The sequence below is a fragment of the Salmo salar genome, chromosome 12 (genome assembly GCF_965601325.2).
Source record: "Salmo salar chromosome 12, fSalSal1, whole genome shotgun sequence".
Lineage (NCBI taxonomy): Eukaryota > Metazoa > Chordata > Actinopteri > Salmoniformes > Salmonidae > Salmo > Salmo salar.
This window is the reverse complement of record NC_138302.1, coordinates 83,698,435-83,770,523: the sequence shown is the minus strand read 5'-3', so window position 1 is coordinate 83,770,523 and position 72,089 is coordinate 83,698,435. Positions and strand designations below refer to the sequence as shown.

The 72,089-nt window shown below is 42.8% G+C and overlaps 3 protein-coding genes across 5 annotated transcripts; 1 reads left to right on the top strand and 2 right to left on the bottom strand.

Moving 5' to 3' along the window:
- Positions 1–29,471: 29,471 nt before the first annotated feature.
- On the bottom strand, positions 29,472–36,844 carry sack1d (scaffolding CK1 anchoring protein D). The gene is made up of 4 exons (XM_014133288.3): positions 34,884–36,844; positions 32,124–32,291; positions 31,869–31,993; positions 29,472–31,659 (listed from the first exon to the last, which is right to left on the bottom strand). The coding sequence occupies exons 1-4, from the start codon at positions 35,364–35,366 to the stop codon at positions 30,642–30,644; spliced, it is 1,794 nt and encodes a 597-aa protein (XP_013988763.2). The 5' UTR covers positions 35,367–36,844; the 3' UTR covers positions 29,472–30,641.
- Positions 36,845–36,876: 32 nt separating this feature from the next.
- On the top strand, positions 36,877–52,233 carry LOC106565778 (zinc fingers and homeoboxes protein 3). Its single transcript, XM_014133283.3, has 3 exons — positions 36,877–37,254; positions 47,247–50,211; positions 50,826–52,233. The coding sequence occupies exons 2-3, from the start codon at positions 47,459–47,461 to the stop codon at positions 50,857–50,859; spliced, it is 2,787 nt and encodes a 928-aa protein (XP_013988758.3). The 5' UTR covers positions 36,877–37,254; positions 47,247–47,458; the 3' UTR covers positions 50,860–52,233.
- Positions 52,234–53,737: 1,504 nt separating this feature from the next.
- On the bottom strand, positions 53,738–65,830 carry LOC106565779 (DNA topoisomerase 1). 3 transcript variants are annotated; one of them, XM_082959357.1, is made up of 22 exons: positions 65,680–65,815; positions 65,211–65,235; positions 64,699–64,802; positions 62,060–62,156; positions 61,666–61,783; positions 61,461–61,498; positions 60,580–60,663; positions 60,207–60,285; positions 60,022–60,116; positions 59,715–59,830; positions 59,475–59,596; positions 59,217–59,339; positions 58,837–59,024; positions 57,906–58,054; positions 57,079–57,218; positions 56,810–56,995; positions 56,582–56,650; positions 56,275–56,389; positions 55,906–56,033; positions 55,555–55,649; positions 55,311–55,460; positions 53,738–55,103 (listed from the first exon to the last, which is right to left on the bottom strand). In XM_082959357.1, the coding sequence occupies exons 3-22, from the start codon at positions 64,766–64,768 to the stop codon at positions 55,001–55,003; spliced, it is 2,265 nt and encodes a 754-aa protein (XP_082815483.1). In that variant the 5' UTR covers positions 64,769–64,802; positions 65,211–65,235; positions 65,680–65,815; the 3' UTR covers positions 53,738–55,000. The 3 variants fall into 3 exon arrangements, with proteins under 3 accessions (XP_082815483.1, XP_082815484.1, XP_082815485.1); XM_082959358.1 differs by lacking the exon at positions 64,699–64,802 and having other exon boundaries at positions 65,680–65,830; XM_082959359.1 differs by lacking the exons at positions 64,699–64,802; positions 65,211–65,235; positions 65,680–65,815 and adding an exon at positions 62,620–64,664.
- Positions 65,831–72,089: the final 6,259 nt, after the last annotated feature.

The following is a 72,089-nucleotide window of genomic DNA, read 5'->3' as shown; positions in this document are numbered from 1 at the left end:
GATCGTCCCTCTGTTGCTCCTTCCTCCGCTGCTTGGTCCTTATTTGGTGGGAGATTCTGTAACGGCTGTCGTCGGGGATAGAGGACCAAAACGCAGCAGGAATGTGGATGCTCATCTTGTATTTATTTGAATAAAAGAGAACACCAAAATAAGAAACGAGAAGAACGCACGAACAACAAAACAGTCTTGTCAGGCTCACACAGGCAAAACAAGAAACAATCTCCCACAAACACTTAACCAAACACATACCCATATATAGGACTCTCAATCAGAGGCAACTAGAAAACACCTGCCTCCAATTGAGAGTCCAACCCCAATAAACTAGACATAGAAAGACAAAAGACTAGAGACCACATAGAAAATACAAACCTAGAACATAACCCAAAAAACCCGGAAATAATAAATCAAACACCCTACTACATAAAACACCACCCCGAACCACATAAACAAAATACCCTCTGCCACGTCCTGACCAAACTACAATAACAAATAACCTTTATACTGGTCAGGACGTGACAGGTCTGTGATCCCCTCCAAATTGTCAATGCATAAATCATTAATCAAAATTGTGTCAATATTGCAAAAAAATATTGTAATTTCACATAACTATACCACAAGGTAGCTACTCTAACTGCTTCATTCACAATGAGAAAACTAACTGGAACAAGCTAGATAGCCTAGTTAGCTTATATTAACCAGTAATACAAAATATGCCTAAACATTTTAAAATGTTTGTCAAATTATTGAGCATGTGCTGAAAACTCAGAAATGCATCAGAAATCATCCTTATTTTCAGCATATTAGAAAGCCTATCAAGATCCGAAGATGGACCTCAGCCAAGAGAAGGATATCTGGAATCAATATAGCTTCACATCTTGAATGTGCTGAGAAAACACAAATATGCTATGTATACAGTCAGTATTTGTCAACATAAAGAGAGAAAGTAGGATGTCGCTTATCTCAGGATATTGAATGAGGTCATATCCGGCCATAAGAAATGTCCATGTGTGATATTCAGAGTAATCCCAATATCATATATATCTAAAAGACACATCTGGATTCGGAATTTGCCAAGATATGGTGCATATCCACAGGATATGGTGCATATCAACACAAAATATTAATTTGAAATTGTCTGTATTCTTTAAAATATCAACACGTGTCATGTATTGACCCTTTTAACCCAGTGGATGATGTCAGCTTGTATATTGTAGCCGGACTCCTTTTTAGCTGTCCCATGAGTGTTTTCGAGTTATTAGACAGATCAGTGCAGACAGCCGTTGCGGTATCCGATGTGAGACAATGGTAGGAACTATCTTCCTTTATCTGCAATTAAAAAATCTGAAGTGAATCTGAGGTATGGTTCATGAGGAGAAAATTATTACAGATGATTTTGAGCATTAGTGTTACATATGCAAAGAATTAGTTATTAATAGTTTCCTTGTTTTTTGAGGTATCAATACCAAATTTAGTGTGGTTCATGTAAGGGACATGCATGATAGCGATTACAAGTTTCACGTTGATAGGCCACTGTGGAGATGATTTACAGTAATTTAAATGGACACATAAAATCTGTTTTATGATTTGTCAATAACTCAGCCATCATTTGAACAGTACATTAGCTTTTCTCAAACGAAGATAGATGTACCATCGGCCTACATTCCAAATGTGGTGTCATTTGGTCTTTTTGATTAATGAGAAGAAGATTTATGAAGTATTTTTTGCATATTTTAGTATATTAGTGTATGTGCTAATATGCATCTACTGGTATAGAGTGGCCATCTTTGAATGCATCAATGTTATTTTCTCATACTCTTTAGGGACTATTGTGATGAGTTCAAAGACCACATTTTGAGTGAATCTGACTTTTTGTCCGTGAGAAAACATTTTTTGTGATTATTTTAAGCATTAGCATTACATAGTCCAAAAAGTGAATAGTTCAAAGTTTCCTTATTTTTTAGGATATCAATGCCAAACTTAACATGGTTCATCATGGTAATTTATTTGATGACCCTAAAAGGTTTCAAATTGATAGGCCATTGTGGAGTGGATTTACAATGGATTTAAATGGAAATCTGATTTCCTGATTCATTAATAACTCAGCCATCTCTTAAACAATCCCTTAGCTTTTCTCGAACTAAGTTAAGAGATGTACCATGGGCCTACATACTGAGTTGTTGTTATTTGGACTTATTGTTCATGAGAATACATTTTTTCAAATGTTTTCAAAAATTTGAAGATGGAGGAAAATCTATCCTGATAGACCTTTTTGGTGCTTGAGGCAAATGTATTCAGCTTGAAGAAAGACAGGGACATACAAAGTTTCAAGTCTCTAGATCCCACAGGGAAGCAGATATGAGGGTTTAAGTGAGACTGCTTAAAACAGCGGCACTTATTTGCTAATCGGTGCCATTCTTTTTGACCAAGTACTCAAGGCTTCTAGTTTCTGTGTTCCAAATTAGAAAAAAAGTTACCAATCTACGCTTGAGTTATTTGACCATCTCAAGGAAAAAACAATCCTAAGAATAACATTAGGTTTCACAGCTTAGCTGTGAACCCCTAATAATAAACACTTTTCCATACCAATGAACTCATTTGGCTCGTGACAAATGAAAGGATGAGTGTCTTTTTTCTCTGTGCTGACCTTTGACCTTCATGGACGGCTGCTTCCTGAGGGACCCCTGGATGTGAAGGCACTGAAGACTCGCTGGCTGGGGCTGTGTGGTGGAGATAATATGAGTGGAAATCAGGCTTCCCCTCTGCTCTCTTCCTCAGACAAACAGGTCACCTCTGCATTCATTAACAGAGGAAAAGAGAAACACCAAGCACAGCACATTGTTGTGCACTTGTCTCTTTCGGTGAACTCTATAGGGTATTTTTCATTAGAACTGTTCCAATCTTTTTAGTTATTTTCAAGTTTTGGTAAAAGTTTAATATGATGAAAGGAAAGTCCTTGGACAAAAGGTGACAGTTTCTGCCTGGTGAACAGTGCTGAAATGCACAGAACCAACCATATTCACAATACATGCAGTGGAGTTGATCTTAGAATGTATCTTCATAAAATGTCCATGAGATGATGGAGATCATTTAATACTTTCTGTAGATCTAAAAGGTAAATGTATATAACGCAATCACAAACTTCAGTACTGCAAGCTTGTTCAGATTTTATTTTTGATTTTTGATTTAACCTTTATTTAACTAGGCAAGTCAGTTAAGAACAAATACTTATTTTACAATGATGGCCTACCCCGGCCGAACCCTTCCCTAACCCGGACGATGCTGGGCCAATTGTGCGCCGCCCAATGGGAGTCTCGATCACGGCCGGTTGTGATAAAGCCCTGGATCGAACCAGGGTTAGTAGTGACGACTCGATCACTGAGATGCAGTGCCTTAGACCGCCACTCGAGAGCCCGGATTAAGGGACTTCTCAGAGACGTATATGTGGAGAAATGGCTTGGCATATGTTTAATTGAAATTGTGCACCATAGTCCCATTTCATATTAAGTGTTGTTCAAGCATTTATGTTGTAGTTACAAACTGTAGGCAGGTGTAATTTTATATTACTGTATAATTACACAATATATACACATTTGTACAATGTGGTTGATGTGACTGCATATTGATTTTAATAAAATGTTGTACATCTATTACATTTGCAAACAAACTCATTTATTGTATTAAGCTGTCCCTCACGTTTTATCACACTAATTCTATTTAAAATCTCTGAAATTGGGCAAGTTGTAAAGATATTTAACATTTGTAAGTGCTACAGTAGTGTACCAACCATGTAGCCTAAATAGGCTCACACAATTTTTGCAATGCTTTCACAATAAAGTAGGACATAAATGTGCAGTTATTTTTGGTATGATATTTACATTTACCCACTGGCTGTTCAGTAGACACAATAAAATTGCATTAAAAAATACATTGAAAACAGATTGAAGTGTTGCCTCAGTGTGTGTTCTTTTCCCCTTACCTTTTTTTCTCCACAGTTAGATGAGCAGGTAGGGTACTATTGGCTCTAACCTTTAACCTGGCTGACTGTTTCTCCTCCACTCATATATAACCTCACAGTGTTGACCTTACCCTCTGTGCAGTGTGCGAACTGTCTCAGAAACAGAGCACAGGTGCAAAGGCACTTTCCCACTGAAAACAGAAGGTAGATTCCTGGAAGGTCACCCCACTGCTCAGGGTGAGGATCAAGTGGTCTGTAGCGTCTTCATCTTACCATCACCAATGTGACACACAGGAGGAGGAATACGTGAATCAGGGATGGACCCCCCCCCAAGATCTAAATATTGACTGTAATAACCAGTGCAGTTACCTTGCAAAAGCACACTGGAAAATCATTTTTTCAAACACTTTCATCTGCATAAGAATGTGTTTATTTGTGTTTGTGTGTGCACGTGTGCGTGTGCGTGCATGTCTGCCTGCATGGTCACTGTGTTCAGTATGGAGTAGACTGTTGGAAGAGAGGAGACAGCGGTTTGTGGTCCTGTAACACAGCTTGCAGGGTGCCATTGTAAAAGCCATTAGCCAGCTCTTTTTCTTTGCATGTGATACGCTAGTGTGCCTGATGTGGGAGCCCAGCACTTCCCCCTCCTTGCTCACGGCCTCGCTCTCTGCCACCAACACCCCTACCTCAAACCCACCGCCTCAGGCTGATTACTGAGTCAGCAGGAGGAAAAGGTGTCTGCTTCTCTGTGGCGTCAGAGAGAGTTGAAGAGAGTGGAGAGAATGTTGGATAGTGAAAATAGACGAGAGTTGGAGAGGAGATAGAATATATGGATGGGAGAACAAGCAAAACAGAGATATATTGAGATAGTTGAGAGCAAGAGTGGTTGAGAGGGAGGAAAAAATGAAGAAGGAAGGCAATCATCATCAGTCACCTTTACTCCTTTCAATGTCACAAACGGTGAACCTTCATTGATACCAGCAGGTCATCACAGTAGAGTAGACCATTTTAAAGTGTCATCATCATTGATTACAGCTGGTTTAGTTGTATTTCTAATGTAGTACATATCAATAGACTGTTTAACTTAAAACTCTGTTACTCAATACAAATGTGTAAACGCAGGTGACAACATTCATTTAGGGATACTGCTCTCAGTTGTAGGGATGGTGACTGTGAAATGAGGTTTCGGGCAGGCAAATAGAATTCTGCTTGGCGCTTTGTGCTGGTTTGCAGAGGCCTGGCTGCTCCCAGTGGGCACTGGTGACAGAGGAATGTCAGAGATGTGCGCCATTGTGTGGGGAGATGCACAGGAATGCAGGCCGCCAGGCTGCAGTGTCACCAATGAACACAGCCAGGGGCGTCAGTAAAGGAGGGGTGCGGGGCAAAAGGGGCCGTTCCTTCTAAAACATGAAGCCAATCCTCCCTCGCCGTTCTCACAGTCATACCCATTATTTAGCTAAACCCATACATCAGAAATGCAAGACCTTGGTATAACATTATAACTAATCCCTCTCCTGCCAACAGTTCCAGAAAAATTATTATTTCTCATTATTCAACTGCTTGCTGAGGATATTTCTATGATAATACCATCCACTGACCAGACATTTGACCTCTACAGCAGCAGGACGTTACCAGTCAGAGCCAGTTATTTCCAACTTAACCATTGTTATTGTGCAATGGATGAGGCTGGTTCGGATGACCTGTCTATCTGTGACTTCACATGAACAGCAGAGCAAAGAGTGGAATAGAGGATGGAATGGGGGGGGGGGTTCCTCTTTCACTTCCTATATGAGGGTCCAGTCAAGTGACTCTTTGTGAGAGCGGGTTGTTTAGTGCAGGAAAATGCAGCTTGTGGTTTCCGCTCAGGATGTCCAGTCCTATCTGTGCAGAGTTGTGACAGTCTGAATCATTCACAGATTGTGCATGCACATGCACACATGCACTCAAGCACACACAAACATGTACATTAGGATCATTATTGAAAGTACTGCATGATCCTAAATGTATTAGTCAAGTCTCTCAAGTCTTACGTTTCTCTTGTTCCTATAGCTAGTCCCTTGGGCATACCATAAAATACACGTCTTCAAGCCAAGACGGCCACATTTTAAAGGGTTGTATTGTAATTATGTTGGCACTACTGTAAATGACCCAGGTTATCACATGATGGCCTTAGCAGGCTTCAGCAGAGGACACTCATGATCCAGATTAATGTGTAGCTCCAGTGTTGTAATAAAGGTGGCAAGCTATCTGGTTTGATGTAATAGAGCATCAGGAGACAATACTGTTTACTGCGTGTTTGCAGGCGTGAGTCACTGAGGATCTGATAAGGATCCCCCCAGTCACGTCTCACTGAGCACTTCTGAGAGGGATGTGACAAAGTCCTGTCAGATTACTGACCATGGACTTTAGAGACAGAGCAAAGGTGATGTTCTGCATATAATAATTCACAGTTCAAAGGCCCTCAACAACTGTAACAATAATTAAATGGGCTGTATCTATATAATTTGAATATCAGATCGAAATCCAGACATGAGCACAATGTAACGGTTAAATCAATTGTACTGAGACCTAAAATCATCTCGTGTCCAATTCCTACCCTTGCGCTTCTGAAACTCCTGACAGTTATTACAGTAAACAGTGTTTTCTCTTTTTTTCTATTCATAGAGGTGACATGGCAGTTGATTGGCAGAGAGGGGAACATGAAAGTTAATCCATGTAGTGCTTAATGAACAGAGTGCAACAGCAGTAAACTGGAGGTCAAAGATTGAAACTGGTCATGTGAGAGATAACAGAGAGAAGAAAGAGAGAGTGGTTGAAGGAGAGAAAAAAACTAGTAGGAGTTCCTCTGTCCCTCACTCTCGTTCCCTGCTAGGATTTCCTGCTCTGTTTTATGGGGGTCACGCAGCTGGCAGGCGCCCTCCTGTTTCAGTCCGTAACGATGACAGTCCTCCATTAGTGCCCAGTAGAAACATGAGCCATGGAGGTTAACTCAGGCTGTTCCCCCTTGACTGCCTCTTCCCTTTTCACAGCCCTGGCACTGGTTCTGGATCTGGTTCTGGGCGGCAAGGGCAGAGTTGGGGCTCTCAGTGTTGTTAGCAAAGCACTGCTGATAAAGGCTCAGCCCCATTCAGACACCAGTCTGCACCCTGTTGGGTTCAACACAAACTGCAAAGCAAGTCCCGAAACTGTGTGGTCTTATGCACAGCTGTTTAGTGTTTGAAGTAATGAGACTGACATCCTGAAGTCACTGAGGCGTTTGGTTATTGGAAAGTAGGCTGTTGTTGTAAAGCTAAATAGCTGTTTCCTCATGGTTCAATAATAAAGCACAACTCTAATTAAGATTAGGATGATGTGACAGTGAGAATGAATAAGAAGGTAGAGTGTCACAACAAATGTTAGTATGTGTGACTGCCTGGCGTATGTGCATGGCTGTTTGTGTGCTTGGAACAGGGTTAGATCCTTCTCTGCTCCTGGGGTTAGCTATGCTGGACAGTGGCTTAAATGTCTTGTCAGTTGTTTATCCTAAAGGCTGCATTCATATGTACAGTACATTAACACTAAGAACTCTAGTCACAGGCGTCCTTTGATTTGTATGACCAACCCCAGATTTAGGGAGGGACTTCCTTTAAAGAGCAGATTGTGCAATTTAGAAGTAAAGAGGAAACTTGCTCACCATCTGTCATTCTTTGGTAGAAACTAAGGTAAAATATAGATTTACCGGAAAATTAGTCATCTTCTTACAATAAAGAGTGAATACAAAACTTAACTTTGACAGTAAACACGTCTGGAAAAAACAATTAGCCTTATGCCCAATAGGGCATTCATCATTCATCGACCTGGCCAAGGCTTTCGACTCTGTCAATCACCACATTCTTATCGGCAGACTCAACAGCCTTGGTTTCTCAAATGACTGCCTCGCCTGGTTCACCAACTACTTCTCAGACAGAGTTCAGTGTGTCAAATCGGAGGGCCTGTTGTCCGGACCCCTGGCAGTCTCTATGGGGGTGCCACAGGGTTCAATCCTTGGGCCGACTCGTTTCTCCCATCCAGCATCACTACTCTGGATGGTTCTGACTTAGAATATGTGGACAACTACAAATACCTAGGTGTCTGGTTAGACTGTAAACTCTCCTTCCAGACTCACATTAAGCATCTCCAATCCAAAATGAAATCTAGAATCGGCTTCCTATTTCGCAACAAAGCATCCTTCACTCATGCTGCCAAACATACCCTCGTAAAACTGACTATCCTACCGATCCTTGACTTCGGCGATGTCATTTACAAAATAGCCTCCAACACTCTACTCAGCAAATTGGATGCAGTCTATCACAGTGCCATCTGTTTTGTCACCAAAGCCCCATATACTACCCACCACTGCGACTTGTATGCTCTCGTTGGCTGGCCCTCGCTTCATATTCATCGCCAAACCCACTGGCTCCAGGTCATCTATAAGTCTTTGCTAGGTAAAGCCCCGCCTTATCTCAGCTCACTGGTCACCATAGCAGCACCCACCTGTAGCACGCGCTCCAGCAGGTATATCTCACTGGTCACCCCCAAAGCCAATTCCTCCTTTGGCCGCCTTTCCTTCCAGTTCTCTGCTGCCAATGACTGGAACGAATTGCAAAAATCATTAAAGCTGGAGACTCATATCTCCCTCACTAACTTTAAGCACCAGCTGTCAGAGCAGCTCACAGATCACTGCACCTGTACATAGCCCATCTATAAATAGCCCATCCAACTACCTCATCCCCCATACTGTTATTTATTTTGCTCCTTTGCACATCAGTATCTCTACTTGCACACTCATCTTCTGCACATCTATCACTCCAGTGTTTAATTGCTATATTGTAATTATCTTGCTATATTTTAGATAAAGTTATATTGGCAGTTGGGTGCTAAGATGTACTATCTGGGAGTTGGGTGTGTCCATCCAAGACCAATGTGTCATGTCAACTTCTCCAATGTGTCATACCTCTCCTCTCTCTCCATTTTTATCAAAAGTTTGTGTTTCTCAGAAGAGCCAAAAAGGCCTCAAGGCCACTCCTCCCTCTGGTTTCTTCTTGACATCTTTTTCCTTCCTCCTTCTCTTCTTCCCACACAGTCATAACAGCTGAAATGGTTGCGTTTCCCATACACACACCCATTCTTTGATTCCAAACCCAGTTTTCTCACCATCATTAAGGTCTGGCTAAAACAAACAACTAAAGCAACCAGATGCAAACCAAATCTGTGCTGTGGTCTAACTGCATGGAGGAGGGCTTTTCATTGACACAGCATAAAGCCTATAAGAGTTATATTTAAGGCCAAGCCATCCTTTATACAGTATGCTTAAGTATTTGTTTTCTCTTTTTGTGGTTGAGATACAGGAAGTACTTTGTTCTGGGATTTTAACAACAGAAAGAAGAAAAAACCCAAGCAGTATTTTCCCAGAGTAGGAAAACGAATGTGAAGATTGAAAGTTGAATTACCATGTTCTTTCGAAGTGGTAAGCAGATTTTGGGGAAAACTGTTGAAATATTAACTAAATGTTCTTCTCCCCTTCCTTTTTATTTATCTCCACTGTCCACTTTTCTTTTTGTATGCTATCTTACTTGATAGCATGCGCAAACACAAGATACAGAGCCTCATTCCTGTTAATACAAATCTGTTGACATGACAAAGGGCGTGCTATAATAGAGAAGGGAGAGAGGTCTGTTTAAGGGGATACCATGCCCACATGTGGCTGAGCAGTGATCCTGCATCCCTCACAGACAATATGTTGTGTAACTGTGTAACAGGGGTTTACAGACCCCTGACACGTGACCCTACACCATTTGACCTTAACCTATCCCCGTCAGGTGTTCTGGAACGCTCAAGAGGGCTCCATTGTTGTGGGAATTTCCAACTGTCTTTCTCCCGTACACTCACTTAACCAACATAATTGGTGAGATAAATGATGTCCAAGAAGTCAGCCACAGATATACTATTATGATAACCAAATCAGCACGTGTACTTTTACTTAACAAAACATATGGTGGGAAAATAATTTGCTACAGTGGGTATCATAAGTACTCATCCCCCTTGGATATTTTTCACATTTTGTTGCATTACAAAGTGGTATTGAAATAGATTTAATTGTGATTTTTTTTTTGTCATTGATCTACACAAAATACTCCAGAATATCAAAGTGAAAAAAACATTCTACACATTTTTACAAATTAATAACAATTTAATAACTAAAATATAGTCATTGCATAAATATTCGAGCCCTTTGTTTAGGCAAGCCAAAATTAGTCCAGGAGTGAAATTTGGCTTAACAGATCAACAAAATAAGTTACATGGACTTGTGTGAAATAATAGGGGTTGACATGATTTTTGAATGACTTCCCCTTCCTCTGTCCCACAAACATACGACATCTGTAAGGTCCCTCAGCCAAGTATTGCATTTCAGGTACAGATTCAACTACAAAGACCAGGGTGCTTTTCGAAAGCCTCATAAAGAAGGGCAGTCATTGGTAGATGGTTACCAATAACAAATCAGATATTGAATTTCTCTTTACGCATGGTGAGTTAATAATTATTCTGTGGGTGATGTATTAAACCACTCAGACACAATCAAAGATACAGTCATCCTTCTGAACAGAGCTGCAGAACAGGAAGGAAACTGCTCAGGGATGTCACCATGAGGCCATTGGTAATTTTAAAACAGCAGTGGAGTTGAATGGCTATGATGGGAGGATGGATCAAAAACATTGTAGTGACTCCACAATAATTACTTAAATGACAGAGTAAAAAAAATATATAGAGAGAGAATACATGGATCCTGTGTGCAACAAGGTGCTAATGTAATACTGCAAAAAAACACGGCAAAGGAATATATATTTTGGCCTAAATGCAAAGCCTTATGTTTGGGGTAAATCCAACAAAACATTACTGAGTAACCTCCTCCCTAATTTGAAGCATGGTGGTGGCTGAATCATGGTATGGGTATGCTTGACATCGGCAAAGACTGAGGAGGTTTTCCGGATAAAAATAAATGGAATGGAGCTAGGCATAGGCAAAATGCTTTACATCCCGATCACTCTGTGGCACGCAACCAGTTCAAGGCAAGCAGGTACGAACTCCGCAAATCCATTAGGGATGCAAAAAGACAATATAGATTCAAACAACTCAGACTCGCGACGCATGTGGCGCAGGTCCTAATCCAGGCACTTGTCATCTCCCGTCTGGATTACTGCAACTCGCTGTTGGCGGGGCTCCCTGCCTGTGCCATTAAACCCCTACAACTCATCCAGAACGCCGCAGCCCGTCTGGTGTTCAACCTTCCCAAGTTCTCTCACGTCACCCCGCTCCTCCGCACACTCCACTGGCTTCCAGTTGAAGCTCGCATCCAGTTAAAGCTCGCTGATGTCAAGCATACCCATATCTGCTACAAGACCATGGTGCTTGCCTACGGAGCTGTGAGGGGAACGGCACCTCCGTACCTTCAGGCTCTGATCAGTCCCTACACCCAAACAAGGGCACTGCGTTCATCCACCTCTGGCCTGCTGGCCCCCCTACCTCTGCGGAAGCACAGTTCCCGCTCAGCCCAGTCAAAACTATTCGCTGCTCTGGCACCCCAATGGTGGAACAAGCTCCCTCACGACGCCAGGACAGCGGAGTCAATCACCACCTTCCGGAGACACCTGAAACCCCACCTCTTTAAGGAATACCTGGGACAGGATAAAGTAATCCTGCTAAATGACGTAAATGTAAATGTAATGTCAGAGACTACAAAGGCAAATCCAGCTGTGTGGTGCCCACCGAAGTCTCCCTCCCAGATGAGCTTAACACATTCATGCTCGCTTCGAGTCAGACAATACCAAGCCATCCAGGAAGACTCTCGCTGCTCCGACATCTTCAACCTGTCCCTGTCCCAGGCTGTAATCCCCACCTGCTTCAAGGAGACCACCATCATCCCAGTGCCCAAGAAAAACAGTGTGACAGGTCCAAATGACTGTTGCCCCATAGCACTCACCCCGGTCATCATGAAGTGCTTCGAGAGGCTGGTCATGGCGCACATCAAGGCCAGCATGCCAGGCACAGTGGATCCACTCCAGTTTGCCTAACGCTCCAACAGATCCACGGAAGATGCCATGTCCATCGCTATTCACATGGCCGAAACAACAACACCACCACTTGTGTCAAGAGGGTGCAACATAGTCTCTACTTCCTAAGGCGGCTGAAGAAATTTGTCAAATACTACTGCTGCACCATTGAGCGCATCCTGACCGGTTGCTTCACGGCCTGGTATGGGAATTACCCTGTCCAGGACTGCAAGGCCCTTCAGTGTGTTCCCACCCATCCAGGACATCTACTCGAAATGGTGCCTGAGGAAGGCTCGCCACGTCATCAAGGACACGACACACCCAAGCCATGAGATGTTCATTTCCTTACCGTCAGGCAGAGGGTATCGGAGCATGAGATCTGATACCAACAGGCTCAGAGTTTCTATCTACAAACCATCAGACTGCTGAACACTTGAACTGGACTGAAAACCTGCTCTGATTCTCCGCACCTTAGCATAGATGCACTCTCTCACGCACGCACACACCCACACAGACATACACACATCCACACACACACCAGTGGAGGCTGGTGGGAGGAGCTATAGGAGGATGGCTAATGGCTGGAATGGAGTAAATGGAACAGAGTCAAATGGATTTTCCAAATGTTTGATATCATTCCATCAATTCCATTCCAGCCATTACAATGAGCCCGTCATCCTATAGCTACTCCCACCAGACTCCACACACACACACACACACACACACACAAACACACACAAACACACACACACACACACACACACACACACACACACACACACACACACACACACACACACACACACACACACACACACACTGAGTGTACAGTTGCACCACCCATTTTGGACTCTACAAGATGTCGAAAAAGTTCCACAGGGATGCTGGCCCATGTTGACTCCAATGCTTCCCACAGTTGCGTCAAGTTGGCTGGATGTCCTTTTGGTGGTGGACCATTCTTGATACACACGGGAAACTGTCAAGCGTGAAAACCCAAGCAGCGTTGCAGTTCTTGACACACTCAAACCAGTGTGCCTTGCACCTACTACCATACCCATTTCAATGGCACTTATGGTGCATTCGGAAAGTCTTCAGACCCCTTGACTTTTTTCACATTTTGTTACGTTACAGCCTTATTCTGAAATTCATTAAAAAAAATACAATAATTCCCTCATCAAGCTAAACACAATACCCCATAATGACAAAGCAAAAACAGTTGTATTTGGGGAGTTTCTCCCATTCTTCTCTGCAGATCCTCTCAAGCTCTGTCAGATTGGATGGGGAGCGTCGCTGCACAGCTATTTTCAGGCCTCTTTGACCGGGCTCTTGCTGGGCCACTCAAGGACATTCAGAGACTTGTCCCGAAGCCACTCATGCGTTGTCTTGGCTGTGTGCTTAGGGTTGTTTCCTGTTGGAAGGTAAGCCTTTGCCCCAGTCTGAGGTCCTGAGTGCTCTGGAGAAGGTTTTCATTAAGGATCTCTCTGTTCTTTGCTTTGTTCATCTTTCCCTCGATCCTGACTAGTCTCCCAGTCCCTGCCACTGAAAAACATCCCCACAGCATGATGCTGCCACCACCATGCTTCACCGTAGGGATGGTGCCAGGTTTCATCCAGACCTGCTCCAGAGCACTCAGGACCCGATCGAAAACCTCTGGAGAGACCTGAAAATAGCTGTGCAGCGATGCTCCCCATCCAACCTGACAGCGCTTGAGAGGATCTGCAGAGAAGAATGGGAGAAACTCCCCAAATACAGGTGTGACAAACTTGTAGCGTCAAACCCAGGGCCGAAAATCTGATATCAACTTTGGAGGGGACAATTACATGACATTTTCTCAAGAGCAATTCCTGAGGGGGACACCAAAAGTAGTGCTGTAACACATAGCCTACATTGTAATATGGTAAATGTATATTGAGGAACCAAAGAAATAAGGTGTTTGCCGTACTCCTAACTAGCGGTACCCAAAATTACACAACTAATCACAACAGCAATACCATTGCCTTTAACAAATCTTAGTTCAGTCACCAGTTTAAGTTGAGAGTAGGGTATCCATGGCATTTTCCAATTATGTTCCTATTTTACAAGTAAAAAAAATTGAGAACCTTTCATAATGTTGCCAAACAAAGACTCAACAAACTTACCTGAGACTCCCTGTCTCTGCCAGTCTGTCCCTGCATATCTGTCCCCAACTCTGCTGTCTGTGTGCCATCTGTTGCCTGCTCTGCCTAATGACATCATTGTGAAACATTTCCATTAGAATTTCATTTCTTTCTTATGAACATTTTATCAACTCGTTTTTGAGATATTAGGCTACTAGGGTTCTTTGCGTTTTGGTGTACTGAAAAATACTCTGATGTCCGTCTTTTATTTTTCTGCCATTTTTCTACCTGGCTGGCTGGCTACACACACACACACAGTGTGTAGGTTATTTACAGTAGGAGATGGGCTTCTATCATCTTATCTTTTATCATTCTATTTGGGCTTCGATCTAAAAGGTAGCTAGCAAATGTGAAACGGATTAAAATGACAAGAGTTGACAGCTGTATGAGTTCACCATTTACACAACATATGCTGCAACCTTTTGTAATTTTAATAGTTTGTTTCATATTGGCTGGCTTCCAACAATAGCTGAATTTGCAAAGCTAGCGAGCACCAATTCCGTTTCAGTGGTGTTTGCTATAATCTTTGCTACCCGGGTTAAATAAAGGTGAAATAAAATAAATAAATAAAAGTTCCCTTGCGACAATTTAGCTTTTGTAACGAGACCATTAAATATATTTAAGACAATGGTAGAAGAGAGTGTAGTTCTGTTCAGTTTGGACTTCAGTTTATCGCTAACCTTATCACAGGGACTTTGAAGCACTAATTTACATCATCTGCATGCTGATCTTGGAATACATTTACGATAGCAAAGATTCCATCTTTGACGAGGCCACATAAATGGAATAGGTACTAGCTTGCTTAATAGTTCATATTTGCGCACTAGCTCTGCATATTCAGCTAGTGTGTGTGCGCGATTGACTGGATTAACCTCACGTCAGTTACGTGAGTGCCTTTCAGACAGTAGATACGACCCCTCTGTTACCTTGCCAACTAATGAACTGGCAGTGGATCAAACCATTGTGAGGCAAAGGGTGGGGGGGATCGCAATCTTTTGAAAGTTAAAAACGTGCTATTAAGTGTCTATAATCAGCACAATTGCTTTCATTGCGTATTATTAATATTATTTAAATTACATAGTTATGTTTCAGTGATATATTGGGGGGGACAAATCATATTTTCCCCAGGATGGGGGGGTCGTGTCCCCCCCGTCCCTCCCGGGATTTCTGCCCCTGGTCAAACCCAAGAAGACTCAAGGCTGTAAATGCTACCAAAGGTGCTTCAACAAAGTACTGAGTGAAGGGTCTGAATACTTATGTAAATGTGATTTTTCAGTTTTGTATTTTTAATAAATTAACAAATATGTCTAAAAACCTGTTTTTGCTTTGTCATTATGGGGTATTGTGTGTAGATTGATGAGGAAAGTTAACAAAATGTGGGAAAAGTCAAAGGTTCTGAATACTTTCCGAATGCATTTTATAGACAGGTGTGTGCCTTTCCAAATCATGTCCAATCAATTGAATTTAACACAGGTGGACTCCAATTACGTTGTAAAAACATCTCTGAGATGATCAATGGAAACAGGACGCACCTGAGCTCATTTTCAAGTCTAATTGCAAAGGGTCTGAAAAAAATATTTAATCAATTTTAGGCTGTAATGTTACAAAATGTGGAAAAAGTCAAGGGGTCTGAATACTTTCAGAATGCACCGTAAATATTTTGTCTTGCCCATTCACCCTCTGAATGGCACACATACACAATCCATGTCACAATTGTCTCAAGGCTTAAAAATCCTTATTTAACCTGTCTCCTCCATTTCCTCCTCTTTATCTACACTGATGAAGTGTTTTTAACAGGTGACATAAATAAGTGAGCATAGGTTTCATGACATCGTCAGTCATGTCATGAAAAGTGCAGGTGATCCTAATGTTTTTTACACTTAGTGTACATTCATGCTACACACACTCAACTGTTGCTACCAGAGTCAGACTATGGTTGCTAAATGCTGCACAATTTTAACACAATCCCCGCTTCCCTTAAACACGTGTAAATATTGGACTATAAATTGTGCCTTCCTGTTTCATACTTATGCTCCCAGAAATGTTATTTTCTACTGAACCATTTACTTTATGTTTGTATAATTATATTTCATTATTTATTATTGTTGTTGCATTGTCGACAAGGACCCTGCAAGAAAGAATTTTGTTGGACGATGTATACCTTGTGTATTACATACGAGTAATAAAACTTGAAACTTGAAAATTGAACTACACCAGACACTGGGAGAGGAATTTGCCTTTTGGCAGTAAATAATCCACAACAAGGCCAAATCTACACTGACGTTGCATACCAAGACGACAGTGAATGTTCCTGAGTGGCCAAGGTACAGTTTCACGTAAATCTGCTTGAAAATCTATGGCAAGAGACATTTGCTGTCTAGTCATGGTCCCTAACACCTTGACAGAGCTTGAAGAATTTTGAGAAGAATAATGGGCAAGTATTGCACAGTGCAGGTGTGTAAAACTCTAATAGACTTTCCCAAGAAGAGTTACAGCTATAATCGCTGCCAAAGGTGTTTCTAACATTTATTGACTCAGCGGTGAATACTTAACTAATTAAGATATATTAGTTCATTATTTTTCATTAATAAAAATACATTTAAAAAAGTATTTTATGTAGATCGTTGAAAAAATGAAGCTCTAATTTTAAGCTTGCATGCCAGGAAAGTGGTCATGCCTGGATTCAAGATCATATTAGGCTCCTTTAGCTGCTTTGTGTTTCTCACATGAAGATAAAAATACATCTGCAAATCCTTTGGATATTTAGGACAACCCAAAAATGTTGTATCTAGGTCACCTAACAGGTGAGATACAAACTAGGCTACTACTTATTCATACAATAACAGGCTTTCAATACAACATGGTTTATAAAGATTTCATTGATTTCTGAGTTCAAATGAACTCCCCCTCGCCTCCCAAATTGTGACTTCTCAATATCGTGTCGAACACATCTGACAGAGTCCTCATCTTGCTTTGCGTTCACTAGTTGACTATGATGACTGGAACTGTGCGGCAGTTGTGGTTTCTGGTGGAAAGCAGGGACATTGGGCTTACCCACAGCATCAGGGGAGACACTTTGAAATAGGAGCAGCTTCTATCACTGATCACTTGATAAACCTGTCCAAATCAACCCCGAGACTCCCCCCACAAGTAGTTGTGACTGTCATTTCAACTTTACATATTGACTAGTTACACAAAGGGGAGACAGAGCAGAATAATACGTTTTGAAGTTCTAATCCTGTTAAGGCTAATCCAAAAACCAATTTAAATTCATAAGAAGATAAGGAAACACATCGCTTCATCACTATGTGTTTGTTTGTGGAAATGTTGATACACTCATTATTTATTGTATCAACTTAACACCTCACTGATTAGTTTATTATTATTTTAATTTTTTTTCCTGAAACCAGATATGGAAATGTTGTAGATGTTTGGCTCTCATTCTGTCAGACACATACACTGTCTCCCACACTCTTCATGTTTCTAAACTCACCGGCCCCCTCGGCTATTTTGACACACACATACATAACTATCTCTGGCCCTATCTCTGTATAACCTACCAGTATCGGTGTCAGCAGTGGGCTGAGGCTGGAGCCTGAGACACAGGGGAGAGCTCAGTCCTCAGTCCCACAGATAGGGGCTGTCAACTCAGCTGTGACTCCCCTGGTTGTGATATTAACACTGTTAAACAGCCTGTGTGTGTGTGTGTGTGTGTGTGTGTGTGTGTGTGTGTGTGTGTGTGTGTGTGTGTGGTGTGTGTGTGTGTGTGTGTGTGTGTGTGTGTGCGTGTGCGCGTGCGTGTGTGTGTGTTTTTCACTGGAAAAGCGGCAGGACGAGCCTTCCCTCAGGAGTGGAGAGAGAGCTACAGTCCCACACCTCGCTCCCCGGCCTGTCAGGTGACTTATCACTGCCTTGATCTACAGGGCAGATATGGGTCTGTTCTGTCACTCCACAGAGGCGTTTGGGGATTAAAGAGCAGAAACTGCACCCATTGTGGTGTTTAATACAGTTAACGTGCAAATAAGGGGCTCTCTGCTTGTGACCCAAGACAATGCACTCCTAAATTCTGTCATCAAGGCTAAAAACCCTGCTCAACTACGTTCACAAAGGCACTGAAATTGTGCAGCCTCAAAAGTAATCCATTATTCAGCACTTCAACAACAAAACCCCAAAACGGATATTTGGGAAATTAGCCTATTGTGTCATGTGACAATATGTTACAGGGAGTTGTGCCAGACAGACATAACACAGATACTCAGCATCAGATCATCCCACTGGCTATAATGAACTAGCTTTGACTTACACATTTATGGAAATTATTCGTTTTTTTACTGGCACTCTCCATTCTCCTTGGCCTTGGCTTGCGTTGTGGAGAAAAGCTGTTGGTTTATAACTCAGCAACTATTGTCAGTACACACAAACACTCTCAAAGTCTCTAACATTTGATTATTGCAAAATGTATCATTAAATTCCAACAAGAGGACAATAATGGATGAAAGAGAAAGGAGAAAAGTAACATTTAGCCGTGCGCTGCACTAAGTTCAGAAGATTCCAATAGAGAAACCAGCGGCATCATCAAAGCAGCGATTCCACCTTTCCTAGTCACCCGCCATTATAAAGAAGAGTTGACCTTGCCTTTGGCCTCTTGGCTGTCTGACAAAGCACTCCCCATGCTCTAGTGCAGTGCGGCTATCCTCTAAATGAAAGTAGCTGAGAGGGGAAGGGCAGAGAGGCCTTTGGAATATCAATGTGTGATGCTCTCAATTAAGATTAAAGCTTCCAATAGAAGACTATGGAGCCACATCCCTGAGAGATGGTTGACATCACACCCTTGCTGACTCTGTATAAAATCATTGAGTCCAGAACCACGTCTACTACTAACTATGATTACTACTATTACCTGTCCCTCCTTAATATTGACTCATAGTCACACTTATTAGACAGACGTAAAATGTATCATTTTTCTGCTGCTGGATGATAAGAATATTGAAATATGAGAAATGTTTGGATCAGCAAAATTACAAACTGGAAGGAATATATGAGGCAATCAGAATAAACCTTCAGGCACAGAAATCCCTTCAGCTAGATGGAGAGAGAGAAAGAGGGGGGTGGGTTAGGTCGTTGGGAAAGATTTTCCCTAAAATGTCTCTTTGTCTCTTTGTGACAAACTGAAATAGCGTACTAGTATCAGACCCTTCCAGCATAAAGGACAGCCCCACAGTCTTTATGCTAAATATTGTTGACAGAGTGGCACACTTGCAGTAGATTAAGGCCTTTAATCAATTAATGTATGAATTATGTGCTCGTTAGGAAATAAAGACCTTGGGAAAATGCATTACAGGCATTTCTTTTTACCACCAAAAACATTTAATCAACATCACCCACACATCATTGTATTACACTAATCCTATCTCGTGTGCAGCTACACCACATTGCATTACGCTACTGCTTACTGTAAGTAATAGAGCATAGGATGATTATGGCTACAGTGTAAGAAATGAGAACAAAATGGAGACCAGCGTGTAAACCTCCCCCGATAAACAGAATTCCACATCAAGCGCCAACTCTGCAGTTAACTGAATCAATGCAATTCCAGTTGTGCTGATCTTGCAGTCTGTGCCCCTTCCCCCACTCCTGCACCCCTCTCCCTGCGCAGGTCTACCCATCGTAACACATTAGCAGCGGTAGCCATCACACAATCAAGACAAGCTACTGTATGAGATGTCAGCCCAATTTGTTTCCTTCTTCCAGCAACATCACATTAGCTGGGTGGATGTACCCTTGAGCTAAATCCAAGTTCACCCACAGAGACAGTGTGGTGTTGGGCAGAAACTGGCTGCATTGTCAGTATTATTGAGACAGCTGCAGACATGCAACCAGCAGACTGACATGCAGAAAATGCTTAATGGTTAGAAATGGTTGTTTCATTGTTGTTTTTGGAGCTCCTCCAACATAATACAATTTAGGGTTATTTCGAGGTTTATACTGTATACTGTATAAAAGGAAAATAAAACCAAAGGAAAATTGGGTCCTGATTCGATTTATGCAATGAGTACAGCAGATCACTCAAAAATGTGTCACATTTCAGTATTATGTCATGCTTCTCAACCAAGCCCATACTGTTCTGAACCACACATATAGGACCACAGGATCAGTAGCTTTATCTGCACCACTCGTTATTATGAAAGACAAATGTTACTGAGAGGCCAGTCAATAGTTCAATTATCCAAGGTCCATCTCAGTTAATTAAACAAATAATTGACCATCTAAAGGAGTAATGATATCAATCCCATTAGCCCTGAATCCATCCAATACGGCACACCCACCACTTGACCCCACTGTGGATTGACTGGCCTCAGTAACAGGGTCACAGTTTATCCTCTGTTAACTGGACTCTCTACTTTCTCAGTGACAGCCTGTTGCCTTAACTAGCCTAGGCCAGTGTCAATGGCTGTGATTACACAGGCAGTCCAATTCAGATTTTTTTGTCCAATTATTGGAAAAATATCTGATCTGATTGGTCAAAAGACCAATTAGTGGCAAAAGATCAGAATTGGGCTGCCTGTGTAAACACAGTCATAGACGCAGGCCTAATCAAATCAAATCAAATGTATTTATATAGCCCTTCTTACATTAGCTGTTATCTCAAAGTGCTGTACATAAACCCAGCCTAAAACCCCAAACAGCAAGCAATGCAGGTATAGAAGCACGGTGGCTAGGAAAAACTCCCTAGAAAGGCCAAAACCTAGGAAGAAACCTAGAGAGGAACCAGGCTATGAGGGGTGGCCAGTCCTCTTCTGGCTGTGCCGGGTGGAGATTATAACAGAACATGGCCAAGATGTTCAAATGTTCATAAATGACCAGCATGGTCAAATAATAATAATCACAGTAGTTGTCGAGGGTGCAACAGGTCAGCACCTCAGGAGTAAATGTCAGTTGGCTTTTCATAGCCGATCATTGAGAGTATCTCTACCGCTCCTGCTGTCTCTAGAGAGTTGAAAACAGCAGGTCTAGGACAGGTAGTACGTCCGGTGAACAGGTCAGGGTTCCATAGCCGCAGGCAGAACAGTTAAAAGTGGAGCAGCAGCATGGCCAGGTGGACTGGGGACAGCAAGGAGTCATCATGCCAGGTAGTCCTGAGGCATGGTCCTAGGGCTCAGGTCCTCCGAGAGAGAGAAAGAAAGAAAGAGAGAAAGAGAGAATTAGAGAGAGCATACTTAAATTCACACAGGACACTGGAGAAATACTCCAGATATAACAGACTGACCCTAGCCCCCCAACACATAAACTACTGCAGCATAAATACTGGAGGCTGAGACAGGAGGGGTCAGGAGACACTGTGGCCCCATCCAATGATACACCCGGACAGGGCCAAACAGGCAGGATATAACTCCACCCACTTTGCCAAAGCACAGCCCCCACACCACTAGAGGGATATCTTCAACCACCAACACTCCCATAACAAACCTTTGGCCTAGGCTAGTTAAGGCAACAAAAATATAAAAGCAGTTATTGCAAAATAATTTTAGTTCCTCTGACTTTATTTCACATAAACTGTTGACAAAATATTTCTATGAAATCCCTTTTATGTTGATATGTCCATTTCAATCCACTCTTTTCTCAATCACTTTATCCATGCACTATCCACCATGCCTCGGTCTGTGTATGGCTGTATGACCAACCTTTGGACTTCACCAGCACTCACCTTAATAGCTCAGTCTGACTGGTCATTTAAAAGCCAGCTGAAACAGACAGATGGGTAATGGATTGCATGGCAAATCAATGCATGAATCAATGGAAGGCATGCATCAATACATGGATAGAGAGCTGCTGAAATAGACACCACAGTAGATGTCACGCGGAACACACAGAATACACTGTCCAAATGCTTTGCCAAAAATAGTTGTCTATTTGTCATTATAAAAGAAAAGTATTTGACTGCATTGTACGTGCGTGTGTGTGAATGTGTGTGTTTGTGGTAAGGACAGTAACTGAATGATAAGGTGTTTCCTCGCCTACCAGTGTGATCATGTATACTGGTCTCACTGAGAGGGAGGTTGTCGCAAAGCCTTACCCGGGAACTGGACTGCAGATACAGTATCTGGGAGTGGGGGGGTTGAAAGGATTGTAACCTACCATTGCAAAACAAAAAGGTTGTAGTAGGACAAGCAAAGGGAAGCCATATCTCGTCTGCCGGTCATAAAGAACGCAAGTAGTTTGTTGAATGATTTCTTGGGAACAGGCAGGGTATGCTTAAATACTGTTCTAGTTCTCATTTGTTATAATAAAGCATGGTGTCCTATTGAGTGTACTACGCTAACTAAATCATGTCTCTTTGTGCAAGGACTTGTCTGTGGGTTGGACACCATGGAATGACCACAAGTGTGTTACTTGGGTTGGGTCCAGGTGCTGTTGACTCATCATTACTGTGACTGTGTGACATCATATGACAAGTGTTAGAGGTCTAAAACATGGTTGTTCCCTGTCTGACCTCAGCAAGTGTGTATCTGCAGAACCGGAGCCAGCACTTCCACGACAGCAAGGACAACAGCAACATAACAACAGTTGTCATTTTGAGGGATTTCTCCTGGTACTTACACATTACAAATAAAAATAGTAAATGTTGTAAGTTTGAAAATATGTAAAGTATAGGCCTATATATAGTTTTCATATTCACTTTTCTAATAAGTATCACCATTAATGAGGCCTGACCAATCTTAGCTGGCACTGCTCTTACAAACCAAACGTGTCCCAACACTACAACTGTTTCACATGGACTCTTCCTATAAATCATTGGTGAATAGCTGGTTAAAGGGTGGTGCAGGGGAGCAGCTGGACTCGTCTAAAAATAGCAGTCATGCTGTTGTTGGACAGTGTGTAAATGCAGAGCATGCAGTTAGCATAGAGAGTCTATCAACAATACCCTCCGCCTGAGTCATCAGCATTTGAAGGCAAGGAAGTAACAGAATTCCGTGCATTTGAACCATGATACGTGCCATCTTACTCACCCACCCAAACAACCACAGAACAACAGCATTAAACCTGACTACATGCTTTAGACTCACTTTATTTTCCAATGACTTGAACATTTATTATCTACGTTTTGTAGCCTGAGGCAGAACACTCCCTCTCCAGTGCAGTGACTACCCCTGCATCCCTTCATGGAAAATAAAGCAGATTACAAACAGGATTAATCAAGACAGGGGACAGTTAAACAAAGCAGGATTCAGCCAACTGAGCAGGTTTTATCAGTATTTATATGTCAGGGTGTTTTAAGTTAGTAGCCTTCTGAAATGCTTAGACCAAGTTATTCAGGCTGATAACAGAGAGAACTGTGTGTGTGTGTGTAATTGAGAGGTTTACTTTAGGCATCAGGAAAGCCATTTCAATCTGTCACATGAATTAAACACTAGGCAAACCAGAAAGTTGTGGTGACCAGAAACTGCCTTAACATTTATGTTGGCATTATAAACCCTACATTTGAAACTAGTATTAAAACAATTTGTGTAAAACTGCACAGAGGATGAGTGTGCCTACCTCGCTATGTGTGCTCTTCAAATCACCCTCTAATGAATGTCATTGCAAATGTGTGACTTAGGCTACAGATAGAAGCAGTCAATACCTCAGCACCCAGGCACCAAGGGAGCCAATACAAATCCACAGGGTGATGGATACAAATCCAATAATCAATGGAGGTGGCTGTTACTGTCCGTCTCACCTCGTCTATCCTGTTCAATAAGGGATCAGTGTGGGGTGGACAGGGTGGGGTCAGTTGGGGGTGGACAGGGTGGGGCTGGTACGGAAATACTTGACAAAAGTAAAGGGAAAGTGCCCCTTGCCAAATACTTTTCTTATTGCTAAAGATTTCAGCAAGATTTCCTGTGTGAATTTACGTTGTTGATGTTATAGGTGAGAGGAACTCCCCAGCACATGTGAACACACACTCACGAGCACTCACAGAAACACTGTCCACCTTATCTGAGCTATAAAACAAGAATTTAAAAACTGACCTATTAACCAAAAAAAGGTTAATACACAAAGCATTAGTATGACTGGCATGCATGCATCATGTCTGCCTCAGTTATAGATAGAAAAAAAGTGATTATACAGATGTTGCTCTAAAAACAGACAAGCACAAGGTTAATTATCTTTTATATAATTTTGATTAAAGGTAATCACTAATGGCATACTCTAAGTTACTAATCTAATTACATTTTAATTCAATATATGTCGGGACACAATGTTACACCTTTCGTCAGCCACTAGGACAGCCAAGATGACTTTACCCAGCATGCTCTTGGTTTAGGAAAATTTCTGCCCTCCTGGGATTACAGAAATGACCTGAAAAGGACATCAAATGACTCTAATTGTGTACATTGTCTATTTCAAGCCTCCCATGGATTTGAGAAACTGGACTGTTCTGGTAAACAAACGATATGAAATGGTTAAGTCCTCGAGTCTCAGAGGAATTGAAGACCGACACAATAGATCACACCATATGCCATGTTGATATAACCAAGACTACGGCTCTCTCTGGTGGCAGAGACATGGTACTGTTGATGCAATGAATAATTAGGAAGATCCCTTTACCCCCATACATTATCGTTTCAGACAGCATTCAGCATTAGTTTTCATTATTAGCAATTTAGCAATTATAGTAGATCATTATAGTCGTTACTAATGAATGCTATGACGGAACATGGTAGAACTTCTACAAGAGACAGTCAACTGTAAATAAACTTGTTTTCAGTACCAAAATTGCTCATCAAGAGCCAGTTTAAACCCTACTGATAATCTCAATCTTTGCATGCCTTTCTTTCCTGTCAAAGAAGTTAAAGCACAATTTAATAATGTAAAACCACTAGTTGGGTCCAAAAGCATGTACCCCAATTTGTGCCATGTACTATTGAAAACAAATACAATATTTTAATAGCAGAAACCTTTCAGTATCTGAAAATAGGATATACTTGCAATTGAAAACAAGTTTGTCAATTATCAAATCAAAAATTAAATCAAATTGTATTTGTCACACGCCACGTAGACCTTACAGTGAAATGCTTAATTACAAGCCCTTAACCAACAACGCAGTTAAGAAAAATAAGTGTTAAGAAAGTACTTACTAAAATAAACTGAAGTAAAAAAATTAAATAAGAAGCCTTTTGAACCTGGTGCTCTGGCAACATTTGGCGTGCAGTAGAATTGAGAGCAGTCTATGACTAGGGTGGCTGGAGTCTTTGGCAATTTTTAGGGCCTTCCTCTGACACCACCTGGTATAGAGGTCCTGGATGGCAGGAAGCTTGGCCCCGGTGATGTACTGGGCCATACGCACTACCCACTATAGTGCTTTGTGGTCAGAGGCCGAACAAGTTACCATACCAGGTGGTGATGCAACCAGTTAGGATGCTCTTGATGTGCAGCTGTAGAACTTCTGAGGGATCCATGCCAAATCTTTTCAGTCTCCTGAGAGGGAATAGGCGTTGTCGTGCCTTCTTCATGACTGTCTTGGTGTGTTTGGACCATGATAGTTTGTTGGTGATGTGGACACCAAGGAACTTCAAGCTCTCAAGCTGCTCCACTACAGCCCGTCGATGAGAATGGGGGCGTGTTCGGCCCTCCTTTTCCTGTAGTCCACGATCATCTCCTTTGTCTTGATCACATTGAGGGAGAGGTTATTATCCTGGCACCACACTGCCAGGTCTCTGACCTCCTCCCTATAGGCTTTCTCATTGTTGTCTGTGATCAGGCCTACCGCTGTTGTGTCATCTGCAAACTTAATGATGGTGTTGGCATCATGCTTGGCCATGCAGACATGGGTGAACAGGGAGTACAGGAGGGGACTGAGCACGCACCCCTGAGGGGTCCACATGTTGAGGATCAGCGTGGCAGATGTGTTGTTACCTACCCTTACCACCTATACACTAAATTATATACATTTCATTAATAGTGTTGTGTGTAGCAGGATATGCACACAGACAGGTTGGTGGCACCTTAATTGGGGAGGACAGGCTTGTGGTAATGACTGGAGCGGAATTAGTTGAAAGGTATCAAATACAAACACATGGTTTCCAGGTGTTTGATTCCATTCGCTCCGTTCTGGTCATTATTATGTGCCGTTCTCCCCTCAGCAGCCTCCTGTGACACACACTATTTACAAATGAGTGAAAAACCTAATAGAAAAAAAAAAAGAGTGCAATGTTAAGGAACCCTGCGGCTTCTTTCATTACAAACACACTTGTTGTCTTAGGCTGCGTTTATACAGGAAGCCCAATTCTGATCTTTTTTCACTAATTGGTCTTTTGACCAATCAGATCAGCTCTGAAAATGAGCTGATGTGAAAAGACCTGATGGGATAAGACCTGATGGGATTGGTCAAGACTAATTAGTGGAAAAAATATCAGAATTGGGCTACCTTTGTAGAAACAGCCTTACAGCACTTAATTAGAATCTCATTTTACCTCACAATACAACCAGTGCATTTACTCACAGATCAGTTCCCTTAGGTTGCACTACTAGAATACATGAATACAGTGGGTTCTAATATGCTGCCCTGTGGGGATATACAAGTCTGAAAGAGAGTTGGTAAAATGCCTGCCTTATTTTGGGAACATAAATTGATCCTGCAGGCTTCTGATAACGTCATTAAAATAAAAAACATGTTTCTGTTCATGTATTTTTCATTGTTATTACTTCAATAATATGATCATATTTTATGGAGATTATAATTATGAGGCAGTGGCCCTAAAGTGATAATGTTAGCTACAGATCACACAATAATGAAGCACTACTACCTCTTGGCCTTCAGCGGGGGTGTTATCATACTTCTAGGTAACCATCCAATGTTTTCCTTTTGTACAATTGAATGAACTATGTCAAAAATATTTACAAATAAATATTTTTTTATAAAAATGTGGTATACCAAGGGACATTTCAATCAATAAACTGGTTTATAGTGAAGTGATTCCTAACATCAGACTTTAAACTTGGGACAAAGTTTAATCTATACTACCAGTCACGGTGTCCCTCCCCTCTGAGTTAATATTGCTCACAAAACTCTGAGTAACACATTTATGAGGGCATTTTTCAAAGGAGCCAAGACATTGGCTTGGTCATCGAAGGACCTTTGTGCTCAGATGAGAGAAAAACAACATGTTCTTGCCAAACTCAGATGACGCTATGAACTATACAGTGGGGGGAAAAAAGTATTTGATCCCCTGCTGATTTTGTACGTTTGCCCACTGACAAAGAAAGGATCAGTCTATAATTTTAATGGTAGGTTTATTTGAACAGTGAGAGACAGAATAAAAACAAAGATATCCAGAAAAACGCATGTCAAAAATGTTATAAATTGATTAGCATTTTAATGAGGGAAATAAGTATTTGACCCCCTCTCAATTAGAAATATTTCTGGCTCCCAGGTGTCTTTTATACAGGTAATGAGCTGAGATTAGGAGCACACTCTTAAAGGGAGTGCTCCTAACCACAGCTTGTTACCTGTAAAAAAGACACCTGTCCACAGAAGCAATCAATCAATCAGATTCCAAACTCTCCACCATGGCCAAGACCAAAGAGCTCTCCAAGGATGTCAGGGACAAGATTGTAGACCTACACAAGGCTGGAATGGGCTACAAGCCCATCGCCAAGCAGCTTGGTGAGAAGGTGACAACAGTTGGTGCGATTATTCGCAAATGGAAGAAACAAAAGAACTGGCAATATCCCTCGGCCTGGGGCTCCATGCAAGATCTCACCTCATGGAGTTGCAATGATCATGAGAACGGTGAGGAATCAGCCCAGAACTACACGGGAGGATCTTGCCAATGATCTCAAGGCAGCTGGGACCATAGTCACCAAGAAAACTATTGGTAACACACTACGCCGTGAAGGACTGAAATCCTGCAGCGCCCGCAAGGTCCCCCTGCTCAAGAATACGTATACAGGCCCGTCTGAAGTCTGCCAATGAACATCTGAATGACTCAGAGGACAACTGATGAAAGTGTTGTGGTCAGATGAGACCAAAATGGAGCTCTTTGACATCAACTCAACTCGCCGTGTTTGGAGGAGGAATGCTGCCTATGACCCCAAGAACACCATCTCCAGGTGGAAACATTATGCTTTGGGGGTGTTTTTCTGCTAAGGGGACAGGACAACTTCACCGCATCAAAGGGACGATGGACGGGGCCATGTACCGTCAAATCTTGGGTGAAAACCTCCTTCCCTCAGCCAGGGCATTGAAAATGGGTCATGGATGGGTATTCCAGCATGACAATGACCCAAAACACATGGCCAAGGCAACAAAGGAGTGGCTCAAGAAGAAGCACATTAAGGTCCTGGAGTGGCCTAGCCAGTCTCCAGACCTTAATCCCATAGAAAATCTGTGGAGGGAGCTGAAGGTTTGAGTTGCCAAACGTCAGCCTCGAAACCTTAATGACTTGGAGAAGATCTGCAAAGAGGAGTGGGACAAAATCCCTCCTGAGATGTGTGCAAACCTGGTGGCTAACTACAAGAAACATCTGACCTCTGTGATTGCCAACAAGGGTTTTGCCACCAAGTACTAAGTCATGTTTTGCAGAGGGGTCAAATACTTATTTCCCTCATTAAAATGCAAATGATTTTATAACATTTTTGACATGCATTTTTCTGGATTTTTTTGTTGTTATTCTGTCTCTCACTGTTCAAATAAACCTACGATTAAAATTATAGACTGATCATTTCTTTGTAAGTGGGCAAACGTACAAAATCAGCAGGGGATCAAATACTTCCCCCCCCCACTGTAGCAGTATAGTACAAGGCCTTACATATAATGTCATAGGAGATAACCGACACATACCGGAAATACATTAATCTAATGCGTATATTGTTATTGTATTACTGCATTTGTGCTGCTGCTCAGCTTCCCTTGACATATTCTCTGAAAATATTGGCTAGATGAACGTCTATCACATGTAAAGCAAAGGCTACAGAGTGAAGAGAGATGATTTCCCTTGCAAAGTGGCCCACAAATCCCCAGATGTTAAACTGAGGACAGTGGCACAATGTTATACAATAGTTATTAGCCAATCACTCAATAACATAACAATATAAACACAATATTCTTATGAATGAGACTCAAAAAGCCATTGCCCTCAACATTATCATTCATTAAAAAAAAAAAGGATCTCCATAGTGATCACATCTCATAATACAATGATCAGCATGTCTAAGCATTGGGCTTCAGGACACACGGTCACTGGTTCCAAGTACTCATTATGAGGTTGGGAGAGTGTACATGTAATAGAAAAAGTGATAGATGAAAAAATATACATAAAGTACTCCTTTATTTTAAGTGTCAGCAATAAAGTACATCAATTGATATCATAACACATAACTGCTTCAGTACTCAGATTAAGTTTGTTGGATTCTGGGTAAACTTTGAACATTGCTATACTAGAGACATGATAGATCAGAAGTATGGTACCTCAGGGATGACAGAGACTGGTTTTTACATCAGAAGTTAATGGTTATCTGTAGGAGTTAGATGGCTTTGAGAATGTGTAGGAGAGACGGGTGGAGAGCTTAGAACCTAACAATGTCACTGAGGGAAAGAGGGTGATGTATAATTATGTGAGGATATGTTATTGTTAGCCATCAGGGATCCTCTGTGTGGAGAAGAGACACCGTCTGGTATCAATAACCATGACAGCCTTGGAGTTGGGGAGGAGTGAGCACTTTGGGGTAGAGGTCAGGTTAGATGAAGTGAGGAAGAACAGATATCACTAAGGTTCTGGCTAGCAACAGAGATGCGGAGACTCAGCCTAGGAGAAAGGATTAAATATCAGTGCTTGTGCGAAAACATTTTTTGTCTGAATTACAGCTGTAACGTCTCTTTGGGAAGAATTAAACTTGGTTAAGCTTCTCTAGTGTCCGTGAGTTATTTACTCAAATTTGGAACCTAACAAGTTAAACTGCATGTTAGAATGCTGTATAATAAAACGTTAGTTACAGACAAAATGTCTCATCTAAAATGTTCAGCAAATATCAATTTATGAATTGCAATTACAGTATTTCTCAAATAAATCTTTGGACAATCTTATTGTTATAATATATTTTTTTCAATCATCAAAACTATATATAGATTGTGTCTTACTGCACAATGTCTATGCTTAAAAACATTCAATTTTGTAGCAAAAATAGTCAAGGCAAATGACAGTATATCCACCGCCTGTCTACTGCCATTTGACGTCAGTTTCTAAAGTAGAAATGTTCAAACAGGGGTCAAAGAAAAGGGACAGATTCACAATAAAAAGAGGAAGAAGGCTGCATCAAAACACAGACACAGAGACACATACTTTCAAATTCTAAACACTAAGGAAGACTAACTCTCAAATATTTCATATTGCTCTTTAAACCCATTTGTTTCAAGTAGTGTTACCTACAAAACACAGAGCGGTTTCTACAACACCCTCCACCTTCAAGCCCCTGCAAGTCCTGTTAGTGTAAACACCTAGCCCTTGGCCATGTGCCCATGCCCACACTGTCCATCAGCAGGCCAGGGTTATGCCCCTGCCTCTGCCATTGTCTCCGCTCTTTCTGGGCATTGCATGCTCTGTGCAGCCCGGGCCCCAGGGCCATGTTGGTGAGGTCCACCAGCTCACGGCGGTGGGACAGCATGGTCACCATGTGCTCCAGCTTGGAGCGGATGGTGGAGTAGTGATACTGACGCTCTTTGGTCAGCTTGCGGAAGCACTCCCTCAGGTTCCCATCATGGGGTGCAGTACAGTGTCGGATTGCAGGGCGACGGTCCACCCCATGGGGGGCGCGGTGCTGCCTGGGGGAGGTCGAGACAGAATCTGAGGAGGAGGCAGCTTCACTCTGGATGTTGTTGGTCTGGGTAGTGGTGCTGGTAATGGGAGAAAATGCAGCCTTGTTGGGGGAGAGGTGCTTAGTGTACTGAGTCAGATCAGTCTGCACGCCAAGGTCCACCGCAGGACAGTTGGTCTGGGTGGAGACATGGCAGCAGGTAGGGATGGGGGGTGTGACCTGTACATCCACTGCTGATGTGACAGTGGCAGGGTCACCTGTGGGCAGACACTGGGCGGCACTTCCAGCCAGGACCTCCTGCATGTGTCGCTGCTCCATCCAGTCTTCCCCTATGGTGAAGGAGGCCGACACCAGGCTGCTCTTTCCAGTCATTTCTCTGGAGGGCGGCACTACCACAGCCTGGGCCCGGCTGGGTGTGCTGGTCAGACAGACAGTTTTCCCCAATACTTCCGGACAGACAGGCTTGACTGGGGGCCTCTCTTTGGCCGGCTGAGGGGATGAGGTACCGGGGTGTTTGATGAGAAGGTGGTCATAGATGCCACTGTTTCGGGCACTGGCTGGGCCCCTGGTAATAACAGGCATGGACTGGGCGTACAGAATCCGGAACTCCTCATCAAAGTTCTCAGTGATCTGGCCAGACAACTCGATCATGTTGCTGCTGTTTAGTTTCCCATCAGTCCAATTGAACCTAAGAATGTAAGCAAAGGGCTTTACAGTTGTATACCCCATATCAGTCAAATAAGGATGGCAAAGTCACTTACAGCAGCTAGGTTCATACAAGTTGAAAGTATTGAGTGTTTTATAGGCTTTTTGCTCGGGGGTCTTGTAAAAAAACTGGGACATTTTTCAATGCTATACTGCATATAATTATGTGGTAGTAAAGAAAGAAGTCTTTACCTGTAGGAGCCTGTAGTCACTCTGTTCCCATCAATCAACATGAACCGTTCATGAACCTTCCCAGTAATCTTGGCCCCTGACCTCATGAAGTATGTACCACCAGTTACGGTCCGCACTCGCATTTGCTTTGTTGAGGAATGAAACAAAAACAGTATGAAATACAAGCCAGTCACAGGTCACTTATTAAATACAGAATTACCATGCTTCTAAATCAGTAATAAAACAGCAGCTTATCGGCGATAAGACAACATATACCTTAAGATCGTCCAGGCGCACATTGATGTTGTTGCACATTTTGAGGAATGCCGGCACACAGGACCAGTCCAGCAGGATGTAGACCGGAACTCTGCGCTGTGTGCACGCCTCCTGGAGATCCTTAAAGATGTCCAGGTCTGTCAGAGAGTCTGTCACTATGGCGATCACCTGGAATGGTTAATCAAGTCATTCGTTAGTCAAAGCACCATTGATATAGGCCCAGTTTACAATTTAAAAGAGGCTGCTCTTCTGCCATACTATGTGTGAGGCAGGGTCACTCTAAACGGGCTCTTATGCATGCTTGTGCCCACAAACCAGGTCTTAATCAAACATTAAGAAGGAGAAAACACTAAGCCGGCTCCTCTATTGGCCACACTGTCTCTGTCATGTGTATCTAGATGAGCCTCCCTGCAGTCAACTGTGGTCTGTTGCCATGGCAATCATCTTTAATGCTTGGACTGCAAACAAATGTGTTTCTATGACATGGACAATCAGGCTCATTGTGGGGTGATTTAATATTTCCTGCTTATGTCTGAAATCTTCAGCAGCAGGCTAGAAATGATTTGCATTGATGTTAGGTTTCCTTGATAAAACTATTTTCTAGTGTCCTCTCATGAACAATAACTCAATAGCTTACAGATCAAGGGCCATTTGGGGCATTTCCTAAATTGTTATTCTGAAACGGATGCTGATCAACTATAAGGCCTGAAGCAGAGAGATTAATTAAATGCACTGTAAATACAATGACGTAACTCAACTCTGATTTCACCCAGTTAGCTGTAAACCTACCTACAGCTCACCTGCACACAGAGGCAGATGACACAAGGCTAAGCATTCTGAAAAGTGCACAGCAACACTATTACATGTGAAAAGCATGTTCAGACACATTCATTAATGTACTATTACTGTAGGCGTTCCTCTGAACCAGACTTGGAGTTGAAGCTCTTCATCAATCTCTCCATTCTGGAATGCTAACTCATCAGGATGGTAAGGAAACTGCATTAAACTGACAGTTCCCAACACGTCCAGAAATGTGTTGAGTTTGAACATGTGACCAACAGGTGTCTTTCATTCCTCTGACCTTTCAAGTATCTAGTGCTCCTCACATTGGGTGATATAGTTTTCAAAAAGACTATCTGTGAATTAGAAGAAAATGCAACAGTACTTTAAATATGAGTATTGAGAAGAGCATCACAGTATAAAGGTTCATCCAGACCTCAGAAAGATGTAGTGTATTCGGAAAGTATTCAGACCACTTCCCCTTTTCCACATTTTTGTTACATTACAGCCAGATTTTAAAATTGATTAAATATTTTCCCCCTCAATCTACAAACAATACCTCATAATGACAAAGTGAAAAGGACGGCCACTCTTCCTAGAGCTGGCCCACCAGCCAAACTGAGCAATCAGGGGAGAAGGGCCTTGGTCAGGGAGGTGACCAAGAACCCGATGGTCACGCTAACAGAACCCTAGAGGTCCTCTGTTGTGATGGGAGAACCATATCTGTAGCACTCCACCAATCAGGCCTTTATGGTACAGTGGCCAGATTGAAGTCACTCCTCAGTAAATGGCATATTACAACCCGCTTGGAGTTAGCCAAAAGGCACCTAAAGGACTCTCAGACCATGAGAAACCAGATTTTCTGGTCTGATGAAACCAAGATTGAACTATTCGGCCTGAATGCCAAGCATCACATCTGAAGGAAACCTGGCACCATCCCCACGGTGAAGCATGGTGGGGGCATCATCATGCTGTGGGGATGTTTTTCAGCGGCAGGGACTGGGAGACTAGTCAGGATGGAGGAAAAGTTGAACGGAGCAAAGTACAGACAGAACCTTGATGAAAACCTGCTCCAGAGCACTCAGGACCTCAATGACCCTAAGCACACAGCCAAGACAACGCAGGAATGGCTTCGGGACAAGTCTCTGAATGTCCTTGAGTGGCTCAAACTTGAACCTGATAAAACATCTCTGAAGAAACCTGAAAATAGCTGTGCAGTAACAATCCCCATCAAACCTGACAGAGCCTGAGAGGATCTGCAGAGAAGAATGGGAGAAACTCACCAAATACAGGTGTGCCAAACTTGTAGCGTCATACCCAACAAGACTTGATGCTGTAATCGCTGCAAAGGTGCTTCAACAAAGTACTGAGTAAAGGGTCTGAATACTTATGTAAATGTGATATTTCATTTTTTTTTTTTTATACATTTCCAAAAATGTCTAAAAACCTGTTTTTGCTTTGTCATTATGGGGTATTGAGTGCAGATTGATGGGGGGGAAACAATGTAATCGATTTTAGAATAAGGCCGTAACGTAAGAAAATGTGTAAAAAGTCAACGTCTGAATACATTCCGAATGCACTGTATATAGGCCTGGAATACCAGGCAGTCAGTGAGTGAGTGGATGCTTTGGATGGTCACGTTTGAGTAAACAGACACACCCAGGGTCAGGAGCCGATTGACTGACTGACTCAAATCAAACAGTCAATACGTGGCTGGTATCGTTTGAATTTTACATCTGAGGTGTACAAAATGTAGTAAAATAGCAAAATGGTTCTTTCCGTAGGCTATAGGCCTAGTCCTGAAACAATCTGTATCAATAAGGCCATCATTGTAAATAAGAATTTGTTCTTAACTGACTTGCCTAGTTAAATAAAGGTTAAATTAAAAAATGCACACATTAAACACTGTAAGTTCAACAATGTAGTTGATTTTACTGTGCTCACCTTGATGACCATTTTAGTGTTTTGTTAATGTATTACCTCCTTGGCACTTTGAATCATTCTTCTCGCAGCTTCCTTGCAACTATAGATGCATTCTCCATAACTGGGTTGGAAGTGGGCGACAGCACGAGTGACTCCTCTGTAAGAGCCCGATGTAAAGGCGGGCCAGCCGATTTCCAACAGCGGTGGCTCCACGTCCGAGACCTCGGGGAAGTAAGTGACGGAGGAGCAGTCCATGGAGCTGCTTACCGACTGTTCAAAAATCACGTCCTCTGCGTGGTGGGACACACAGCGTGGAACCACCGCAGCACGGCCAATGCGTCTGATCTCGTCATCCGAGAGAAAGTTCGGAATTCTCTCTTTTCTTAGAAATCCCAAAAACGAATCAACTCCACCTGAAATAAGTTCCTCTAACGCCAGCCGATGTCTTTCGTTGTATAACTCCTTTACATTCAAATCATTTCCCTGTCTTCTTGACGGCCACCTTACAGGTGAATCTTCCAAACATTGCGATAGAGCCATAACGTTAGGTGAACTATTTAGAATAGACAGTAACCATTCAATTATGTGTCCCTCCGATACGCGTGATATAACGTAGCCTAGCCAGAAGAAGCAAATTTGTATTTTGCAATTTACTCAGTTCCAGCCCATCCGTAGTCGGCATTGGCTACTCGAAAGTTAGGAACCAGAATCGTGTACACAAGCCTGCGCTTTAGACCTGTCACTCCGTTATAAGCGCTCGCTCATTGGCCAGCAGTTTGAATTTGGAGGCAAACAAACCCTATGCAGTATCCACTCTCAAGTCACGACCTCAAATGCCCGGACTAGTCTACTGTAGAACTACTGTACATTTGGACACTACGAAATCACGGAAGGAGTAGGCTATATCATATGATTATAAAACTAAGCACAAGCCTAATTATCTGACTGGTGACATTTATGTCCCTAATATTTAAAAAGGAGACCACTTAATCATTAATCATGTGTGTTATCAAGTTGTGTTAGTTGTGGTATCATGGTATAAATCATGTATGTGTAGTTTATGCCTAATAATTCAAACGTTTAAACAGTGTAGTTGGCAATAAAATGAATAATTAACCTTGCAATTCAAATGCTGGACGCAATGTCCCAATGCCACATATTGGAACCTTCTGTTTTTACCACAAGTCTATAACCAAAGAGTAAGACCATGTACATTTTTACAGACACGATGAAGGTTCACGGTAGGCCTTTGGGTATAGGCCTGGTCTGAAGTAAGCTATATCATATGATGATAAAATAACACGTCTAATTGGCTGATTTTTCATGACATTGATTCCTAATATTTAAAAATAACACCAGCCCAGCATGTTTTAAAGTGATTGATAAGGTCTATGTATTCCTGAATTGAATTCAAAAGATTAAACATATTGTTGTTGGCAATCAAAATAATAATTATCATCTGGCAATGCAAATGATGGAGTCAATGTCCCCATATTGCTACATATGGTGCCTTCTTTTTACGCACACGTACTGTATAACCAACCAAGGAGTAAGAGCCTAGTCGTTGGTATACCTTATTTGTTTAATGGACCAGTGAAGCTAGCTAGCTATGACCTCAGATGGATTGTCCCTCGATGAATCTGGAGTCAGTAAAGCTGGAAAATGTAAATAGAAGTAGGATATGGCGCGTCGGCGCGACATATTTGTGGCATGAGCTATCCACCCCTTTACGCGCACTATTCATTAGGCTGAGCAGGCCTTTTTGATATTCACGGGCAATCTCACTCTCAACGTTCCTGTGGTTAGACAGACGAGACGCCTTAACACACGTTAAATTGGCAAAACAGAGTTACCTAATTATTATGTAGCCTATAGGTATTCATTAGGCTAGACTGTTTTCATCATGTGGCAGGTAAGACCTTTTCTGATAGGAAAGGACGTCAAAATTATTAAGCCACATCTTTGGCAAATTCTCAAATACACTCTTCAGTTTTCAATAGGCATAGGGTAATTAAGACATCAAAACACTGACCGACCGTGGTTCGTGTCCAACACTTTCGCTTCGTTCGAGCGTATCTCTCTCCATACATTCACCGTCCAACCCCCGCCCTTCTCCAAAATTTAGATGAAAGGGTTTAGGATGTTGGGTGACGCTCTGAATCACGTGTTCATAGGAAATACACTCCGTATAATTTTTGGCTACCTCGTCCTGCCGCCGACCATAGTTGTTTTCTGTCCATACAGTGTGCGAGGAGAGGTAATGTACCTTGCTGTGGTCACTGTCGGACGGGTTCACGCCAGTTTATCGGGTTCAACTGAGGAGAGGACCCACCCCCCTCCTCTCAAAGCGCAACGAACGGAGCTAATCTAATATTAATCATTTCTATATTAATGTCGTATTCCATTTTACCCCGGTCCAAATATCAAGGTAAGGCCACTTTTCCTTGTAGCCTACAATATAATAGCTCGAATTATTTTTATATAATCACAGATAGTTTACTCCAATTCTGGCTATTGAAATGTATCTGGTGCTGTAGTCTAGGCAGTATATATGAAGTCGCCAATATATAAAATGGCGACAGTAGGTGGGGGGGTGCCGAGTTAGGATTTTTGGGAATATGTTTCATTCTACAGTATGAGTTGAAGATAGTCACAAATAGCCCAAACACCGAGCCAATGTTTGCCAACAGGCTACTGGAGTGAAAGGGTTAACTTGACTTTTTGTTACAGTTTCAAGAATGTAGTCTACTCAACGTTGTACTTGCCCTCTCGCACGCTACAATGTGACGTTTCTGATTAATTTATTGCACAACGCTGAATATTTCCCCTGCTTTTTGAGCGAGTCAGTGTTGACTATATTTCAGTATCCAAGTTCTAAGGACTTTGTATATAACGAATACATAATCTTATTGGATGTGATGTCTGGTAGTCTAATTTAGACGACCCAGACGTCCGGCTGGATTTACTACCCAAAATGTCTTCCTTTTTAATCTATGAATTTTAAAGCGACGTTAATCCTTCCTTTCAATTAATCAGTTCAGTAGGCTAATGTATGATGTTTCATTGCAGACGTTGTTGTTTTAGCCTATGTATTGAACAATTGTTTTGTTTTCCCACCTGTTACCGCCTTGCGTTGATGCTTAGAGCTCGACAATCAACTGCATTTTGGGAGCTGTCCTCTTGTTTTCATCTGTCTTTTTTAATGTGTGTCAAACTGTCAGAATATTGCACACTGTAAACTTTTCCTCACGATTCCAATCTCACAAAAACAGACACGCACATTATTCATGTGTAGCCAATTCATTGACCCTGTAAAATCCATTTTTTTTTGTTGTCTCTTAGCTGGCCATCATGCCTACACTTTATATTGGACCTTAAGATGGTATTCTACCTCTTGAATGAGCAGCATAAAATATTCATCCGGAAACTATTGGTTTAAATATTCAACCCTCTAATCAGGGGAAATGTGTGAGTGATTCATGCACATGCAATGAGCCAGGGGCATCATGCCCATTGGAACTGAAGGAGCATGTCATGCTACCAGTGGTATATGAAGTATCATTTAAGGTTATTAAACTAGAATGAATATGCAGACACCCAATTTGACCATTAATGCGCCCTCAAAATACATAGTTGCATGAAGTTCGTAAAAGAGCCTTATTCTGCTCCTATGCTTGGCAGACGTCTCTCCTTACTGACTAATACAACGCTAGACAAGCTAGCTCTCATAGCTTGGCTCATCTAGGCTAGCTAGGTTCAGCCTGGTCCAGTGAGTGTGTCTGTGTAGAGGTTTGCACTCTTCTAGGCAGTTACACTGGGGGAATGTCAATTCCCTTTGTGGATCCCTGGGAACGTTCTTCCATCTCTCCTTCTCGGAACTGTGCTAATGAGGCCAAGCATATTGCCTTTTATCCTGACTCCCTGCAATTAGGGACGGCTCACAGTTTTGGTTATGGCCATAACAGAGAGTGTTTGTATACACAGACACTGTGTAATGGGCAGAGAGTGCCCACCCCACTCTACAAAAAACATCCTTGTATGCCACTCCTTAGTTACTGTACGAATATACCGCTTTGAGGATTAAATGTCCTGATGTCTATCGACACCAGTCAGATAATATTTTCATGTCTGTGGCTTAGGTTTCACTGTGCCGTATAGTCATTGCCAGAGCACCCTCAAGGAGGTCATATGGTCGTGATTTGCAGTTTTAGCTGACATCGAGTGTATAACATTCTTTGAGTTCAGAGAGGAAAATCAGCTATCTAATGCCAACCAGATCTATTTCCCAGCAGTTCTGTACAAACAACCATATTTGTGATAACAGCATACTTCCCCCTCCTCACAAAAACAGTCCCATAAGCATACTACTTAGAGATCTTTGTTTTGTTAGTCTGAAAGTCTATACCACTCTGTATGGGTTCGCTCTTATTCTCTCCTATTCATCGTATGGTATTGCTTATGTCTTAGGAGTATCGAGGCACAAAGCGACCGAAAGCCTCCCTGAGACAGCATGTTTGCTCCGTTCCAACCAAAAGAAACTTCTCTGCACTCGTGGAAGAAAAAAACTGGGGGCTAGAGAGGAGAGAGCCCCTGCCACTTTCTCTGTCCTGTGCAAGAAAGGTTTGGTCAGCAGGAGCTGGCATTTGCCAAGCTCTGGCACTTACAAGAGGCTGTGATGTCAGCCATTTTAGGTTGGACAGTACAATGCGCGATACGCCGCCATTTTTCTTCATTTTTCTTTTTAAGTTGCCATATCAATGGCCCGGAGTCCAAGATACAGAACTAAAGGAGATTTATTCATAAAAAAAAACACAGAAATAGGCTCTCATTACTCAGGATTTTTTCACACATGTTTGGTCTGCCATTCACCCAGGCCATAGAGGAAGGCTTTGGTGAACAATATAAGATTGTGATGGATGACATGAAAATGCATTTGAACAGAACAAGAGATGCTTTGGCAGTGTACATTATACTGTATTACAATACCTCAGTCCTCAGACCTCTGTGCCAATTTTACAAGACAACACTGACAGGATGTCCTTTGCAATGAAATGTATATATCCCTCATTTGTCTTTTATGAAAGGACTGTCACAAACACTTAATCAGTAGAGTGGACTGTGCAGTTGAGCAGGTATTTTTGTATTGTCATTGTGAGAAGGTGTCTTTACCTCTGACCCACCCAACCCCAATGGTCCGGAACAGCTAAGCCAAGACTGGCATTTTCAAAGATGGCACAGCAGGAGGATTAACTTTGTCCTTTGCCTGGCATAAAAGGTGGTCATTTATGTGTGTATGCGTGTGTGCGTAAATGCGTCTGGATGTGTGGTGGGTGTAGTCGAGAGACTCCTCTGTGTGTGGTGTGGTGGGCAAGGAGAAGAGAGGGGTTGCTATGGCAATGTTAACACATGAGTGGCACCGCTGACTGGTCTCCCAGTGGACCGGGCTGCAGTCATGGAGGTAAGGGGGGTGAGGAGGAGACGGTTGACAACACCTGCGTCTCTCAGCAGGCATTCACACGTTCACACACCCTTACTCATATACTGGTACACACATAAATACATAGAACAGACAAACACACACACACGCCCTGAAGACACAGTCAAACACAGAATTAAGGGGCATACAAATGACCAGATGCTGAAGACAGATTAACCACTTACATCCTTGGCTGAAGGTGTGACAGTGGAGCTTACAACTCTGTAATTAATGTGGATATTGTGGACATACAAACACTAACCCATTAGAATACACTTGAATTATGATGTGCAGCCTGAGTCGCAGCCATTCAGTCAAACACACATTACTAGACACAGAAATCAGAATAGACACAGCAGACATCCAGACATGCAGGAAATTGAACAATGGCAAGTTGACGGACAGTCCTCTGAATAATGTTCCCAGTGCTGGATCACGTTTCTCTTATAAATGAGGCGCCATTGTTCCCAACATCTTCCTTGTTCAGGGCAGTAATTGCTATCTGTTTCTGACTTATATTTGGATGTCCAGTTGATCCACTCACATGACTTTAATCTATTTAATGAACATTTGGCAAAAGATGTACTCCTAAACAGATTTTTCCTATTGTTTAGGTGTGTCTATCAGGAACTGTTTTGTCTGTCCCACACAGACTTATGCCAGGCACTGTTTCTGTCGATTTTCAACTCAAAACCAGGGAAGCAGGCTGAGGCTGTCAGACTTTCAAGACAGCCGTGGATCACTGAAATGCTAATATATGGAAAACAAATGTTGTCATAAAACAGCCAAGATTTCTCATCAGCTCTTGTGTGACTGCAGCACCACAGACTGTTTACTGGCAGTTGAGTTTAAAGAGTAATATTTCTGAAAGCTTTGGTGTAAAACGATGTTGAAGAGAACAGGCAAGAAGGGTGTGTGTTGTGTGTGTGTGTATTGGAGGAAGTGGAATACTAAAACACTTTCTCTGTCATAATCACCCAGCTGTCTGTCTGGGTCTGCTTTCCCTATGTCCTTCTTCTCTGTCCTCTCACTCCTCAGTCATGTGACCAGCGACATGGCATTGCAAATACCAATCTGTTTTCAAATGTCAACAGTGCGAGTGCCTATGGGGTATTTTATTGAATGTGTACCACTTTACACCCCTTCAGATATGAAGCCACATTTTTTCTTAACATTTTATTCTAAAAAGCCAAACATTAAATGAAATCATGCTGGCTGAGTTGAGCACACAAGGTAACACAAGGACTTTGCTTGTGAAGAGTGAGCGGGGGTGTTCTAAAAGCTTGTGTGAGAGCTCTGTCACTTTGCCTCAGTTCAGATCAGTACTCCCCAGGTCTACGGAGATGAAACTCTTTTAATCTCAGCCATAGAGCCTGTGCCAGTATCGGGACATATGACACACCAGGAGACAGTGCTCGTCTGAGTCGTCTCCTTCAGCGCTGAAACACGAGGCCCCTCTTTTCAGAGTGCACCATTCATTGGCTCCAGTCCCTGTCTGGGAACCCCTTGTCTTCTGTCTGATCGCACATCTTGCTCGCTAGATAATGCACCCCATTCTTTTGATAGGTGACCTGGTTCTTTATGTACCCTTGCTCAACCTTTGGCCTGTCTGGTTTGTCATGCAGGAAATGTGATGTTTTAGGAGGAGAGATACTAGGGCAACGCTGTCTTGCCACTAGGATATTGCTCAGCACAGTACTCCTGTCCTGGACCACATCCACACAGGCTACATCAAATAACCTATTAGTGCTCAGATAACATGGTCTTTTTTTAAATGGCATGGCCTTTGTATTTTTTTTACCCCTTTTTCTCCCCAATTTCGTGGTATCCAATTGGTAGTTACAGTCTTGTCTCATCGCTGCAACTCCCGTACGGACTTGGGAGAGGCGAAAGTCGAGAGCCGTGTGTCCTCCGAAACCCAACCCAACCAAGCCTCACTGCTTCTTGACACAATGCCCACTTAACCCGGAAGCCAGCCACACCAATGTGTCGGAGGAAACACCGTACACCTGGCGACCATGTCAGCGTGCACTGCGCCCGGCCCGCCACAGGAGTCGCTAGTGCGCGATGGGACAAGGACAATTGTGCGCCGTCCCATGGATCTCCCGGTCGCAGCCGGCTGCGACAGAGCCTGGACTCGAACCCAGAATCTTTAGTGGCGCAGTGGTCTAAGGCTGTGCCACTATAGATTCTGGGAAGCCCCTCAAGTCGGAAAATCTGGCATCTAACTAGAGCTCTGATTTTCTGACCTGAAGATCACTGAGGTCATGATTCAACCTTGTTTTTTTTCAGAGTCCCCAGTTGTCTTGAAAGCACCATTCGTCACTTGCCACATCATCATGATTGCATCATCATGATGATGTGGCTAGTCTGATGGTGCTTTCAAGACAACTGGGAACTTGGAAAAGAACATGGTCAAATCATGACCTCAGTGATCTTCAAGTCGGAAAGCAAGAGCTCTAGAAAGATGCCTGAGTTTCCGACTTGGAATTCTGAGTTCCAAGCCAGAGATTTCCGGGTTCCCAGTTGTTTTGAATGCAGCATCAGTACCAGTCTCTTTTAGTCTGTTTACCGGTCTTTTTAGCTAACATTCCACTCCTTGCCACTCTTGTCATTTGTTTTCGGCAATCTCAACATTCAATATAGAGCCGGATTTATGGCGCAGTTGCTGATTGGTAGTTGGAAACAACATTAATATTTTCCATGACAACGTTATGGAACATGTGGTGCTTGCAAATTTGGTGCAATATATAGTTAGAATTTTAAGAACAACAATAAACAATACCGTTACGACCTGCTGCAGTCAATGCAAGATCATGTTGTTCATAGTGGCTAGAGAAGACTCCGTAATGAGAGAGAATTAATGACACTGAAAATATTAGCCAACAAGATTCAATCAAGCTATGTTTGCTTCAGTTGCATCCCATTAATGATAACGAGAGGAAAGAAACTCAAACTGGCACCTGTTGTCATTCCTCGCACATATGCTGATCATCATCATTTTCTTATATTTTTACAATTTTGTTATACTCATTTCAGTTATATTATTTGTCATTAAGAGATGGAGTCTAGACAGGCTACTTTAGGAAACTTTTTGAATGGAATTAGCGAACTCACACGTGTCCTAAAAGTCTAGATGATAAAATGATACTACACTGAGCACTCGTGCTTGGCTGCCATTTTGGGCCAAAACATTGTTTTTAGTGGATTTTTCCTTTAACTACGGTATCATAACCAGTAATTTAACTTCATCGGCTGCCCGTCCACTGTCCACACTATACTAAAATCATAGCATCACATTTTATTAGATGAGCATGAGAAGACCAGACTCTTGCATGAGAGCTGTAGCCTTCGTCTCAATGGAATGCACTCACTAAACCTGCTGTCAGGGGTTAATTGTGTGCTGTATCATGACCTCTCCGCTGGCTAAACATACAGCAAATGCCCACGTCTGGATGCAGCAAACCGGGATTACTGCATAAGAGGCTGGTGACCTAGTTTTTTGGGGTGTTTTTTTTTGTTGTTGAAAGGGAGCCGTCATTAGAAATAAAAAGAGGCAGTTACAAAAAGGACGTCACGGCCCATCTGGGATCAGCATGTATTGTGGGCAGTCATTTGGGATTTTCAATTCTGGAACAGGTTCATTTTTTCTTTACCGACCAGCAGGCCATGGTGAATGCAGACATGTGACTCCATTCAGTTTCACTGGCTGAAGACATCGTTTTGTTTTAGGAGTGTAGCCATGTTCAAGAGAATGTGGATGACTGTAAATCATTTGACTTAAGATTTCGATAACGTAATAGTGTGCTCATTCTGCATACTGAGCAGTGGGCTCTATTGTAACATATAAAGTAATGACACTCCTTGTAATAAATACTTTTAAGTACTGAGAGCGGCACTGATGAGGATGATGATGAACATTCGCTAAAGAGAGCTTACACATGTCTATCTACCAAAGCATCATGATATCTCTGTGAGAACTAGATGGATCAAGAGCAGTTTTCAACACCACATCACACATCAACAAATTCACAGCAAGAGAGGCAGAGAGAGGGAGAGACAGAAAGATAGAGAGAGAGAAAAAATATGTGTGGGGAGGGTAGGGTTCACCAAGAGTGCAGTGAGTAAGAGAAGCCGATTCGTGTTCTCACTTTCCGATTCTGTTTTTGTGCTCAGAATGTTGTTACATATGATAGAGTGCCCAGAGAAACAATCATTATGAGATATTTAGCTACATAACTGTAAAAACAGAATAAGCGGAAATCACTGACCTGTGTCCTGAAAAGGTTTCAAACTGCATTAAGGGGTGTGGGTGCATATGTGACATTTTAAGCAATTGTGAGGAACGTCATGCGTGAGTGTTTTACAGCACAAAGGGGGTATTCATGGATGGAGAGGCATCATGCACCCCAAAAATCTGAGGGGGCACAAAGTACGTGAGGATGGCTCGGGGTTGGTCTGGAAGGGGGATAGGCCCCCAGTCCGGAAGTTGGAGAATTTAGCATTTTTCAAACACCTGAAATAGCTTTTTCCTGCAATCTAGAGCCATAATCATTATGCTTAATTCAATGCATACTTATTGAGCTGTCTGTATCCTACCGACTGGTGGTTCGTACATTTAAAACATATATATACACTGCTCAAAAAAATAAAGGGAACACTTAAACAACACAATGTAACTCCAAGTCAATCACACTTCTGTGAAATCAAACTGTCCACTTAGGAAGAAACACTGATTGACAATAAATTTCACATGCTTTTGTGCAAATGGAATAGACAACAGGTGGAAATTATAGGCAATTAGCAAGACACCCCCAATAAAGGAGTGGTTCTGCAGGTGGTGACCACAGACCACTTCTCAGTTTCTATGCTTCCTGGCTGATATTTTGGTCACTTTTGAATGCTGGCGGTATTTTCACTCTAGTGGTAGCATGAGACGGAGTCTACAACCCACACAAGTGGCTCAGGTAGTGCAGCTCATCCAGGATGGCACATCAATGCGAGCTGTGGCAAGAAGGTTTGCTGTGTCTGTCAGCGTAGTGTCCAGAGCATGGAGGCGCTACCAGGAGACAGGCCAGTACATCAGGAGACGTGGAGGAGGCCGTAGGAGGGCAACAACCCAGCAGCAGGACCGCTACCTCCGCCTTTGTGCAAGGAGGAGCAGGAGGAGCACTGCCAGAGCCCTGCAAAATGACCTCCAGCAGGCCACAAATGTGCATGTGTCTGCTCAAACGGTCAGAAACAGACTCCATGAGGGTGGTATGAGGGCCCGACGTCCACAGGTGGGGGTTGTGCTTACAGCCCAACACCGTGCAGGACGTTTGGCATTTGCCAGAGAACACCAAGATTGGCAAATTCGCCACTGGCGCCCTGTGCTCTTCACAGATGAAAGCAGGTTCACACTGAGCACATGTGACAGACATGACAGAGTCTGGAGACGCCGTGGAGAACGTTCTGCTGCCTGCAACATCCTCCAGCATGACCGGTTTGGCGGTGGGTCAGACATGGTGTGGGGTGGCATTTCTTTGGGGGGCCGCACAGCCCTCCATGTGCTCGCCAGAGGTAGCCTGACTGCCATTAGGTACCGAAATGAGATCCTCAGACCCCTTGTGAGACCATATGCTGGTGCGGTTGGCCCTGGGTTCCTCCTAATGCAAGACAATGCTAGACCTCATGTGGCTGGAGTGTGTCAGCATTTCCTGCAAGAGGAAGGCATTGATGCTATGGACTGGCCCGCCCGTTCCCCAGACCTGAATCTAATTGAGCACATCTGGGACATCATGTCTCGCTCCATCCACCAACGCCACGTTGCACCACAGACTGTCCAGGAGTTGGTGGATGCTTTAGTCCAGGTCTGGGAGGAGATCCCTCAGGAGACCATCCGCCACCTCATCAGGAGCATGCCCAGGCGTTGTAGGGAGGTCATACAGGCACGTGGAGGCGACACACACTACTGAGCCTCATTTTGACTTGTTTTAAGGACATTACATCAAAGTTGGATCAGCCTGTAGTGTGGTTTTCCACTTTAATTTTGAGTGTGACTCCAAATCCAGACATCCATGGGTTGATAAATTGGATTTCCATTGATTATCTTTGTGTGATTTTTGTTGTCAGCACATTCAACTATGTAAAGAAAAAAGTATTTAATAAGATTATTTCATTCATTCAGATCTAGGATGTGTTATTTTAGTGTTCCCTTTATTTTTTTGAGCAGTATATATATATGCTTCTCTGCATCTCTGCAAAAATCTGGGTAAAAGATTGATAAACTTATTCATTACATTTAGTTATTACTTGCTTTTCTAAAGTCTACCAACCTTGCAGCAGGCATGCCAGCTAAGGTAGTTGGACAAGCTAGCTACTCTAACTTGATTGATAGCTTGAAATGGCTTCTTGGCAGATAGTTATGAGGTTGGCAACCTATCTGGGCTAGCTAAAGCCAACTTCATAAAATTGCTAGGTGGCTAGCCCAACCATGATCCCCCTGAAATATCAGACTGTAGGGACCATGGCACTAGGTATTACAGAGAGAGACATTGTTTTTATTAAATAAATAATTTCTTACACCGGACAGATCTGGGGGTGCACATGCCCCTGTGTCCCCTATGGGTATGAAGCCTCTGGATGGATGTGTGTGTGTGCCAACACTCATACCATACGTCATAAATATGTGAACAGTGGCTCAAATGTGAACAGTGGCTCTCATCCAAGGTTGGCAGAAGAGTTTGACATTAATATGAGACACATGATCAGGATGTTCATTAGACACTCGCTGATGGTATGGATGGGGGTTAAGGACCCATATAGAAGGATAGGATGCAACCATCATTTTTTTACTGACAGTGTAAAAATAACTAAATAGCTATTAACCAATTGTGTGTGGTGTTATTCTTATAAGGAATGATTTACCTTATCACATATTTGTTCTGTTTTCTCTCCTATAGGTTCCCAGTGAACTGCTAAAACAGCTGTCTAACCCCAACTCATCGTGTGAGAGGAGTCCCAGAAGCTGAGGACAAACATGAAGCAACACTGTGATGTCATTGCGGCTGGCCCATGACACTTAAATCTCAGCCCTATCCACAAACCACTCGCCCTCCGTTACCATACGGGACAACCAGTCAGTCACCCATCATCTGCACACAGCTACATTGCAATGGCCAGCAAGAGGAAGTCAACAGTGCCCTGTATGATCACATCCAAAAGCAAACACATGCGTGAGGAGATCATACTTGGCTGCCTTCCTGAGCTCCTACCCACAATCCCAGAGGACAGCATCCTCAGTATATCTGGAGAAGACAGAGGCCATTTCTCCTATGATTCCTCCAGACCTGAAAGGGGTGACAAATGGCAGAAAGGTAGCACATACAGCTGCCCACCCTGCCGCTTTGAGTCCAGAGAGCTGAACTACTTTTTGGACCACCTGCACAACTGCCACATAGACTTCAGGGCCCAACCCAGCTTCTCCTGCCTGAACTGTGGCGTGTCAGTGGTCAGGTTTGAGGCCCTGGCTCTGCACAACGCTAAAGCCCACCCTGGGGTGTCAGGGGGCTCTGTCTCCGCTTCCCTGCATGTCAGGAAGAGAGATGGTGCGACCACCGTAGAGCAGAGCCTGTTCACGACCAATGGGGAGGACTCGAGCGATACTGCAATCTTCCTCACTAAAACACCTATAGTGAGGGTGATGAAGGCCAAGGGAGAGCACAAGAAGATTGTGGTCTCCCACACGGTGCGGAGGATAGACACTGGGAAGAAAATGGAGCGGACAGACCCCACCATGTTGACGAATGTGCCTGAACTACAAAATGGGTCTCTCAGTGGGACCGGTGGTGCTGCTATGTTGAGAAACCCTGTCACTCATGTGATAACAACAACAGTGCCCAATCAAACCTATCACCAGCACAGCTCTCCCACCTTCTCCTCCTCCTCGGATTCCAGCAAAAACCTTCCAAAGGTGATGATTCCCCTGAGCAGCATCCCCACTTATGATGCTGCCATGGACACCAGCAGCTTTCTCAAGACTTCCTTTGGTAAGTTCCCCTACCCGACCAAAGCTGAGCTCTGCTACCTGACTGTGGTCTCTGATTGGCCAGAGGAGCAGATCAAACTGTGGTTCACTGCCCAGAGACTCAAACAGGGGATCAGCTGGTCCCCCGAGGAGATAGAGGAGGCCAGGAGGAAGATGTTCAGCACGGTCTTCCAAGGAGCAGCACCCCAAAAACAGCCCCCCAAGCAACGGCTCACAAATCACATTGTGACCCATCACACTGTCCATGCCCAGCCTGCTCCAGTGGGCCCCAGCCACCAGGCTGCCAGGGTGCCCCATGGCAGTGTAGTGAGCAGGCATACTGGAGTCATATCCACTTCGGCTAGCATGTCAGCCGCTGGTCATCCGGTCACCACTAGGGTCTCTTATGCTGCCCCAACCATGATCCCCCCAAAATATCAGACTGTAGTCAGCAGAACAACACAGGTAGTGGCCAGGAACACTATCCCCACTACTGTGGCCAGCCAGGAGTCTAACAAGACTGTTGCTCTGAGGCTGGGCAACAGTTGTGTCATTAGCACCAGCGGCAGAAGCAGCAGTAACAGTAGTAGTTGCAGTAGCAGCAGCAGTAACAGTAGTAGTTGCAGTAGTAGCAGCAGCATCAGTAGTAACTCCTCCATCAGTAGTAACGGCAGGGACCATGGCGCTAGGAAACCAATTAACAACATCAGTTCCAGCAACAGCATTGTCAGTTGCTCCTCCAACATTGGCAATAAAGATGACTGTAGCACTGACAGCCTTGACAAACCAAACAATCAAAGCAGCAGACATATTAGCATTCCATCTGTCTTGGAAGGCTTCAGCAACAGCAGCAACAAAGGTAAAGTGATCATGAGTAACACCAGCAAATCGAACATTATCGCCTATAACATTCATAGCAATGGCAACACAGCTAACCAGGATCAGTACACATCAACAAAGAGCGATGATGACAGTAACAACAACAATATCCACAAGTCCAACAATGGCAGTTTTAGCAGTGGCTACTCCAGCACTACAAATAATGATAGTGTCAACAACCTGAACCTTGCCAGCAAAGCCCAAAACGAAAACACCAGCATCAGTGTCATTACCAAAAGCAGCAGCAACAGCATATCTATCATTAAGGATGGCAAATGTATCAAGGAGGTTCCTATGAAAGCTATATCAGTCCTGCGGCAGCTAATCAAAGAGGAAGACCATTTTGGGGGCGATAGAACCAGCCCTGAACTAAAAGTTGACCCCATCAAGATCAACCTGCAGAGGCTCATGGTGAGCGATCCAGCTGCCAAACCTAGTTCAGAGGCCTTCCCTCCAGAGCTCATGTCTGAGACACATGTCTCAGACCTGTCACACCCATCCAAGAAAAGCCCCCAGCAAGTGCACCTTTTGAGGCAGGCATTCACCAGCACACGGTGGCCCAGCAGCCAGCAGTATGAGGAGCTGAGTATCATGACGGGCCTGCCAAATCCAGAGGTGGTCCGCTGGTTCAGGGACAGCCGCTACATCCACCAGAACAGCCAGCTGAAATGGCTGGAGGGCTACAAGTGCCAACCAGTAGAGGGAGAGGAAGGAAAGGCCCACAGAGACTCTGAAGCAGGGGCACTGATCAATCCCCAGGAGGTTAATAGGAAACTAGTGGAGCAGGAGGTGAACAAGCAGCTTGATGAAGGACCTAAGGGGCTCCACTCAGGGCAGCTGGGATTCTGGTGGGGCGCAGACACACAGAGGCCACTGCTGAGTGCAACAGAGCCAGAGGAGACTGGGGAGAGAGGGAGAGCTGTGGAGACAGAAGGACTACATGGTCACTGGGCAGAGAGGGAGCATGATCACCCTCAGCCGGTTAGCAGCCAGGCCTTTGGGGAGAAGCAGGCGGAGGCCAGGTGAGTTCTATCAGTTACCGTTGTCTAATGAAAATGACTCAGTCTGTGATCACCCCATACCTTCATGGAATGTATATGTTAGGTCAGTTGTTGACTTGTCAGACTCTTTGAGACTGATGATGATTTTTCAAAGGTTAATATTGCTCCTTGGCCATAACAGAACGTCAAACACTTTACTGTTGATTTCTACAGTAGCTATATATTGTTCTGAAACTGGATATGATTTATTTAGGGCGTTGTAAACTGAAAATGACTTTAAAGAAAAAAATGTCAGTTATGTGTTTGTAGTTGTTACTGTGATTTCTGAAGAAAGAAACCCGGGGAGGGTGTGTGGGTACTCATACAGAGTGGCTTTCACAGACAATCAAAGGTCTGTGTATTAAGAAGCTATTTTTAGAAGAGTTGGAGTCTGGGCCATTGAATTATAGATTAAGAGAGAGTGCTAATATATGTGAATAAATCATGACAATTGCCTTTTGTGAGTTGGCTGTTACATAACTTAGTCTCTGATTTCCTACCACCTGTTAATGGTGCTGAAGACACTTAATATGACATGTATTCAGGGGAAATGTAATTTAATCAGAACAATATTGTACTAATGCGTGTGTTTTCAGGGATCGTCTGAGGATAGAGCTGCTTGAAGTCTGATGGAGTGGCCCAAACCTACTAGGGATAAAGGATGGGTTGCTGTCCGGCTTTACAGATGGCCATGGTCTGGTGTGTTCATTATGACAGCAGATGTGATTGTTGCTGGACCGTTGGACTGTAACTGTGAATACCCCCCCCCCCCCTTATACCATCACTTCCTGCCATCCTCTAAAGAAAGAACTTCTCACCATTAAGTCCTGTGATGTTCAAGCCTATCTTCATGCTTCTTTGTGGTCATGTGGGGAATAGGATGATGCATGTGGAGGGAGGTAAACTGATGAGACAGAAAGGAGGTGCACACTGACTGGACAACTGACTTGAGTGAGGGAAGATGGGAAAGGGATAATGAGATGTACAGTATATGATTCAAACTGCACTATAGAGGGTTTTTGTTGACTGGACAAAATGACGTGTCTAGGAGATGTTATTGTTGGCTTTGTGATATTTTTTACTTTTTTAGCAACCAGTACGTCACTGCCTTGAATTTTACTTTTCTCTCTCCAATTCTTACTCTTCTTCTATAGTCACTGTAAGTCCAGAAGCAATTGAGCCTTTAGTTTTATTTAGCTCTGTATAAATGTTGGTGATCACTTAACAGTTCAGCTATACGCAACAGACAATACAATGCACTAGCAGACAGCAATGCTAAAACCACACTGCCCCAGAGTAAAGATATTGGCAGAGCGCTGACAGAATCAATACACTGCCCTGGCTTCATCTGCAAACCCAAACATAAAAGAAGCCTGTCACGCAAAAGTTGCCTTACTCAAGTCTGTCCATGCATTTATATGACTGGTCTGCCCATCACTTATAGCTTTCCAGCTGCTATGATGTTGAGATCAAAACAAGGTGCCAGTGCATTAGTCACTCCTGTGATGGTCTACATCTATGAATAAAAAAATATGCTGCTTCTGTATTCTTGGAAAAGCTTAACATTCAGCTGTAATAATATGAAATATCATTACTGGCAAATGTTATAAAATAAAGGTAAATTTGATCAAATGCCCTGGAGGACACAGAGGTAGGTCTTGTGCTAGCTAGAGAGCCAAATGAAGAGATCTTTTCACTCTACTGAATTTTCATATAAACGTAGTCACTACATGAATCCTACAAAGCTGCATCTCTGATGAGCTGCTAAATAGCGAACAACGGTGCTATACCATCCAAATTGGAGGCGATCTCCTACCAGCAGTGTATGCACTTGTGTTGAATGTTACCAATTTATTTTGGTTAGAAAAATAAAGATGAAAAGAAATCTGGACTTACGGTGTTATGATCACTTTAACTTTTATGAAATAGTTTGATCAAAAAGCACTGTTGTATCATCCTTTCTACACTTTGAATCTTTACTGAATAAATACTCACTGAGGAAAACCGTTTACTTGTTTTTATTGCCACATTAAAAGCTATCACACCTGTAGAATGATTATAGTACATGACATTTGCTAATGAATTCAAGATGCCATTGGATATATATGGGTGTATTAATTTACATAAATTGCATTGAAGAATTGGCAGGTTATTTTACAAACACAGGTAGTGCCATCTACTGGTAGAGGACAAGTTGATGCACTGTTCTCTCCGTTAAGAACTACATGTCAACAATAAAAATCAATTGGTTAGGGAAATTGAGCTCTTGCTGCCATGGCAGCAGATGTCTATAATCATTATTTCCAGTGTACTGTATTTGGCAAGTTGTAGTCAGAGCCATACAAAAATGTATTGTGTAGGCCTATGTCAATATGAACAGCTTGATCTTGGGACTCCAAATCTAACAAGGCCTGATCACTAGCAACTTTTGATATGGCATTTAACTGGTCCTTTGAATGATTTTCCATACTTAAGTCTAGGGACATGAAAGAATGCATTATAATGGGTTTAAAGATAAGACATTTTAGATACCTTTGATACGATAGAGGATATCTGAAATCTGCAGATGTTTGCCTTACTGATATTTATTGAACAATGCTGAAAACACTATGCATATCAGTCCAATCAGCCTCAGTTACTGCTCATGTGGAATGGATCCCAGCACAGAAACATGCCCTCAAGTGCAAATGGACCATTTTGGAAGTCTGCATTCATGTTATACTTAAGCAATAAGGCACCTTGGAGGTTTGTGGTATATGGCCAATATACCACGGCTAAGGGCTGTTCTTAGCACAACGCAACACGCAGTGCCTTGGATACAGCCATTAGCCGTGGTATATTGGCCATGTACCACAAACCTCCAAGGTACCATAATGCCATTATAAACTGGTTACCAACGTCATTAGAGCAGTAAAAAAAAAATAAAAAAAATACCCATGGTATACAGTCTGATATACCACAGCTGTCAGCCAATCAGCATTCAGTGCTCAAACCACCGTTTATAATAAATCTTACGTAGAGCACTTGTATGGTGCTTGACGTCTTCACTTAACTGGTCTCGGTCACCCTGCACACAGCAGTGTGTCAGAGGTACAATTTCAAAGCTTCATCTTTTCATTAAAAATAAAAGATGTCAAGGGTTGATAAAGAGATCCAAGGTGTTAAAGAATTCCAAACATGAGCCAGGCCTGTGCCAAACCCTGCTTAATCCCTCATAGCGACTGGTCTAAATCAACAGGCAGTGGTGCTTCCTGGGTTCTGTTGTTCTCAGGAAAGATTGAGCTAGTTATTACACTGGGTTTTAGGAACACTGGAACCCCCCTGAAACATAACCACAGAACACATTCAAGAGAAATGTTGAAAAGTGACTGAAAGCAGGCTGAACATACCAGTGACAGATCCAAGTTCAGTGGAGGAGGTTTGAAAAAATAAATAAATGAAGAAACTATCCCTTTGGTGCAAGGCCTATCAGTCTAGTGCAGCAATAACACAAAATAGACCCCAAGTGTGGAGTTGAGGGGTTTTATTCATTTTCAACCTACAATGAGCATAAAACAAGAACATGATTGGAGGCTATGACAGAAGAGGTTGAAAAACAGGAAAAGGAAGTTGAGCTTACTGCTATAAACACCAACTTTCCTCTGACACTAGAGTGGAATAAAATTCACATTGAAACTCCTGTTAATGTTCTTCATCCTCAGTCTTTAACACAATTAAAAAAATAACTGCCTAAACTGTAACAGATCTGTATTTTTTTGGCAAAGTTGATATCCCTCACATACCCTTCTGGAAGGAAAAAATATTTTCCATTAACTAAATTAAAATAGCATTTTTTTTTTCTTCTTCAAGTAACAGATAAGGGAGTTGTTTTCCACTCAAACAATCACTAGAAATGATAAAGTTAAAACCAGATAGACTATGCAGAAAGATCTAGAGGATGCTGGCAACGCAAGGGGAGAAAAATTAAATGATTGGTTCACATTTACATTGAAAATCAGTCCCTGATAGATACTGTAAAACAAATGAATCACATCCTGCCTGCTTATGTAAATATTGACATGGGTGTAGCATTTCCCCCTTCCGTGTCAGCGCATCCTCTTCATGGTACACAATCAACATAGTCCAGTTTAAAACATCACACTCACCAAAACACAGCTTTCATGGTCTTTATCCCCCCCTACAACTCATACCTAGAGATCACATTTCCTCAAAAGGCGCATGGGTGTACTTCAGGATTTCATTTGATTTAACTGTTCTCTCTATTAAAATATAGAATCCATTAATAATACATGGGAGGGCTAAAAATACAGACCAAGTGAACAAAAAAATCATAAAAATCTAATACACAAAGCAGTCATTTTTTGTTGAATACAGTAGCAATAGGACCCCAGAGTTCAAAGTTCAGACACCTTTAAGTCGTGCATGTGGCTGAAGAGGAAGAGAGCCAAAAGGCAAAAAAGGTAATCCACTGGTTCTCATCCAATCATAGAGATTACCGCGTCACCTTTGGGTATGGGTATAGTTCTGCCCTTGAATCTGACGTCCGACCAGACCTCAGAGACTAACCCACCTCGTCCCCCCCTCCCTCCAGCTCATCTGTAATGGCCTATACGTCCTGACCCCTGACATTCAACCTCACCATGCTTGTTGAGTGTACACTCATTCTAGAATTTCCTTGTCAGGCTGGCCATTCTGTATAATCGGTTAAGCTAAAAACAAGTATCCAATAAAATTACAATAGAAATCACAATTATAAAACTGCAAACAGGATTTAAAATTCATAGTCATCCTCTGCCATGTCGATAGCCCAGGCAAACTTTTCACGCTGAGTTTTGTTGTAGATCTTCTCAATAGGGATACCCCATTTCTTACACCTAGGAGACAGCAGGAGAATTAGAATGATAAACCCTCATGGAGTTTAGACACTCGAAACTAAAACCCTCAACTCACTACTTTAAACTAATCAAAAGACAGCCACATGTGCCACATATCCTGAGCAACAGTGTGTGGGCCAAGGGACAAGCAATGGAGAAAGCAAGATGTTGTGCATGATTGTCAACAAGTTTGTGGTCATGTCTCACCAGGCCACAGAGATGCGTGGATCCAAGTAGTTGAGTTTGGAGGTGCCCAGAGCAATCTGCTTGTTCTCCTCGCGGTCCGTCGCCTGCACCTCTAGCTTCATCAGCTGCTCTTCTAGCCTCTCCACAGCCTTCTTCTTGGTCTCCACAGCTCTGGGGGAGTAAGGGAAAGAATCAGCTACTTATACATCCCAGCATACAAGTACCAGTGGATGCCTCAACAAGCCAAACATATCCACATACTTACTTTTTGGACTTCTCGTCTCTCCGTACTTTGAGGTCAGCCTTGGCGCTCTTCACATCCCTCTTTGCGTCAGACAGCTGGTCCTTCTTTGCGTCAATCTGGTAGAAATATTATCAACGTCAATAATCGTGAAACTAAGGCCAAGTATAGCTGGATTCTTACTATGCAGCTATTAAGAGACATTACCGAGCCAAGTATTCCCAAAATAACCATCCAGCAGACAAACATAACTCTAAAACAAGTCACAAATAAACCCCAAATCATAGCAATAGTATTTTGTTTCCTTTTCTCCCATCAGCAAAGAGCCGTCTCATCTGTCAGGTCGACTGGCCGTGTGTCCTCCCCGTGACTCACTTTAGTCTGGAGGTTCTGCATGGACTTCTCAAAGGTCTTGGGCGGGGCCCTCTGATGGTTACACAGGATGGCCACAGCTCTGTTGGCCCTGTTGTATGACAGGATCTTGGCTGGAAGGTTCTCATCCGCTACAAGTAGGGGAGAAAATTGACATTACTATGACTCCTGCTATAGACTTTACACCATATTACAAATGACTCACAAATATCTACAACATCATTCTGGAGCACTCATGTCGTCCATGCAGCTCCTCCCAGTTCCCACCTCTGGTCATACCAAACCAGAATATGAGATAAATGTGTTTTGGGTAGATTGTGCATTCTTAGACCCCCTGTCTCTGGGTGTGGCTTCATGACCGTGGGGACTTACGGCTGGTGAGCTCCTTCAGCTGCTGCTGCAGAGTGATGGAGGCATTGTAGGTACGAAACACTTTCGCCGTCAGCCCGTCCATCAGCTCCTGAAGGTGCTTGTTCAGAATGGAGGTCTGGAGAGATGGAGGACAGAGAGGAATGCCACCATTAAATATGATTGATGGCAAGAGACGCAGAATTACAAGAGGATATCCAATTCCCACACGTCAGTCAGGGTATTCATTTTCCCTCACAAGGTCCAGTGACATGACTAATACACTTCAATTCACAAGTAACGTGAATTGAAAGTATTTTTTTGTTCTTACATTGAGCCGGTCAAAGAGGTCATCCTCTGGCTGCTTGTTTTCCATGAACAGCTGCAGGTTCTTGAATACCTAAGAAAAGGAGGACAGAATATTTACAACTCATAAGAATAACAAGGTGAGAGTTTCTCTGAAGTGAGAGTAATCTGGAAACCATTGTAGTTCAACTCGAGTGAAAAAGGACATAAAAAATGTTCTGGTGAACCAAATATCAATTCTTCAAGGCCTTACCCTCTTCTCCACAGGGACTTTGTTGTAGTAGCGGATGGAGTCTTTACCCAGGAAGTCAAACTCCACCACAAACTCCTGGCCATCCTTCTCGGGGTACAGGTTGATGTGTTCCACTCTGAGGGAGCAGCAGCCCACTGTGTCCGCAGACTCCCCTTCCTCCTTCTCATTACCTGCTCTCAGAGCCAGCTGGTGCACAGCACCACAGGGAACATGTTACAACCAAACTTGGAGCTGTGTGTGTGTGTGTGTGTGTGTGTCAGCAGTCTCACCTTATCGATGAAGTAGAGTGCCACGGCTCTCTGTCGGATCCTCATCTCTTTGGACTTCCAGTCCTCGCGGTACTGGTTCCTTAACCGGTCCACACACTTCTTCAGATTTCGGGCTGTCTCATACTTCTGCCAGTCCTTCTCTCCCTGCAGATCAACACACACCACCATTACAGCAACCAGGGGGAAGAGACAGGGGGCACAATAACGAACAAATATATAAGAAATAAACAGAATTGAGAAAGGTTGGGTCTCCCGAGTGGCGCAGTGGTCTAAAGCACTTTACTGTAGCGATAGCTGTGCCACTAGAGATTCGGGGTTCGAGTCCAGGCTCTGTCCCAGCCGGCCGTGACCGGGAAACCCATGGGGTGGCGCACAATTGGCCCAGCGTCGTCCGGGTTAGGGCAGGGTTTAGCCGGCACGGATGTTCTTGTCCCATCGCGCACTAGCGGCTCCTGTGGCGCGCCGGGCGCAGTGAACTATGAAACGGTCGCCAAAGTGCACAGTGTTTCCGCCAACACATTGGTGTGGCTGGCTTCTGGGTTAAGTGGACATTGTGTCAAGAAGCAGTGCGGCCTGGTTGGGTTTCGGAGGACGCACGGCTCTCGACTTTCGCCTCTCCCGAGTCCGCACGGGAGTTGCAGCCATGGTTACTTCGAAATTGGGGAGAAACGGGATAAAAACATTTTTTTTTTTTTTATGATTTGAGAAATGTTGAATAGGATTGCAGACTCATCTCAAGAGACTTCATTAAAAGCTAACAATACATGGTGGTTGCACCATCACTGCAACCACCATGAGCCTTAATAAAGATTAACCTGCTAGTCAACCTGCCTTGATTCTTGAGCTGGGATTCAGCATGATATACTTGATAGAGCCTTGGATGCTCTCTGTCCACGACACCAGCCAGGTCACCTTGTTGTCATGACGCAACTCCTTCCATTTGGTACCAGGGGGAGGCTTGGGGTGCTTGGAGTCCCTGTGTGAGAGAGAAAGAATAGAGTGGCTGAGTCAGAGCAAGTATCCAGACACACACACTAATCTGGTCCAAACAAGCAGTCCATCGGTTAATATAATCTAGAGAAGGGGAAAGCGCTGTAGAAAATATTGTAAGCCTTTTCTTTCATTATGTTCATATTGCCACCTGCACCCAGGACTATGAGTGTAATGGTTCACCCACGGTTTGTAATCAGCTGTGGAAAGGGAAAGGTGGATACCTTTCAGTTACTGGCCCAACGCTCGAAGGGCTGCTTGAATGCAGAGCGGATACTAAGTTGTGTTTTATTGCGTTTCAGTCTTGCTCCGGTGGTAGGAATACTGGGGTGATGTCGGTGTAAATGTGACAACATGTTTGAGGTGTTGGCAGTTGCATAGGGTACTCTCGTAATCTGCTGGGAAGCCAAAATGTTCCCAAACTGGAGATTTAAATGACTGAGACTCCTAGTTTATGGACCCCACCACTCGCCATCGTACGGGAACTAGTTCCCAGCTGCGCCTTACAAAACATGCCAATTAAGACTAGAATTCTGATTACAATGTGCACATAAGCTCTAGTCGTCTTAAAAGAATAGCCTGAAATGTTCTCAGCTCAGATTTACTGAAGAGGCATACAACACAAAGTAGGCATAGCCTTATGGCCTAGTGGTTTTTTTTATGTATTCATATAGGTTCACAGTGCGGGCCGGATTGAGGTCCCCATACCAAACGGTTCGGTATGAATACATGTACCGTTGCACCCCTACCCAGGACCCCGTCACTCACTTGCTGCAGTTTATGATGATGTCCTCAGGGCGGATGCGGCGTTTCAGCATGCCCATCTTGGGGTGGTCTCCTCGGCCACGGAACAGGCCCGGGGGCTCAATGCGAAAGTTAGCAATGCGCTCCTTGTGGTTGTCCATGATGCAGAAGCCATACTCCTGTAGGAGGCGTTCGTTCTCCACTTTGATTTTCTACAAGAAGCAGAGAACCAGAGACAAACTAGTTAGATCTGGGTACAGTCGTTGGAACACCGGACCAGCCTGAAGATTCCAGGTATTACCTCCACTGCCTCATGTAGAACTTCACTGGACAGTCGTGGTCTGAACGGGGTTATAAAAAAAGGACAAATGTAAGAAAAAGCACAAAGTATTGTTCTTGCTCACCAGTTTATCATCTTTAGTCATGGCCTTTCTGGCCTCAGACTGAGCCTTGAAGAATTCCCCCATTTCATTGAAGTTACATTTCTTCAGGTCTGTGATCTTAGACTTCTCCTCCGAGGTCATTTCCTGTAGGAGAGGGAACAAAGGTAGACAAGTCATGAGCACGTGTGTACTGTTCCAAATCACAATTTCTAAAAATACGAAAGAAATCTAAGACATGCAATTGCAAACTCCAGGTATACAGCCTTAAACATTCACTACCTTTCTCCAGTCTTTGAAGAAGTTTTTCCGGAAGGCATCCTTGGTAGTGTACTCATGGTCCAGCATTTTGGCAAAGAAGGTGGCCACCTCCTCAGCCTGTGGGCTGAGCTTCATCTGCTTCCCTACAGAGGGATTTCAACAGACTTGTTCAACCAACCAAACCCTCCACTTCCACTCAGCAAAGCCCACTCATAAATGGACCAAGTGTCATAGAAATAGCAGCACTTGAACTAATCTTACCATCATAGAAAAATCGGACTTTGCTGGGAAGAGGTTCATAAGGTGCTGCCATGACTGGGCCTTTATGTTCCAGAAACCTCCATTTGGAACCGTCTGTTGCCCTCTCCTCTTCCCACCTGTAGTCCAACAGGGTACAACAACGTGAAGTGATGGTTGATGCACAAACTAAATCCTTTGTCCAACAGAGATACAAAGAACATCCATATTTTATCCATCACCATAATGAGCATTCCATAACGAGGCAGTCAGTGTGCCTTCACAAAAGCTCTGTGCAGCAACACAGCTGGAGGGCAACTATGACACTCACCATTTCCACTTCTCCTCAGGCTCCTTCTTTGCTTTCTTTTTCCCGTCAGCAACTTCCCCTTTTTTGTTTTTTTGTGTCTTTTTGGGCTTGATGTCCTTTACAAGAAACAAAGATCGCATGAGTCTCCTTTCTCGCAACGGATCACTGAAATATATCCTATATGAAATCCAAAGATTTCCATGTACCTCGTCTTGTTTCCTCTTCTTTCCTTTCTTGTCCACTCTGTCATTTTCAAGTTTAATTTTTTTGGGCTTGAATTCAGTTCTATAAAAAAATAAAACACCTTATAAGGAGGCCTGACTAATGGTAGATTCAACAACTATCTTGGTCTTCTCTACACCAAACTACATAGTCATACCGAAAGGCAGCTGTGTGGTTCTTGCAAAGCCAACAATGACCAAACATTGTCATTTCCCAACAGAACGAATGAGGAAAAACCAGATGGGGTTGGTCTAAACATGGCAACTACAGCCAACATTTTTATCATACAAATGTAACAGGGCCAAAGACTAAGGAAGAAATGGGCCAGTTGACAGAGTTAAGTACAGATCTACTCACTCGTCATTGTCACGCTGTCTTTTCAGGGACTTGGGAGAGTCGTAGAAGTGATCATTGTCCGGCTCTGTCTTACCGCGATGAGGGCTGGTGATAGAATTCAAACATTTATATTCATTGTGCATTTGAAATCAAATATGTAGGGTCCTATAAAATCTGTTGTGGAAAACACGCACGGAATGTAGACATTATAACGGAATTCAACAATATTCAAAAATGTATTGAAATTAGTAGGAAATCAACTTAATGTATTGAACTATAGAAAATGCATTAATTTGCCAAAGTTAATCATAACACATGATTAGTATTTTCCTGCAACGGCACAGGAATGCCCCCGTGCACATCTACACTGTGTAGACGTTAGCAATGATGCTAATAATAACCTTCTGGTCGAGATGAAAGGCTCTCAAAAACCTTCTCAATTAAATGTTAAATACAAAGTAGCCTATGTCTAACTGGCAGAATGATATCAAGATTACTTGCATCAATCAAGCAGCAATTTATTTAGCACACTCTGGAATCACATAAACGCTACAGAAATGTTGCTAACCATCTCTGGCACTTAAAGGGTAACTGCATCCAAAAATGTACATTTCTTAGCTTTTTCCAGACCTCAAAAGTGGTCTCCAGATGTGGTTTAAGCATTGTTATGGACTTAGAACATCCCATGTTGTTTTTCTATTTAAAAAAGTGTGATTGAGACCATAAACTGGAGAGAAAAAAAACGGAATTTGGGGAAAAACAGTAAACTTCTGCAAAAAATTTTCATAAAACAAATATATATAAAAATATAATACAATCACTGATTTTATAGGGCCCTAAGATATGTAACCAGCATTTGTAAGCAGCACAAATGTCAAATGAACAATACAAACCAAACCTACCTGGCAAAGCCATTCTCTTTTTCCTTCTTCGGCTTGATCTGCAAGATGACAACGAAGAGTTAAAACATGCATCTTTTGACATGTTAAGAGCTATAAATTCAGGTTTTCACTGAGGAAGAGACTGGACAAATATTTGACAAACTGATTGGCACATCTAAACCAAAATGGCAGCGATGCATCCCTCTCCGTTGGATAATTAGCACACCTCCTCCTTCCTGTGGTCTTTTTCCTTGTGTTTGTCCTTGTGTCTGTCTGTGCTGACATCTTCGTGCTTTATTCGCTCCTTTTCTCTGTGTTTCTTTTCCGAGAACTCCTTATGGTCACTGGAATTTCACAGATTACATCAGCATCAGATCGAACATACCAATAAGTAAATCAACTAAGAGTGTATATTTGAGGATATACTATAGCAATAAAACAGTTAGGAGTCTCTGGCTGGTCCTACACCCATTCACACACCCTGCTTATCAGACAAATCATCATACAAACAGCTACGTTATAGACCTCAACAAAGCAAATGTGTGGGTGTCAATTACTGCCCTTGTGACGCACTAAGTTTCACCTATGGAACCCTGCTTAAAAAGACTGGAGAGTCATACCTGTTGCCATATTTTGATTTCTCACGCTCCCTGTCCTTCTTGTGGTCCTTGTGTTTGTGTTCTTTATCCTTGTACTTATCTTTATGCTTATGAGAATCTGCAAAATAAGAAAGTTATTCAAACGCGGACTGACGAAATGGCTAAATAATGACCAAAGGAATAGGAAACATGTAGGCTACAGAAACATTCTGTAAATATATCCACTTTTCTTCAACCCTTCTTTAAACCCAGCAGGTGAAAACAGCTAATACTAAACACAAAAGAAAACATCTACCTCACCAGGAACATCAAGTAAACAATACTCCAGTCTATGCTTAAGAAACACACAAAACAAGTTCAGACAAGTTTCCATGGTAAAACTAAAAGGTTAGTAAAAAAAATACCCAACAGACAATGTGAGAAAAAAAATACACAAAATACAAATATGTGCACAAAAAGACATGGGAAGATTCGACAGTGCTGTAATGTCTGAATGACTGACTAGATAGAGTGCCTCTTGGCTCAGGAAGTGCTAGGCCAGAACACTCATCCAACACCTGGGTGTGAATCTGAATACTGACCGTCGGATTGTACGTGCATCCGTGTCAGCCGGAATACATTACTGGTTGGTAGAGGTTACATAGAATAGGACCATCTCCAGTCAACTTCAGGCACATTTGGATTTGGGGACCTTGTTCATGACAGACCAAAAACTTAACAGAACACCCTTCAAAAATACATTTAAAATAATTCAGGTCAGACTTAGGGCCATGAGAGGATGTGCCATACATGGTACGACAGCACCTCCTAGTGCCTATTGACAGTTGATGTTCCTTTTTACTCAGAAACAGTAGCAACATGGATGAAAAGAGGGAGCAAGCTCTAACAGGCCTAGTCCATCTGCTTTCACTTAACCAAACCCCTACATGCAGCAATAGTAGCTAAATTAATGCAAATCTTTTATCCTTAGTTGATACATATACAAGACAGGTACTTCACAGTCAATCAAAAGTTGACAGCCAAAGAAACATAATACATTAAATTACTTTCTCCTATTGCAATCGAGGCATGTTTTTAAAGGTGTGAGGCTTTAAAATAAAGGGACTCAGTCACAAGGCTCTATGCCCCAAAGCAAGCTACTGGCCGAGACGCCAGTAAACAACAGATTTCCCCTTCATCATGATCTGACATCACCTATGGCAGGAAATAAATGCATTTGAAACCAAAGAGGACACAGATGCAAGATTCAATTAATATGTTAGCATCGGTAGATTCTATTAGTTAGGGACTGCATTAGGAATGTGGGCTATAGGTTTTCAGAGCCATTAAATAAAATCTAAACAATTTGGATCATGGTATTTATAAACAAACTCGTCTTGAGGATTCTTTGGGGCAAGCCCCTGCAGAGCTTGGACTGCTATTTGCCTATATACCTTGTAATGATGTGGGTAGTGGGTATATCATTACAGCGTTTCTTGTAGATCTTAAATCTAACAAATAAGACCAAATCAGTGACTGGCTGTTTTCACTTCAGGGCCCCAAGCTCCACTACTGTGGAAGACAAAACAAGGAATAAATATGTCTTGTATACAGGGACAACTCTTAACCCCTGAGTCTCCATTGGACCCCTGTATTCCATGTTCTAACAAGGTATCAGATTTTGTGCTTGACATAGGCTGTTCTGACCAACAATGGACAGCCCACACTACATTTACATTTTAGTCATTTAGCAGACGCTCTTATTCAGAGCAACTTAGTAGTGAGTGTACACATTTCCATACTGCCCCACCATGGGAATCGAACCCACAACTATGGCATGTCAAGTGCCATGTTCTACCAACAGACACACACAACCATTTCAGGAGCCCACTATGTGATGGTGAGAACCAAGACAACAAACCAAATATGATATAGGCCTAGTATTCATTCAAATATCACTGTGAGTAGGGAATTTTTTCATGCAGGAAAGGCTATTCTGAGATGTGCCACAGTAGAAAATGCATTCAATACAGTGTACTGAGAACTTTATATTCGAAATGGGACAGCGATCACTTCTTTGCGTGTTAAAAGCCCAATCCCTATCTGGACTTCGAAACCGATTCACACAAAACTAATCTGGAAAGATGAATAGTTTGTCCAAAGCTGTTGGATTTTGAGGCAGCCAACCATGCTGTCAAGGGTTAGGAGTGGAGTCCTTGTCCATAAGAAATACACTGTCATATGAGAAATAAACATTAATTGAAATGACCTTTTTTGAAATTGTTCAGAAATAATCTTTCACAAAAAATGGGTACTTAGTGGTGAGGGGAAGCATGTTGTAGCTTCTGAAACCTTAAAAAAGGTAATTCATACTTGTTAAATACCACTGCTGGGGGCTTTAACTTGTTAGGCCTCAGTGGCCATGTGGTTTAGACCATGCCAACAAAGCTATCAAATCAATGAATTCAGTCATCAAAAATTGTTAGTAGTGGATGTCAATGTGCATTGTCAAACTTGCACCACAAATCTGTCAGGGATGTTATAATATCCCGCATTGTACTTTAGTCTACAACTAGCTAATGTAAATTAACTTCTATATGATACAAAATAATCCATAATACATTCGGATAAGACTAAACAATGTTGTTTAAAAGCAAAACGGGGCCATCAGATGATTTTACTTCCTCCGCCGCTGGAAATCGTGTCTTGATACAAACAGTCCTGCGTGTTTCCCCTCCATATCACAGCCATCTGCACTTCAGCTATGTTTTCTACAGTCAGACCGCTAGACAGAAAAAAGAAAATGGCGCAGAGACTAAGTTCTCAACCCCCAAACCCTTACTTTTAGACTCGGAATGTGGCATTTTAAGCCGGCCAACAACAAAATCTAATTTGGCATACCAATAAAATACCTCCAGTTCTTTAAGAATTTGTGATCAGATCGAGATTATAAAATGTCTAAAAGCTATTAAAGAGCCACCCATTTGAACAATAGGCGCTTGTGAGTGAGGCAGAGGACTTAGTCTCTGGACGCCATTTCTGCCCTTTGCTAAACTAGCTATATGTCTGGCTAGCGAACTAGCCCATGTTAGCAGATAGATAACGTTAGCTAGCTAACTACAGTGTGGACACGTCAGAATTTGAAGGAGAAAATCATTGTGACATTTGTTTGACACATTAACGTTACACTTACCATTGACCCGAGAGCCGGAGTCTATCTGCAAATTGTAAAACAAAGATTGGTTAACTAGCCATGTTCCTTGATTGATGGCTTGCTAGCTGGATAACTTTGAACTTGTTGGCTAGCTCGCTGGCTAACGACTAGCTAGCAACCCTGCTGATGGTTGGCAATTGAGACTAGTCTGGTAAAATGGCTAACGAGCTAGCGCACAGTGCCTTTGCCATCCTCAGTTAGCCACAAAGTTCAGTTGAATGGACTTTACTTTTTATTATCTGAAAACCACAATATTGAAAGTATGACAAAACACGTATTTCTGTCACGTTTGTTCCAATTATATTCACTGTTGATTGGCTAGTTAGCCAAGTTACCTAGCTAGCTAACGTTAGTGTAGCCTGGCTGCTGAGGCAAATAAAAAAGCAAGCGAGTTTAATGTCCTACAAAGCTCTTTCGCAATGACACGGCAAACGATTACAAATGTTACCTGGCTATCGTTGTGGGAATGATCTCCACTCATTTTCAATTATTAATCTGTTAAAAGCAAAGTGTGAAACGTGTTGGAGGAAACCACCGACGAAGTGATGCGAGCAGAATGAAGAAAGAAACAGTTGTGTAACAGACTAAGTCCAAATTGTATATAAGTGCGCATGCGCGTATCTTTTTAAATGGGTGGGAAAAAGCAGTTGACCACTTTTAGCCCCCCCCCTCCCCTCAGAACGTGCCCTCCGTCCCACATGCGTTCAGTGGTCCCACGTAGTTTCTACAAAACATGCATACATACTTACGGCTATCAGAAATGTTGTAATATAATTATTTTTAATCTAAAATATTGTCCTATTCAGTGGTGGAAAAAGTACCCAAATGTCATACTTGAGTAAAAGTAAAGATACCTTAATAGAAAATAACTCAAGTAAGAGTGAAATTCACCAAGTAAAATACTACTTGAGTAAAAGTTTTAAACAATTTGGTTTAAAATATACTTAAGTATCAAAAGTAAATGTAATTGCTAAAATATACTTAAGTATGAAAAGTTAAATTATAAATAATTTAAAATTCCCAATATTAAGAAAACTAGATGGCACAATTTTCATTTTTTTCTTCTTTTTTTTTGTTTAAGGATAGCCAGGGGCACACTCCAACACTCAGACATAATTTACAAAGGAAGCATTTGTGTTTAGTGAGTCCGCCAGATCAGAGGCAATAGGGATGACCAGGGGTGTTCTCTTGATAAGTGCATGGATTTAACCATTTTCCTGTTCTGATAGCCATTCAAAATGTAACGAGTGTCAGGGAAAATGTATGGAGTAAAAAGTACATTATTTTCTTTAGGAATGTAGTGAAGTAAAAGTAAAAGTGCTCAAAAATATAAATAGTAAAGTAACTTTAAAGTATTTTTATTTAAGTACTTTACAACACTGGTCGTATAATTATAAATACAGTTTATACAGGTGTTATACAGATTTTCTGTGTGGGTGTGTGCGTGAGTGAATGAATGTGTGCTAAGGTGCGGAGAATAAGAGCAGGTTTTCAGTCCAGTTCAAGTGTTCAGCAGTCTGATGGTTTGTAGATAGAAATGTCTCTGAGCCTGTTGTTATCAGACCTCAAGCTCCGATACCGTCCGAGCCCGATGGTAAGCAATTGAACAGCTCGTGGCTGGGGTGTGTGGGGTCCTTGATAATTCTGCGGGCCTCCCTCAGGCACCATTTCGAGTAGATGTCCTGGATGGGTGGGAGCACTGTCCCAGTGATGTACTGGGCGATCTTCACAACCCGCTGGAGGGCCTTGCGGTTGTGGACGGAGCAATTCCCGTACCAGGCCATGATGCAACCCGTACCAGGCCAGGACGCTCTCGATGGTGCAGCGGTAGTATTTGGAGAGGACCCGGGGTAGCATAATCTTCAAATTAATTGTTTTACACAATATCTGTTTCAAGCAGACCACCATAGTCCAGGTGCCCAAGAAAGCGAAGGTAACCTGCCTAAATGAGCACTCAAGTCGGTAGCCATGAAGTGCTTTGAAAGGCTGGTCGTGGGTCATATCAACACCATCATCCCAGAAACCCTAAACCCTCTCCAATTCGCATAAACGCCCCAAAAGATCCACAGATGATGCAATGTCAATCGCCCTCTACACTGCCCTTTCCCACCTGGACAAAAGGAACACCTATGTGAGAATGCTTTTCATTGACTACAGCTCAGCGTTCAACACCATAGTGCCTACAAAGCTCATCACTAAGCTAAGGACCCTGGGACTAAACTCCTCCCTCTTCCTGACGGGCCGCCCCCAGGTGGTAAGGGTAGGCAACAAAACATCTGTCACGCTGATCCTCAACACGGTGGTCCCTCAGAGGTGCATGTTTAGTCCCCTCCTGTACTCCCTGTTCACCCACGACTGTGTGGCCAAGCACGACTCCAACACCATCATTAAGTTTGCTGACGACACAACGGTGGTAGGCTTGATCACCGACAACAACGAGACAGCCTCTAGGGAGGAGGTCAGAGACCTGGCAGTGTGGTGCCAGGACAACAACCTCTCCCTCAACTTAAGCAAGACAAAGGAGATGATCGTGGACTACAGGAAAAGGAGGGCCGATCAAGCCCCCATTCACATCGACAGGGCTGTAGTGGAGCAGGTCGAGAGTTTCAAGTTCATTGGTGTCCACATCACCAACAAACTATCATGGTCCAAACACACCAAGAAAGTTGTGAAGAGGGCACGACAACGCCTTTTCCCCCTCAGGAGACTGAAAAGATTTGGCATGGGTCCTCAGATCCTCAAAATGATATCCTGCTGCACCATCGAGAGCATCCAAACCAGTAGCATCACTGCCTGGTATGGCAACTGCTCGGCATCCAACCGTAAGGTGCTACAGAGGGTAGTGCGTATGGCCCAATACCTCACTGGGGCCAAGCTTCCTGCCATCCAGGACCTATATACTAGGCAGTGTCAGAGGAAGGCCCAAAAAATTGTCAAAGACTCCAGTCACCCAAGTCATAGACTATTCTCTCTGCTTCTACATGGCAAGCGGTACCGGAGCGCCAAGTCTAGGTCCAAAAGGCTCCTTAACAGCTTCTACCCCCAAGCCATAAGACTGCTGAACAATTAATCAAATGGCCACCTGGACTATTTACATTGATCCCCCTCCTTTGTTTTTACACTGCTGCTACTCGCTGTTTATTATCTATGCATAGTCACTTTACCCCTACCTACATGTACAAATTAGCTTGACTAACCTGTACCCCCGCACTTTGACTCAGTACCGGTACCCCCTGTATATAGCCTCGTTATTGTTATTTTATTGTGTTACTTTTTTTTGTAACTTTAATTTATTTAGTAAATATTTCCTTAACTCTATTTCTTGAACTGCATTGTTGGTTAAGGGCTTGTAAGTAAGCATTTCACGGTAAGGTCTACACCTGCTGTATATGGTGCATGTGACAAGTATTTGATTTGATTTAATTCAATCTTATCACAGCACACTGGCTGACCATGGTTTACCAACTCCCTGACCAAAATGGCTGACCTTTACTGTCATAAGACCTTTCATGTCCATTTTAGTACTCTAATTCCCAATTCTATGCAACATAGCACCAAACAGCACACACCAAAGGGCCATTTTGATCAGATAGAGGTTCCTTTATGCATTAGAACTGAATAGATAAATAGCTGCAACATATCTTTCTCTAGCAGTGACAATTTGAAATGCAGAAGCAACTGTGTAGAGCCCATAGGAGATGGGATGGTGATTTGATAAATCAGTTGATGCTGTTCTGGCCCTGGTGAAAATACTGCAGTCCACCACCAGTATCTGAGAGAATGTCCATAGGATGGAACTATCATGACCAGCCAGATCATCCGTGACACGTCAGTAATCGATGTCCATCAATGTCTGAGGACGTCGGGAAATGAAGTGGAAACTGGCCACTGATTCCAAAGGTTACAAGTTCGATTCCAGCGATAGAAAGTTGTCTTTGATCTTTTTGTTTTAAGTCTTTCCCAAATTGTAAACCTTAACTTAACCGTTCGTATTTAATATCTCACCTTAAGAATTTTGAGTTAATGCCTAAACTTAACCTTAAACACCTTGAAATTTGACATTTGGAACAACTTCAACATTTTAAGTTGGAGAAACATGGATGAACTGGAGAATGCAGTTACCAGGAGCAATCAAATATAATGAAACTGGTAGGCCTACTGGAAAACTGTAGTGCATTTAAAACACTTATTCAAAGTGCACAGTGGAGACCACTGAGTTGGTATGTCAATATTATAAGCCTATTTTTGGATTGAACATTTTACAGTGTGTTGATATAATGCTCTCTGCTGTCCATCAGGAATATTGCAGTAAGCCCAACTCCCTTGCATCCCACTTAGTTCTCTCCCAGGGCTCATAGTTTTAGCTGGCAGAGTTGAGGATGTCATCCAAGATCAAGTTGAATGAATGTGGAATATTTGAGAGTATTACTCTATTTGCACTGTAGTCAAGGTACTACTGCACTGGTATACATTGTGAAAAGCATTTTAGTGGTGCATGTACATTATGTGGATCATACACACTTTTGCTGAGTCAGCAAATCATTCATAGTGTGACGACCCTCCCACTGTCTGCCGTATTCTCTCTCTTTGTTCTTGTTTCCTTATTAGGATGCCGGTGGGCGGAGTTGGAAGGGTCGTCAGCTAAATGGGAAGAACGGGGGAGGATAAATAGACCTCTTCCACAGTCATTAAGGGGAACTCTCTCCATGCAGACACTTTGTTGATTTTGGTTGTGTAGTTTTGTGGCTTTTTTTTGGTTATTTGCTTTGGCACCTTTCAACACCCTGCATTATTACATTCAGGTATGCAAAACACTCACTTACACTACTGATTACTGATTACACACGCCATTGTTAATTATTTAGTTACTTTAGTTAATAAATATATATTTTGATACTCCTTGTCTCCACGTTGTCTCCCTTTTGTTGCGAACTCAGAGCCGGTTCGTAACAAGTGGGGGCTCGTCCGGGATCTTGAACTTGTTTGGGAGAAAACGTGGAGGTATGTTAAATTGAGGTGCTTTGTTTGTTAGTTTGAGTTTGGTGCTTAGTATTGGTTGCCTTTGTTTGTGTGCTGTGTTGGAGAGAATACATTGGTTAGTTTCCAGGCCCCTGCCTAGCCTGGAAACGCTTATTCTACTTGCTGTTGGGATGTTGGTCTGAGGAGGTGAGTACAATCAGCTGTGTACCTTGGTGGGAGATTTGGATAGGGTAGTGAAACTTACTACCCGGAGCTATAACCTTTTTCCCCTGATAGGCTTAGCGACGTGTTTCATTTTTGGAATATGTTGGGCATTGTTAATGTTTGTTATTTTTGTGTGGTGTCTGTGGACTGAGCAGTTGTCTCGGGGGCACATCTGTGGCTTGGGGGAATCTACCAGCGTGCTGGGGGGTTACTTCCTTGCTAGCGGGCTACAGTGCATAATTACCCACCGCAAATCTGCATGAAGACTAGGGTTGAGTTATTGTAGATTTTGGGGAAGCTCCATTTCTCATCTCTTTTCTGTGGTTCCCGGTGTGATTGTATTTTCTCTTTTTGTGGTCTGGTGTGCTCAGTAGAGGGGTTGAGTGAGAATTTTTTTGACTATGGTGTCTAAAGTAGACGAGTTAATTCGCTTTCCATCAAAGGAACTGTTAGATGTATGTACTAAAGAACAGCTGTTGAAGGTTGCTGAACACTATAAGGTTGAAATTAGTGATAAACGTTAAAAAAATTCTATTAGGTTAATATTGAAAGCCAATCTGATGGAGAGTGGTATTCTTGAAGATACCACTGGGGCAGCCTCTGCTGAGGACTCGCCGTCTCCCCGATATGTTACAATTACCGCTCCATCGGTTAGTCCTAGTAGTCTTCTTTTTGAACAGCAGAAAGAGCTGCTTCTGTTACAGCTAGAGCACGATTGTGAGAAGCTAGAGCATGATCGTGTAAAATATGAGAAGGAATTGGAATTTAAACAGGATATGGAGCGTGCTGATCGGTTAAAATATGAAAAGGAATTGGAATTTAAACAGGATATGGAGCGTGCTAAAATCAAGCTGCAACAAGAGCGACTAGAGTTGGTTAGGGAAGGAAAGCTCTCAGGGGAGAGTTTGCTCTGGGAAGGTGATGCAGATTTACCTAGGGGTCGTTCCTCTTTTGGTCGTGCCCCGGACACATTTGACATTGGGAATTTACGGTTGTTGCCTCAGTTTAATGAAAAGGACCCTGAGACATTCTTCTCGTTGTTTGAGCGTGTTGCTGACGCTAGGGGTTGGCCTGATTCTGACCGCACTTTGATGTTGCAGTGTGTGCTGACTGGTAAAGCGCAGGAAGCATATTCAGCTCTTAGTGTAGCCGACAGTATCAGTTATGTTAAGGTTAAAATGGTGGTGTTACAGATTTACGAATTGGTTCCTGAGGCTTACCGCCAACGATTTAGAACTTTAGAAAGGGATGATAGGCAGACTCATGTTGAGTTTGCGCGAAAATTATCTTCACAGTTTAATCGCTGGTGTTCCGCCTCTGCGGTTATGACTTTTCAAGGGCTGTGTGATCTGATTATGCTAGAGCAATTTAAGGACACAATCCCTGGTCATATAGCGACGTATATTAACGAACGAAAAGTAAAGACTGTCGCTGAAGCTGCGGTTTTGGCGGACGAATATGTTTTGACTCAAAAGTGTTTTTGTAGAACCCCGTACTTGGAGTGAGTGGGGGCGTTCGGAGAGATTTGGGCCTCGCTCACCGAGATACTCTGGTTCACGGGCAGAGTTTTATTCAACTAGGGTTGAGCCTGACTCCCGTGGTAAAACTGACTTTGGTCAAGAGTGTCACTACTGTCAAGGCTCAGGTCATTGGAAAAACGAATGTCCGGTTCTC

Coding starts and splice junctions, on each gene's coding strand:
- sack1d (XM_014133288.3), bottom strand. CDS start 35,366: ATGGCTCTATCGCAATGTTTGGAAGATTCACCTGTAAGGTGGCCGTCA. Junction 32,292..34,883: donor TGATTCAAAGTGCCAAGGAG/GTAATACATTAA, acceptor TAACCATTCCAG/GTGATCGCCATAGTGACAGA. Junction 31,660..31,868: donor GTGACTACAGGCTCCTACAG/GTAAAGACTTCT, acceptor TTACATTCTTAG/GTTCAATTGGACTGATGGGA.
- LOC106565778 (XM_014133283.3), top strand. CDS start 47,459: ATGGCCAGCAAGAGGAAGTCAACAGTGCCCTGTATGATCACATCCAAA. Junction 50,212..50,825: donor GAGAAGCAGGCGGAGGCCAG/GTGAGTTCTATC, acceptor GTGTGTTTTCAG/GGATCGTCTGAGGATAGAGC.
- LOC106565779 (XM_082959357.1), bottom strand. CDS start 64,768: ATGGCTGTGATATGGAGGGGAAACACGCAGGACTGTTTGTATCAAGAC. Junction 60,117..60,206: donor AGAAGAGGAAACAAGACGAG/GTACATGGAAAT, acceptor TTTCTTGTAAAG/GACATCAAGCCCAAAAAGAC. Junction 55,104..55,310: donor CCACGCATCTCTGTGGCCTG/GTGAGACATGAC, acceptor GCTGTCTCCTAG/GTGTAAGAAATGGGGTATCC.